Source organism: Cibotium barometz, chromosome 18, assembly GCF_041138505.1.
Source record: "Cibotium barometz isolate CiBa-2024 chromosome 18, ASM4113850v1, whole genome shotgun sequence".
In the NCBI taxonomy this organism is placed as follows: Eukaryota; Viridiplantae; Streptophyta; class Polypodiopsida; order Cyatheales; family Cibotiaceae; genus Cibotium; species Cibotium barometz.
The window spans coordinates 46897291-46969379 of record NC_141063.1 but is presented as its reverse complement, the minus strand read 5'-3'; the positions used below and the strand labels follow the sequence as shown (position 1 = coordinate 46969379).

Sequence of the window (72089 nt, the reverse complement as noted above, 5' to 3'; positions counted from 1 at the left end):
TAATACAATGATGCCATCTAAGTCTTTATTTGATGTCGATGAAGATGTACACCTCAATGATGGTGCACCCCAATCTTTATGCTTGCTTGACTTCTTGTAGTTGACATGCTTTAGACATACATGCCATTGCTTCCACATGCTTTCCACCTTGACCATTCTCACACAATGATCAAAACAAGGCTGCCACCCTTGCTTAAGTGGTTTGCACATAGATGTTCCTTCAACATGCTTGATGCTTCCTTGAATACCATACCTCCTCCATGGGCATCCTCCATGGGCAATGAGGGCCTTCTTTCTTAGAATAATGGTTATGAGGTACATTTATATTGGAAAGGGAAAGGGAGGGTCTTACCACTTGCCTTATGGATTGGTCAAGGGCAGTGTCTACTCCACAATTACAACAAAAGCTTTTGTGCATGTTGGTTACATGATAGCCATTAGGGTTTGAAGATACAAGCTTAATGAGAGTGAGTAAGTGGTTGAGGTAAATGCTCAAACCAATAAGGCACATCATCTTTGGCTCAAGAAGGAGAGGGCATGGCTCGTAATGTTGCCAATGCCTCTTACAAAGACAATGCCAAGAGATGTTTAAAATCATGACAAACAACAAGGTAGAGCACTTAGTGATGCTATGCTCAACCTTACAACTCATCTTAGAAGATGAAAATGTTGAATATGCAGCAGAATAACATGCCTTGGGCTTGGGAAATGAGAGCATATGGCTTATGACATGCCTATGCCTCTTACAAATAAGAGCCTCAAGGGTGATACACAACAACATTAAAGATGCGCACTTAGTGTACATGTGCCCAACTTTAAACCACTCAAAAACTGAGTTTGATGATGAAAATTTATAGTGTGACACTTATGGTGTGTGCCCGGCCTCCAATGTTGATGAAGAAGAGCCTCCTTAGTATTAAAGACCTCCTCCTTTGATGATTAAGACCACATTAGTGTTAAGCAACACTTTGTTTGGTGATTAAGATCACCATTAATGTTTAAAAAACATGATTAGTGGTTAAGAGCATATTTTTAGCATCTAATGACACTTGTATTGGTGATTAGATTCACCATTAGTGTTTAATAACACTCTTAGTGTTTAAAAACACTTTGGAATAACTCCCCTTTATTGGATTAGAAGCTTCATTAGTGTTAATCAACACTATTAGTGCTCATAAGCACACTTTGAAAAGCTTTGAGAGCTTGAAGATAATGAGGAAGCTTGATGACGTGATGAATGAGACTTATGAATGCCTCATGTGGTTGGCCACCGCTTCAAAATCAAGAGATGGATCAGCAACAAGCCCTCACAAGATCACTTAAGTGATTAGGACAAAGAGGGGAGGATTAGAGCAAGAAAAAAAGAAATTTTGAAGCATTAATGGAGAGCTTCCATGGAAAAAACTACAGCCGATTGGTTTTTTTGCCTCCCACAGTCGATTCACACCACCATTGGGGCTGAGGTTTGGGCTGTAGGACCTTGAGAGTGTGGGCTTCAAAAGCCCTAAGGCTATGCAACTTATGGTCGCCTATACACGGCGAATCGCTGTACGGCAATGGGCGGAGCAGAAAACGGGAGCCGGGGCACTCAAGGGGGAATGCCGCAGCAGCGTTTTCGTCAATTGGCTGTACAATTATGAATGCCCAAGCCTCCTCAACAAGTTCCTAGTTGATCACTCCACGAGTTCTTGCCTCCACAAGTTGCTGGAAGGCCTCCACCAGCAGATGGTTGAGCTCCACACAAGAGAAGATAAGAAAAAATGAGGATTTTGACCTATTCTACACCACAAATGGGCGTAATCAACCAAAGCTCTGATACCATGTTAAGAAAATGTGGTGCTCATGCTAGATCAAGTGTGTGGAGGTGAGAGACTCACAAAATACAAGAAAACTATCTTGCTTATTAAGTTGTTTATGAATACAACTACGCCTTGCTCAATACAAAATGCCTCCTAGCTTCACCTTTAAATAGGTGAGCTAGTGGACCTTAAGTCCCTTCACACACACACCCTTCTCTTCCCCTTCTACATAACCTTAGTCTTTTAATAATCATTTTTAACTTGTGTGATAAAATTACATACAACATTACTCGAACAAAAATCGTGGTGATGATGAAATTAATGTTTGAAATTTATCATGTGACTAATTTAAATCTTTTACATTTTGTAGACCATGGCCGAGTCAATTAATAGGAGTCAACGAAAACTCCTTTCAAAGACTGTTTGCATGTATTTAATAAACATGCCTGAAAATGAGTTCAGATCATGTTTTGATCCAAAGAGGAAGGAGCTTTTTGAGAGCATAGTAGATGAAGTTAGCAAGAGGAAGTTCAGAGCTCTTTGCGAGACCTGGGCAATTTTTGACAACCAAATTGACTTGCTAACATTAGGCAAGATTCGCATAGAGTGTATGCGTGCTTCGGGCCAGCTTCAGGTGGTGGTCGCAAGCATATGGCCGTGGAGAAGACAAGTATTGAGGGTTTTTCTACCCGATTAGAATTAATCACAAATTTATACAATAGCTACAAAGGCAAAGGCAAATCTAAAGCCATAGTTGAAGAAGAGGAAGAGGTTGGTCGTCCTACAAAAATTGCCAAAGCAGAGGTCATTGCCATAGCCAATGCACTATCTCTACGGTTGCTAGATAGTTCACGCCTAGAGTTCTTGCCAGCTGCTAGATTGGGTGAAGGTACATTCGGCTTTGTGTGCAAGGTCAAAGTGCACGACCCATAACTGCTATGCTGCGAAGTGCATCACTCGTGTGGAATCATTCGTTACCAGAGATGATGGCAATGCATGAGGCCACTCGAGTTCATATCACTCATCGTGGTATGATTTCTGCAAAGCGATTAGTGTGTTCAGAGGACAGACCACATTAGGGAGAAAATGGACTATAAAATGGGCCCTTTACTAAATAAAAAATTAGTGCTAATCAAGATATCCACCAATGGAAAGGGGGGGGAGTGCACATTCTATCCACTAGCTTTAGCTATAAAATATAGGGTAGTTATTACATTTCTTAGCCTTGTCCCCCTATCTTCCACCTCTCTCTAGAGGTCACACCAAAGTTCAAGGCAAGGGTCAAATCTCCTTTTTGAAATGACATGGGCCAATATTTTAAATAAAAAAGTGCAGCTCAGCCAAAAAAACCCTAAAACATTAAAATTTTGGGTTTCCCTCCAAAAAGGTGTTTTTACCTCAAAAAAGGCTATCTAATCATATTCTATGGTGGGAAACCCATTTTTCAAGCTCATTTCAGCTCTCTAAGCTCTTAATCTCTCTATAATCCTCTTCTACAAGCTTCTTTAATCTTCTATTATTGCATAATCATCTCTAAAGCTACTATACTCTCCCTAATCTTATCTTGCTCTCTCTTGCTCACCCATACCAAACTTTAATCTTCTATTTCTTCATAATCTTCTATTTCTTTAATCATTTCTTAAGCTATTGTGCCCTCTCTTTTCCTCACTCTTCTTCACCCATACATCTCATTATGCCTACCTCTAGTAAGACACCAAGTGATTCCATCTTTGAATACCTTCTTTACAACACTACAAATGATGGAGGTGAGTGGATCGGGCATCCATTTAGGGTGAAAGATTGGATTTATATACAACCAAGTGCCACAGGTCCACATCGAGTTCTTAACCGTGGTGATTTGGAACACCATTGGAAGGGAAGGATTCTTCATTTCAAGAAGGATAAGAATGGAGAAATCAAGGCAATAATACAACATGTCTACATGGCTGTAGACATGTATCTTCCTCCTTCCATGGAGAGGAATAGGCTCCCTTGTAATTGTAAGTATGTGGTTGTAATTTTTTTTTGGAAATGGCTTGTTTTGTTTTACTAATTATGGTATGTGGGTTGCTGACATTTTCCCATCAAGCTGTATTGAAAAACAATCTTTGAGAAGCCTCACTGGTGTGTTTAGTTCTTTTCATAGTACAATAGGTGAGCTTATGTTTCCAGGTGAGAATCATAGAGCCCTCTTCAATAAAAATATATTCTTTTACACACACTCTTACAAAGTCCCTTCTCGGCCTATAGAATATGGTAGCCTTGAGGAGATCCCTATGGAGGACTCTTTACGTAGTGTAGAGTGGCCAGTTCCGGATAGTTGGAGTGTTAATGGTTTCAAAAACAAGGTGTATTTTGACATAGTGTAGAGTGGCCAGTTCCGGATAGGTGGAGTGTTAATGGTTTCAAAAACAAGATGTATTTTGACATACACTCCTCCTTAAAATTCTCTAAGGCCTCTAAGTCTGTGGGGCTTGGATGGTTTGCCTCAATCCATCCATTTGTATTTATGTTCTCTGAGCTTTCTCCACAACCCACCCTAACAATGTTCATTTTCAAGAAATTGCAAATTGAACAAATTAACAATGTCTTGGGAATTGGATGGAATATTGGGGAGGGGTTTCACAAAGGGGACATCTACTCATGTAAAGTGGTGCCTTCAAGTGTGACCTTTCAATACTTGAAGACTCATCGAGCTTATCCATTCAATTTTTCTATGAACGATGGATGAAGAAGAATGGGGAGTGGGTTCCCTTCTTGCAATAATCAAGTGAGTGTGTGGATACACCCATAGATTTATATGTGACTCTTCGTGTTCAATTGAGGTGGTGAATGCAAGTAATGAATGGAGCTTAGGAGATGTTCGAGAGCATTTGCTCATTTTGGGATTTCAAGATGTCCAAGAAGCAAGCATTAAGATTCGCCGACGAAAGGTGAGCTTTGATATTTGTAAATTTGCGTTACTTTGTGTTTTTTGAATATGTTGTTTTATTTATTACATTTGAATTTCCTTGTTTAGATTGGAAGATGTTTGGAGAAGAGCTTAAAGGTTTACAATGACTGGAGTAACGGTGGATGCAAATTTCAACTTCAGAATTAGTGTCGCAAGTCGGGCTATTTATCTTTTAAAAAAAAATTAAGATGGTTTTGTATCAAATCTATTATAAAATGATAGTTCCTTATGAATGATAACTTGTGTTATGTCTTGTCGATTTAATTTATATTTTTATATAAATTTGGGATCATTTACTGGTCACTTATGTTATAGTCTAAAATGCCTAATGTTTAATTTTGAGGTCTATAAATATAGGACCTCTCTCATTTTCTAACACTTTGTTTTGAAGTTCCTCTCTCTTTCACCACTCATCTCTCCATTTCTAGCATTCGTCACTCCCTTCCAGCATGGACCCAAACATGGCATACGAGAGGTTTCTCGAGTTCTTGAAGAGGACCGAGTGGCTTGACAGAGAGGAACTTTTCTTCTTCTCTCATGAGATTGACTTCGGAATAACCATCCTCTTGGCAGAAGAGGACTACAGAGGTACTCTTGACTACATGGAGGAGTACATGAGGCCTTGGACTATCAAGCTACCACAAGAGGATGGTGATTAGGTGCCATGCGATCTCCTACAATATATTAACAAAGAATGACACAAATTCCCTTAGGAGGTTGCAAAAATTCCAAGATATTGTGCTCCTTGATGGTCACTACAAGCACATCACCACAAGGAGGAGATGCTTGCACTTCAGAGGGGAAAGATTGGCCTTGATTTCCTCTCTTGGGTTGCCACCTTCATATACCTTTGTGGTGAGAGGAAGACTGTGATGAAGAGGTAGAGGTGGAGGATATCTCAATTGGAGGCATGGTACAAGGCAAGGAGGAGGATCCTAAACCTGAGGTCCTCAACCAGCTTGTTGAGGACGTTATGGCCAAAGATCTCCTCCTCCAAATTGAGGCACCTCAATCTGGTGAAGCATCCTCGTCAAAGGCATTGGTGCCATACTCTGGAGAGACAAGTGCCTCAGCCACAATAGAGGGTGGAGAAGAGGTGGGGGAGGGTCCTATAAAGGGTACCCTAGATGTACCAGATGTGGGCAAGGGAAAGGAGGCTACACATGAGATGCCGGAGCTTGAGCTTAGTAAGCTCATCTCTATGGTGATTGAAGGGGAGGAATTCCTCTTTTTACATGACCTAGAAAAGGTCTACAAGCTCAACCAAGCCGAGTGCCTCTCCTTGTTAGCTGTGAATGATGAATTTTCTATTGACAACAAGGGCTCGGAGACTTTGCAACAAGGGCTTGTTCGGGTGTGCAGGGTGGTATGCATGAGTAGGTGATGATCCTGAAATCAGCAATCACAAGGCTCATCAAAGCCTTGTGACTGAGGAGGAGTTTAGAAAAGCTCAGGAACAATTGCCGTCGGCTAGAGAGTTTGAGGACGCTACATTAGTGTCATTGGAGGAACACAAGTCCTCCATTGACATTTGCAAGCCTGAGGTGGTTAGCTCTGATTTCAAACACACGGTAAGATAAATTATGTATAAATCTAATAAATATAATTGATAATACTACTAGAATTCCACTAATCCTCTTTCTTGTGTGCAGCATATAGACTCTGTAGATGCTTGGGCTCAATGTAAAGGTGGCACACGCGAGGGTTTTGGAAGAGATGCTGCGTTGGCCCATTACATGGGTCGTATTGCACCTCAACACCTTGTTGTGGTGCACAATGCATTCAGCCCCATGGCAAGCTTCTACATGTTAGCCTTCAAAGTACTTAGCAAGGTCCTATTCTTGTCAACAATTCCAAGAAATGTTGACAAGATAGTGCTCATCAACAAGGCTGCAGCGTACACTGCCTTCCAAGGGGGTTACGCTTCTAAAGTGCTCGCACAGACTGTATTTGCAAAGAGTATTAGTGAGAAGGACCCAGATTGTGTTGTTAATGCCATATTGTCGGGGACTCTTCTGTTGAAATTTGAGCAAAATGATGAGCTATGGTGGATCAAACACTAGAATCAACATAATTAACAAAGTGATTAGCAAGTGATTAAGACATAATTAGTGAATAGTTAGCACATAGATTAATGTAGGCATGGATACTCAAAAACCAGCAAATTCTCATTAGGGCTATGCCTCAATTTATAGAGTTTACATCAAGCATCAAATCCCTTTGATTTCTCCATGATTCACTCCCTGAATATCTCCACCTCTTGCCTGATTCTCTCCACCTCTTCTCTTTTCCCTGAATATCTCCTAGAATATCTCCACACTCCTAAATTCCCTCATGCTACCCATTATTCTCTCCCAGTAGATTCTTCTAACCTTTTCACAGGTTCTTTCACAATTACATCTCCTCTTTTACAGCCTCTATCCAAGAGCTTGTTCCCACACACACCCTATTCACTTGTATATTTCAACACCTCCCCTCAAGTGAATAATCCTAGCACACCTGGACCCTGTATCAAGTTTCCCTCTTACTTGATAGCCCGCGACCAGTGCCTCAAGTCCCTAAACTCCATAGTCCTTGACACTCTCTCTCTCTATGTGTCCAAGGCTAGTATAAGTGCCCGCGACCTTGACTAAAGTGCTCACACATACATCTACCACTTGGCCTACATCATCGGTGGCTCAGAGGTGGTTTTACTTTATTGGGGCAGGTTACATTGGGCTGTGGGTTCTCTCTCTCTCTCTCTCTCTCTCTCAGAAAAGATGATCCGACTCCACTTCTCTTGGAGCCTCCATGAAGTTTGCCGATGTCGTTCCTTCTTCACTGGGTTTGCTGTAGAGCAGTCTCTCGCCATGTGTCCTGGCTTTCGACATTTGTGGCAAGTGAAGGTCCTCCCTCCTACTCTGCCTCTTCCTCGTCCTCGTCCTCGAGAGAATCCTCCTCGGGTGAAGAATGCTTTTTCCTCTCCTGCTGTTGAGTCGAGCCCTTTCTTCTCTTTGCCTCTGCTCTCTTGCTCTAGTAGAGCTGCTTCTATCTCGTGTATCTTCAGTTCAGGTACATTCTTTAGTGTTGCTACAATGTTTTCATAATCTCCTTTGTCCACACTCTTCAAAAGTACAGCTAATGCTTCATCACCTTCTACCTTTTTGCCAATAGCTGCCAGCTATTGCTTAATGCTTTTATATTTGTTCAAGTGTGTGATTAAAGGTTCACTTTCCTTCATGTCCAGTTTGTAGAATTGCATTAATAGATTTATCTTGGAATTTTTTGCTTGTGTACCAAATAATTTATTGAGTTCATCCCATGCATCCTTTGCCCACTGTATCCCTGTGATATGATGAATGATCTCATCATTTAAACTGAGTGCAATAAGCCCCAATGCTTTTTCATTCCTACTCTTCCACTCATTTTCTCCTCTCTCTGGGCATTCATCTCTCCCTTCAACTAATCCCCACAGATTTTTCCTCATCAGCAAATACATGGTTTTTGTTTGCCATGTATAAAACTGTTCCCCATTAAATTTGGCTATTTCCTGTGCTGAATTCATGGTGATGTGAAGGGGGTCTTACCTCTTGATCCAAATCCAAGATTCAAGGGCAGTGTCTATCCTTTTACAACTCAATCTGGTGTTTTAATAGATGATTACAATAATTTTATCAGCATAAAATCACCAGAAATTACATTAAATTAAGGGTAACCAATTTGTACGGGATGGTTGGAGTATCAAACCAACTCCGATTTGCAATCTGAAGCTTTAGGGATCTGTATCAGATACCTAATGGTTAATTTGAACCCTCAATTGCACCAAAGTATAGTGATTAGCACTGATTAATCACTGATTAACAAATTAATGCTCTGGTTTGTGTGCAAAAAACAGAGTATGCGGGGAGCTCAGATCTGGTGCCTTCCACTTCAAATGAGCTCAAATGCTTTCAAAGGCATCAATAGCAATGAGTCTAGTAGAGGATTAAGCCAAGAAACACAAGATTTGACCAAATAATGAAAGCTTAATCTCTGTTTTACCAAAGTCACCTGCAGATTTGATGAAGAGCTTGGATCTCTCTGTAGACTTGATGAAATTGATTTCTGTCTTCACCAGCTTGTAGAGCATGCTTGATTACCCTTTGTGCTAAGAGGAATTAGCTCAATTTGATTTGATGAGCTCAAGATCTGCAAATTACTCAGAAAATTCAGCGCTGGAAAAAACGTGAAGATCTCTTGAACCCGCCGGCGGTTTGCTGCGTTTTCTTGATGGGCTTGAAGCCAAGGAGCTTAGCTAGCTATGGTTAGAAGCTTTTGCCCTAATTTGATGTGTGCTAGATGCTAGAGACCCTCCACTGGCTGGGGGTGAAGGGGAAGATGAAAAACTCACTAAAAACTGATTTTTTTGCTAATTACCTACTAATCCTGATTAATCCACTAATGGGCTCATAAATCTGGTTGATTCTAGGCATGGCTCTGATACCATGTTGAAATTTGAGCTAAAATGATGAGCTATGGTGGATCAAACACTAGAATCAACATAATTAACAAAGTGATTAGCAAGTGATTAAGATGTAATTAGTGAATAATTAGCACATAGATTAATGTAGGCATGGATACTCAAAAACCAGCAAATTCTCATTAGGGCTATGCCTCAATTTATAGAGTTTACATCAAGCATCAAATCCCTTTGATTTCTCCATGATTCACTCCCTGAATATCTCCACCTCTTGCCTGATTCTCTCCACCTCTTCTCTTTTCCCTGAATATCTCCCAGAATATCTCCACACTCCTAAATTCCCTCATGCTACCCATTATTCTCTCCCAGTAGATTCTTCTAACCTTTTCACAGGTTCTTTCACAATTACATCTCCTCTTTTACAGCCTCTATCCAAGAGCTTGTTCCCACACACACCCTATTCACTTGTATATTTCAACATCTTCCACTTAGCAAGAAGAGGCGCAAGACTGTAGCTAGGCGTCTCAAGAACATTATGAGTTAGCTTGAAATTTATCATAGATACTGTGTTCGACAATCAATGTAAATCCTTTTTATTAATACAAGTGGGTTTTTTCTATACATAATGTCTACATAAAGTTTGAATAATGTAAGTTTTCATGATATGAGAGAGAGAGAGAGAGAGAGAGAGAGAGCCATTGTGGATAACATTGGATTGCATGCATGATTAGTTTGTGGTATCAGTAATGATTAATTTGGGCCAACTTCCCATGATGTCCCCCCTGTCCTCCTCTGTGACCACAATGAGTGTGTAGTTCTGTGTTTGATTTAGCCAACACCCAGCTCTAATTGATAGCAAGGCCTATGTGTATGTGAATGTGACTACTTGTAACTGTTTGTACATGACAATTGGAGGCCACCAAATACAAAAATAGCCCCAACTTGAATAGGGTGAATTTTGCCTAGACATGCTTGCTGTCTGGGCAAAAATTGCCCTATTTAGGTTGGGGCTCCGTTTGTATTTTTTAGCCTTCAGTTGTCATGTATAAGTATTTATATAAGATTTTCTATAAACTAGGTGCTTAAAATTAAAGATATATAGTGCTTTATAAAGTAATATTAATATCATAAAAGCTACTCTTTTACGCGATGAGAGAGTTCTTACACATGGAAGGAAAGAGTTTTTACATGAGTGTGTCATATGGCACGTGATTGTTTCCGCAAACAAAATGATTTGAGAGGGGGTAGAGCACAACATGGTGGACATTATGCACAACATGGTGGAAATTATGCAAGTGGTGGAAATTATGCATCAAGCAGTAATGATGGGCAGCGCAAATCACTTGTTTGCCATGAAACATGTTGTGGGATCTATGACAAATGGTGAAAGTGATGACACTTGGTATATGGACTCTCGAGCATCAAACCATATGACTTGTCATGGTGAATGGTTTGAGCATATGAAGCCTATGGATGTGAAAGGCTATGTGGAGACATGAGATGATACCCAACATGCTATCACACATGTTGGAAGTGTACCATTGGTTATGCACAATGGTGAAACAAAGTCTATAGTAGATGTCTTGTATGTGCCTTCTATTACAAAAAGTGTGGTCAAATGGTGGAATAGGGTTTACAGGTTTGTTTCAAAGGTTCGTTTCAAAACGAGCATGGTTGCTTTGTTGAGGATTTCAAAAATGGATGTAGAGTCATTGCCAAAGGCAAGAAAGAAGGCATGTTATTTAAGTTGGATGCTGGGATTCCTGAGTTGAAATTAGCCATGTTCTCTAAAAGCCGAAATGTGGTATAGGACATTGACATGTGGCATAAAAGGATTGGACATGTGAACATACAAAGGTTAAAGAACATGCAGGCAAGAGGCATTGTTAGTGGGCTGCCTAGATTCAAGTATGATGGGAATATGCATGTTTGTGATGCCTGCCAGTTTGGAAAGTAGGCGAGGTTGCCACTTCCTAAAGAAGAAAACATGAGTAGCAGACCACTTGAGATAGTTCATATAGCGATGTATAGGGTCCTGTGCACAAAACCCATCCATTAACGATAGCTTGTATTATGTGACATTCATTGATGATTTCAACAGAATGACTTGGATTTACTTTCTCAGATAGAAAAGTGAAGTGTTGGGAAAGTTTATGGACTTCAAAGCTTTTGCAGAGAAGCAATATGGCTCTTGGATAAAATGTTTGAGGATAGATGGAGGTGGTGAATACACCTCACATGCTTTTGAGCATTTCTTGAGAAAGCATGGCATAAGAAGTCAGTTAACTTGTAGGTACACACCTCAGCAAAATGGTGTTGCTAAGAGAAAGAATAGAGTCATTTGTGATGTGGCCAGGGCGATGCTCAATGAAAAGAGCATGCCAGACTATTATTGGGCAAAAGCGTGTGCCACCGTGGTGTATGTACTTAATAAGACACCCCATACATGGAAGTACGCTAGAGATTCGGCTTACAGGTTTTAGGCCAGATATTGGACACTTCAAAGTGTTTGGTTGCATAGCTTATGTACATGTGCCTGACGAGAGAAGGAGAAAGTTAGATCCTAAGGCAGAAAAGCGTGTGTTTGTTGGATATGCACAGGATCGCAAGGCATATAAATGTTACAATCCACAAACTAGGCAAGTGGTTATCTCACGAGATGTGGTGTTTGATGAACTTGCTAGTTGGTACAAGGCAAAGGATGAGGGTGTCATTGATTCCCTTGATGCTGATGTGCATGTGAACTTGCCACAAGCAAGTTCTATTTCTATGTCTGGGCCAGCAGAGTCTGAGAGTAGCACTATACGTCCATGGTTGAGACGCTTGAGGCATGAGAGTGTGAGCACTGGGAGTAGTGCTATGGATAAAGGGAAAAAGAAGGTTGAAGGAATTGGCATTACAGGTTATGAGTCATCAAGTTCAGAGAGTTTGGATGAGGAACTTGGCATACCAGTTTTACGCACACCTGGTGCAAGGCAGGATAGATATGTGCCTCCACATGCTAGAGTGACAGGTGTTCAGAGTGATCCGCATACATTGCGGAGATCCCAAAGGGTCAGGTATCCAGTTGCCAGGTTGACATATCGTGATTTTGCTATGCATTACGCATATATGACCTCTTTGGTGAAGCATGTGGAACCTACATGCTATACAGAAGCTATTGGGAAGCATGAATGGGAGAAGGCAATGGATGTTGAGATGGACGCATTGGTTCATAATGAGACATGGGATTTGGTTGCCTTACCACAAGGCAAAAATGTCATTGGTTGCAAATGGGTTTACAAGGTGAAATGCAAGTCATATGGTTCCATTGAGCGCCATAAAGCGCGATTGGTAGTAGCTAAGGGTTATGCACAAACCCAAGGCTTAGACTATGATGAAACATTTAGTCCAATTGCAAAGATGGGAACAACGAGAGTAGTCATTGCTATGGCTACAGCAAATGGTTGGGAAATGCATCAAATGGATGTGAAAAATGCATTTCTAAATGGTGATCTATAAGAGGAAGTTTATATGGCACAGCCAGAAGGATATGTACACCCAAGGTATCCCACTCATGTATGCAGATTAAAGAAAGCATTAAATGGTTTGAAGCAAGCACCTTGTGCTTGGAGTGATAAGATAAGTCGATATCTTATCTCCCTTGGATTTCAGGTTTCTTCAGCAGATTCTTCACTCTATGTGAAGAAAACAGATCATGGGATTGTCTTACTTGTCATCTATGTGGATGACTTGATTGTCATAGGAGATCATGCTATAGATGTTATGCATGTCAAGAAGGCATTGAGTGGGCAGTTTGACATGAAAGACTTGGGTGAATTGAGATATTTTCTTGGGATTGAAGTGATCAAAGACCATGCAAGTACATGGTTAGTGCAACGCCAATATGCATTGGATATGTTGGCAAAATATGGGATGACAGGGTGTAAGCCAACGAGTACACCTTTGGAGCAGAATGTAAAGCTGCGGGCTGATTTTGGTGAAGAGTTGGATGATCCATCTATGTATAGAAAGATGGTTGGCAGTCTTATTTACATGGCTATCACGCTCCCGGATCTCAGTTATGCTGTGGGGCTAGTAAGCCAATTTATGCAGAGCCCCAGAAAACCTCATTTGGATGCAGTGAGACGCATTATGCGATATGTAAAGACCACTACACATTATGGTCTTCTTTATGAGCATGGTAAAGGCTTGGATGTACATGGCTACACAGACACAGATTGGGCAGGTAGCTCGTATGATAGGAGGTCTACTAGTGGTTATGCCTTTACATTTGGAAGTGCAGTGGTGAGTTGGAGTAGCAAGAAGCAACCTACTGTTGCTTTATCTAGTACAGAGGCTGAATACAGGTGTGCAGCCATTGCTACATGTGAAGGAGTATGGTTAAAGAGTCTCTTGGCTGATTTGGGTGAGCCTATTGATGGCAAGGTTGTCATTCATTGTGACAACATGAGCAGCATACAGTTGGCCAAGAATCGAGTTTTTCATGCACGGACCAAACACATAGAGATCCACTATCATTTTGTCGGAGAAAAAGTGTTGGATGGTACAGTGGATTTGCAGTATGTGAAGACTAAAGAGCAGGTTGCCGACATCTTTACAAAGCCACTTAGTAGGGAGAAGTTTGAGTACTTCCGTACTATGTTGGGAGTACGTGGGATGATCTTGAGGGGGAGTGTTGAGATCTTTGATAGCCCAAGCTCATCTACATCTTCATCTATGGCAGTACATCATGAGCTTGAGAGGGGCTGTTGAGATTCAAGCTTGATGTCAACTTGTGCCAGCTACGCCATGTGCTGGCATGTTAGGTAGGAACATGTGTGAGACATAAATGACCACGTCCAGCTGGTCATAGTGTGTGGACATTAGCTAGGGTTAGCTATGTGTGGACACAACACAGTGTGTGTATTGTGTATTATGGATTATGGCTTTATGCATTGTGTGGGAAGTGAGATGGCTTCCCTCTATGGTTAGGGTTTGCAATATACATTAGGGTTTGCTCCTGTGTGTGTGTCTCCTCTCCCTCTACCTGTTTTTCATCAACTTTTGCCTAGACATGCTTGCTGTTTGGGCAAAAGTCACCCTGTTCAGGTTAGGGCTCTATTTGCATTTTTTTAGCCTTCAATTGTCATCATGTATAAGCATTTCTATAGAACTTATTATAAATTAGGTACTTAAAATTAAAGATATATACTGCCTTACAAAGTAGTATTAAGATCATAAAAGATGTGCCTTCACACTGTTGGGCCTGATAAAACCTAGTTATCATACATTGCAAGTTTTGCTATCATCAAGCAATTTACAACTAAATAATATTAAAACAAAAAAATATTAGTACATATGGTTGAGAGGAAGGTTTACAAAGGCAAAAATTGCCCTATTTAGGTTGGGGGTTCTGGGCAAAAGTCACCCTGTTTAGGTTGGGGGTTTTATTTTACTTTTTTAAGCCTTCAAACTATACATACTAACAACTAAAATATATAAATCACCCTTGTAAATGAAATATACAAATCAAATACATTAAATTTTTTTTTATACAGATACACATGCAATCAAGGCCTTGATGGACAACTTGAGAAGCACTAATGGATTATTGCACACAAGTTAGAATCTTCAAACATGGTGACCAAAAATGCCTCCGCTGCTTCTTGGATTACAACTTTGGTTCTTCATACGAGGAAAGTGTTGCACGACCAGAGGCGTAATAGGTGCGGTTGCCAAGGGGTGGCGACGGGCCAAGGCAAGGCTTTGCATCCTCTTATCTCGGCCCCCTAAATCGTATAGTATCTCTTTGACAAGACTTGCAAAAGGAGCTCTTGGGATGAGGAGGTCGACACTCTTCTGGAACCTTCGAATCTCCTTTAGAGCTGCCATGCCATTGCGTTGTTTCCTCCTAGGGGCATGAGGAAGAGGGTTTCTTGCAGGTGATCAAGGAGGACATGCATGAGCACTCCAATCTCGTGCACGTTTACATCGAGAGGATGATGGAGCTCCTTCAGAAGTTGCTGCTGCTTCCATTGTTGCTACTGTTGCCACCTCTTCTTGTGTTGGTACAACGGACCCATGCCTGGCATGTTGGGTATCATCTCCTGTCTCCACATAGCCTTTCACATCCATAGGCTTCATATGCTCAAACCATTCGCCATGACGTCATATGGTTTGATGCTCCAGAGTCCATATACCAAGTGTCATCACTTTCACCATTCGTCATCATAGATCCCACAACATGTTTCATGGCAAACAAGTGATTTGCACTGCCATCATTACTGCTTGATGCATAATTTTCACCACTTGCATAATTTCTACCATGTTGTGCTCTACCCCCTTTCAAATCATTTTGTTTGCGGAAACAATCACGTGCCATATGACCAAATTTCCCACAGTAATGGCATTCCACATTTTGCATAGATGTTTGTTGGCCTATGTTTTGCTGCTCCTGCAGTTCATCTGCTAAAGTGGTGACATCTAGTGACTCCCCTGCCGCCATACAACATCCAAACTTTTATTCAGCCTAGAAGGAGGCGCCTAGATGAAGAGAAGAAGTGGAGGTTATTGCTCAAGAGAAGATGTGGTAGGGAGAGGTTTGTGCAAGACTTTTGGATCAAAGAATGGTTATTAGCAAAGTAGGAACTCGTGTAGCTAAAAGAGGAGGAAAAGTTTACTTTTTATCTTTTTCTTTTGAGTTAACTAGCTTGCATGACTTTTTTGGAGAAAAGTGTGCTTGCATGACTTTTTTGGAGAAAAGTGAGCTTGCATGATTTACTTTTAAGTAAAGTTAGCTTGCATGGCAAACTTTTAGGTGCATGAAAAGATAAAGCATTGCATGATGCATGCATGTAGCTCAAAAAGCTTTCATGTTGCATGCATGGGGGTTTCTGACCATGCATGTCACATGCATGAGAATTTCTAACCATGCATGTCGCATGTATGGGAATTTCTAACTATGCATGTCCTATGTATGGGGGTTTCTAACTATGCATGTCACATGCATATGAGGGTTTCTGACTATGCATGTCGCATGCATGGAGGTTTCTCATCATGGAGAAGAAGTTTATCAGCAATATTTAGCTAGACTACCATACATGCATGCATGTATGCATGCATAGAGATAGAAAACCCGCATAAGAGTGGGCTGCCTTCAAAATGTCAATTATTCCTATACAAATCCATCAATACAATTTAATTGAAGACAGGTTATGCAACATACTAACCCATGGGTGCAAATCTAGGCGTCCCCAAATCCACGAGCTTCTCATGCAATAAAATACAAGCTTTGTTCAGGCAAACAAAACAATACACGCAAATAAGAATAAGCCATGCACACAAATGTATGCATTTAAACACATATTTTGGAAGAAACCCCATCTATTTATATGTACTTGATATTTACAAGGGCTATGGTATTTGGCTCTCCAAGATCCATCAAATATCCATGGCATTATGTATTGCATTTGGTTCTCCAAGATCCATCAAATGCTTAACATGCTTCTATGCAGCCAAGATCTTGTAGATTCAATTAGCATACACATACATGGGAAGCTTAACCATAAACATTCCATGGCTACTTGTAGTGTCCAACACCCATGTCCCCATGGATAATAGAGAATTTACAATATGAATCCCAAGAAATTAGGGAATAGTTACACTCGATATCAACATCGACTTGGATATCCTACATCGGCATATCTCTCTGTTATGTATTCATTTATTGTATTGCTAGCATTCCTATGGATTGTTCCTGAATAAATTCTTGAAAGGGAGCGGGACGTGTTCCCCACTCAATGTGGTGTAGTGTGCAAGATCCCTATTCCCTCCTCTCTCTCTCCCCTCTCTCTCTCTGTCACGACCCTATGTTTTTCTCTAGACAGTATGCAGGTGTGCACGGCGACATGGTGGACAGTGTGAATGGCATCAGTTTGGGAGTTAAAAAGGACTCAAGGTTTTAACGAGGTTATTTTTATTTAACCCATGTGGAAAAGGGGTTTAAAACCTTTAAAAATAAAACAATACCCTTTATGGAGGGATCATGGCCCATACGCTATTATGGGGGGCCCATGCTCTTTTTGAAGGCACCGGCTGCATCTGCACGTGGGTGTGCTTTTTCTTGGGAAGGCTGGCACACTGCAGCTACACGTTTCTCTCTTGGTGAAAAGCAAGGCGGGCAAGGCTGGAGCTTCAAGTGTGTGCTTTTTTGCTTTCTCTAAGGGCAATCGTGGATTGTCCTGCACGTGGGCTGAACTGAGAAGCAGGACTGTGTAGTAGCACTCTCTCTCTCCCTCTTTTTACAACAGGCTGGCGACTAGTGTGGGCTATAGAAAAATGCAAGATTGCAGGGGCAAGAAGCACAAGGCTGGATGGTGCTCTCCCTCTCTCTCGTGGTTGGCGGCTGGCAAGAGGTGTAGTACAACAGGAGGTGGGACTGAAGAGGGCACACTCGTTTTCTCCCTCTTTGCAATAGGCCGGTGGGCTAGTCAGTAGAGGGAGGCAGGGCTGGTCAGCAAGGGAGGCAGGGCTAAACTGCGTTTTCTCTCTCCTTTGGAAGGGGGGACGGGCAGACTGTGCACAGAGTTGAACATTCTCTTATCTCTCTCTCTCTCTCTCTCTCTCTCTCTCTCTCTCTCTCTCTCTCTCTCTCTCTCTCTCGTTTGGAAGGGGGGCGGGTAGAACTGCAAGAGAACCAGAGGACTATTTTTGAAGCTGTTTATGGGCTCTTTTGGTTGGCTAGGAATTCAGCTATGTGCTTGGGTTTCCGGTTGCAAGTCCAGGTCACTTGGATCTGTTTCTTGGCATGGGAGTGATGCAAGCTCGCATGGCTGCATGCTCATGGAGTAGATTGTTTTCTTCCTGCTGCTAGAAAGGAACAGAGGGACCTACAGTTATGGGCATATTTATGTTTCCAGATGTTTCATGAGGGAACAAGTAATTGGATGTATGCCGTTGTTGGCACTGTTGTTGAATGGTGCTGTGAATGGTTCTATATTTCTATATGGAAACAGGACAAAGGTTTCAAGGGGAACCAAGCCTAAGGGTTTCATGTGGAAATAGGTCGTAGGTTTCTCAAGGAAACATGTTTTTGGTTTGGCCAGCAGTGGCCAATAGATAGGTCACATGCAGGCAGAGGATAGAGGAATGGACACATGTTTGGCCTCGCCTTGCTATTGATTGCACAGGGGTTCGGGAATCCATGACTAAGATGAATAGTACTCCTAGAAGGCAGATAGGGTTGGTACAGGTGTGTCATAGTCCAGGCTCCTCCATGCAGACTGCTAGTAGGACAACACCCCTGTCTGGCCTAAAACACAAGAAAAATACAGGGGAGAAATGGAGATAAAAATACAGGGGCGGGCACACCCACATAACAGCCCTCACTCCCTATGTACAGACAAGAAATGAATACATAATGTTAACAGTTTGCACCACTGATGACAAAGGAGATTTGGCTTTCCACCCAAGGAGGGGGACTTTAGTCTTGGATGGGGCCTTTCAAGAGATCAACAGCTTTCTTTAGTATATGGCTCAAGAGTATCTAGAGACCTTTAGAGAGCTAGAGAGGGAGCCCGCACTGTAGTCTTTCTTCTCTCCATTAGCTTCAGGAGCAAACGCCAGGCTGGTGCTCATATGGAGGCTTAGAATCCATTGAGACATGGAGGGTAGAGTACTGCTACCATGCTAGAGCTTCCTTTTGGACCCAGGCTGCTGGAGAAAGGGTCAAGGGAGATGATCATTGTAGGGACGAAGTTCGCTGCTTGTGTGGCCCCAATGGTGTGGAGACTTCAGATCCCTTCTAGTTTTGCACCACCACCACTGATTTCTACCATGAGCTTGTCTCTGTCAACCCTGCTCTCCTTCCCAAGACCATGCCTGCCGGAGGAATGGGCAGCACACAAGGGCAGTGGTGTCACTAGCCTTGCAACAGTTCTTGGATTCCCACTTTTCAAAAAAGGAGATTGACCTAGAAGTTGGCTCTTGAGGCCCTTCCTCGTCGGAAGTCCCCCAGAAGAGGATGGTTATCAAACTCCCTTTTTACGCATCATTGGGAGAACGTGAAGGCTAGCCTCCAGGCACTCTTTTTAATGAGGTCATGTGGATAAGAGTTCATCCAGAGAGGCTTGGTGAGGATTTTGTAGGCTGTTTAGAGGAGGATAATAGGTCTCCTCCCCCTCCTTGGGGATAAGTGGTGGCGGCAGAGTTTTGCACCACCACCATTGATTTCTACCATGAGCTCGTCTCTGTCAACCCCCCTCTCCTTCCCACGACCATGCTTGCCAGAGGTTTTGGCAACACACCAGGGAAGTGGTGTCACCATCCTTGCAACAATTCCCCCTTTTTGACAAAGGAGATTGACCTAGAAGTTGGCTCTCGAGTCCCTTCCTTGTTGGAAGTCCCCCAGAAGAGGATGGTAAAGGAGTGCCTTTTTATGCATCATTAGGATCACGTGAAGGCTGGCCTCTGGGCACTCTTTAATGACGTCATGTGGATAGGAGTTCATCCAAAGAGGCTTCGTGAGGTCTTATCCATTTGATCCCCAAGGAGGGGTAAGAGACCTATTATCCTCCTCAGCACAACCTAAAAAATCCTCACCCAAGGAGATCAGTTGATGCCCCATATGCCACCTCCCTGACCTTGTCCATGTCACAGTCAGGTTTCATCCAAGATCGTAGTGTCTAGGATACCCAATCTACCACTCTGAATCCCTTGGCCTCATTGTCACAACCTCCCTCCACCTAGCTGCATTTCACATGCAAGGACCTCCAACCTTCTTAAGACTCTCTAGGGCAGACGGCTATGAAAAAAGAAAAAATCCCCTCTTCTTCCCCAATCCCCTCCTTGCCTCCTCCTTCCCTTTCCCTTTGCCCCCCCTTTCCTGCCTTCTACTCCTGCTCTGTACAATCCCCATTCAGTTGTGCATGTTTTATACATGAGTGTCAGTGTCAGTAGTAGCGGAGACACTGTGTCAGTGGAGGCAAGCATGAAAACTTATCTACATCTGACCAAATAGAAAGAACACAGAATAAATAAAGCATCTCACATGCAAAATGACTTGGTGATCCAACAAAGAGAAGACTGCTTTTGCAGGTTCTGAGGAAATTTGGGTAACGCGTTTCTACTCCAGGGCGTGCTCCTCCTGTGTTCATCACCACCTCAGGTATTTACTTGGGCAGCGTACCACCGTAAAACACAAAATTACAAGTCAAACTAAAATTTTTCTATACTAAATAATTTTTTTTTTCAAGGGCCATTGATGACATGGTAGATCAGTCGAAGGCTTGGGCTGTTGTGCTGATGTGGCAGAATTGCAGACAGCACATGGTGGCAGAAATCGGGAGGAGTTCAAGCTTGCTTTAAAGGATGAATATTTCATGGAGGATTCCGAGCGAGTGACCAAACGAACTTTCTTGGAATGGGTCACAAAACCCAAAATGGGAATTTCCACAGAGTTGCTAAGAGAGTTTGAGAAGCGCTATGCCCAGTTGTCAAGGATAGAGCGCACAACTTTGGACAGAGAAAAAACAGAGCTCTTCTTACAAGCAGCTGGGAAAGATCTCCAAGAGAAACTGGAAATCCTCCTTGAGGATAAGGATACAGAGCAGGGACTAAAGAGTGATTGGAATGATGTCGAGGATGCGGTCACCATGCTAGCAAAGCGGCAGCGAAGGAGGGATAAAATGGTGATGAGCTCGGCAACTCCTATGACTGCTGTTACCCCTGAGAATCTACCAAAACCAGCTGCTGCAATCCCAAAGGTAGAAGGGTCGATGGAAGAACTTATTAAAGGCATGCGAGACCTAAAATTGAAGATGTCCAGGATTGAAGAAAAGGGGCTACCATTAGGGCAGGCTTCTATGCAAAGGCCTCAAAGCAAAGAAGGGTTTACATACAGATGCATATGGTGTGATGACCCAGAACATGCAAAGAAAGATTGTGCTAGCTATAAAGAAGCCCTCAGAAATCAACTTGTGTTTTTCAAAGATGGGAAAATCCACCTTACAGAGACTGGTCTTCCATTAAGCACAAACTTTGGGAAAGGAGGGATGAAAAAGCTGGTTGAGGATATGGCTGCTAGTCATGCCATCTCTATGGTTGAGGCAGCAACCTATGGATTAAAAGGCTGGACAATCAAAGCAGGGATCTGAGAATGATGAAGATTATGAGAATGAAGATTTTTGGCCATCAACAATGGAATTAATTGCGTCAAAGAAGGTGTCTAAGCAAGCTTTGCATGAGGCAGGTGACTGTATACGTCTTGAGACTGGTTGGGAGGAGCCTGTGGATTCTTTATCTGTTCATGCCTACATTGCAAAATGCCAGAATAATGAGGCACAGGTAGAGGAAAAGCGTAAGAGGGAAAATGAGGAAGGAGGGCCATTAAAAAGGGTCACTCGTGGTAGTGAAAAGAAGGATCCTGGGCCATCACATATGCCTCTCCACAGGAAGTATCAATGGAAGAAGTGCCAGCAAAAATGAAGCATGAGAAGGAGAAGGGTAAAGGGAAAAGTCCACTCTACAAGCTTCAATCTGATATTGAAGCCGCAACATATTTCAAAAAGGTGCTTGAAGAGAGGATTCTAAACAGCAGGGTGGAATTTACACTAGGGGAAGTCTTGGGGATTGCAAAGAAAGAATTCCATGATGAGATAATTGATATTATACGAAGGAAAAGGCAGTCCATAATTGAATCTATTCCATCACAAGGGGAGGCAAGCACTTCCAAGACTCATGGAGTACAGGTACAGCAAAAGGAAGAGAGAGAAGATGTGGTGGAATGTAATCACTCTGCTGATGGGGCACGACAAGTGCGCTTTGTGGAAGAGGATGATGAAAAAGAAGTTCTTACAAAGAGTCATTACTCCAGGAGCCATTGGGCAAGGGCCACCACTGAAACCCTTGTCAAGATAGGTGACTTGGAAGAGCCGTATGTTGCTCTAATCGACCATGGGTCTAAAATAAATCTTATGGCTAAAAATCTCTACAACAAATGTAAGTGGCCAATGGATGTAGATCATGGGTGGATGATTAAAGCAGCTAATAACTCATCTGGAGAGCTCTATGCAGCCTGTCCAAATGTAAGGGTAACTATAGGGGATGTGAAAGATGATCAGAACTTCTTTGTTCAGGAGATGTCATCGTACCCCCTTATCCTTGGGCAACCCTACATTACAGCTGTGAGGATGGAAACAAAGGTTTTGGATGATGGCTCGGCATATGCAAGAATAAGGAGTAAAGATGGCAAGAAAGCTGTTTAGTTCTTGACAGTTTGCATTAACCATGAAAGGAACCGTGAATCTCTTCGAGCACAGTCACTCCCAAAGATAAATAGAGAATTCATGAACTACAGGGAGATGAGGGATTTTGGCCAGGTGCCATTGTAAAGCGGGATTCCAATGGTACAAGGGAAAATGAGTTCTCGCAGGACTCAATCAATGTAAATAACTTTTTAGCAAATTTTCAGGGATTTTCTAGCTATGGGTCACTGGTCTTTGTAAAAAGCAAGGATTTGAAGCATGGTATGCGTCGACATGTACAAAATGAACAAAAAAGTCTTGAGCAGTGTGGTCTTTTGGAGAAGAATGAGTTTATTTCAGGGGTGCTTGATGAGGTGTCATTTGTGGATACTATGGATGTGCTTTTTGCTATGGGAAGAGCATGCTTGCAGGGTGGAAATGAGATGATAGAGGTGTCATCTGTGGGGATGTATGATATAATCCGGGAATTTGAGGGGATGGAATGTAAAAACATGAATTGTGAGATGGATGCTCATGTTGATACAAAGTACAAAACAGTTGCAAAGAAGGTGAAACCAGTTGCCTTGCCTTTGCCACCAGGAAGCAAGGAGAAGATAGATGAAGCCTCTATGCAACCAAATCTCAGAGATCCGAAGAAAATTGGGCATAAGTTTACACAGGAAACCCTAAAAGAGCTGAAGATTGGTGAAAAGGATTTTCTGTTGCCAGTTGAAAGGGAATGCTTTGAGGAGATGCTTGTAAAACATGGGAAAGCCTTTGCTTTTCAGCCGCATGAGATAGGCTGTGTTGATCCAAGCATAATAGCACCAATGGTGATCTTCACTGTTCCACATGTGCCCTGGAACCTGCGGCCAATTCCAGTACCAAAGGCTCTCTTGCCGAAGCTGATGGAATTACTAAAAGAAAAGATCAGGATTGGAATTTTGGAGCCATCATGCGCTTCATACTCCAACAGATGGTTTACCGTGCCAAAGAAAAATGGAACATTGCGCTTCATTCAAGACATGCAACCTGTAAACAAGGTCACAATCAAGAATGTGGGAGCAGGTCCGATTGTGGACGAGTTTGCAGAAGCATTTGCAGGGAAAGCTATATACTCTATGGGTGATCTGTATTCGGGATATGATCAGTTTCAGCTGGATATACAAAGCAGGGACTTGACCACAATGAAAACTCCTTTGGGATTGGTAAGAATGTGTACCTTACCACACAGGGAGCCACCAACTCAGTGGCACATATGATGAATGGAATGAATAAAGTCTTGCGAGACTTCATACCACAAATAACTATGCCTTTTCTGGATGATGTGCCAATAAAGGGCTGTGATGAGAAAAATAAAGATGAGGATTTGGATTCGAAAGGGTGCCGCAAATTTGTGGCAAATCATATAAAAGATTGTGATATGATTCTATCCAGGCTTGAAGAGGTGAATCTTACTTTGTCTGGATCGAAATCAGTATTTGGGGTTGGTGAAGTGCTAATAGTGGGGCATCTTTGTAGTACTAATGGACGCCGACCTTGTCCAGCCAAGATAGATGCAATACAAAGAATGAAAGAGATATGCATTAATGTTACAGAGCTGAGGAGATTTCTAGGTGCATGTGTCTTTTATGTTATTTGGATCCCACATTATGCACATGTAGCAGATCCTCTTTATCAACTTTTGAGGAAAAATCAAAAATTTTTGTGGAGTGCAGCACATACTAAAGCTATGCGGAAGCTGAAATATCTGCTTCAATCATCACCTACTCTAAGGAAGGCAGATTATAAGTGTGGCAGGCTTGTGATTGTTACAGTTGATACTAGTCCTACTGGGATAGGATGGGCAGTAGGGCAAGATGATGAGGATGATCACAGGTATGTAATCAGATTTGGAGCTAAGGTATTAAGCATTCGACAACGAAAATATCCGCAGATCAAGAGAGAGTTATGGGGAATAGTCACTGCTCTAAAATGTGAAAAGGAATATCTTATTGGGGCATTTGTACTTGTGGAAACTGATTGCTTGCCACTCCTTGGGATGATAGTAAGCTGCACCACTCCAGATATTGCTATGCTTAGGTGGATTGCCTATATCAAGTCACTAAATCCTGAGTTTGATCATATTGCAGGAAAAGATAATCCAGTTGCAGATATGCTATCAAGAGCCAGGTATGAAGATGAAAAAGAGATGATTAGTGACATTGATGATGTGGGTACAAAGTTCTACACTACTGCATATGCAAAGGGGGACCATACTTGCCTATCAAATGCACTTGAGTCTTTTACTGAGGAAATGTATGAAGGAGATTGGTTGCTTATTGGTCAATACTTGAGTACTCTGACAAGACAGGAAAATTGGTCTGACTCAGAATTTAAGAGGATCCACAGAAAAGCATATGGTTATTTTCTAAAGGATGGGTACCTCTGGAAGCATCCTAAGCAGAGGAATGCTATGCCACAGAGAGTCATATGTGATAAAAAGACTCAAGGGACGCTTGTGAAAGAATTCCATGAGAGTCTCTAGGCTGGACATCAAAGTGTGTGGGCCACCTTTACCAAAATAAAGGAAAAATATTGGTGGAAAGGAATGTACAAGGATATTTCCCAATATGTGGAAACATGCATGGTATGTCAAATGTACTCAAATGTGCGACATCGTGATGGCTTGCAACCAACCTACCCACCTGCCATGCACTACAAATGGGTAGTGGATCTAGTTACAATGCCTTTGGGAATTTGGCATGTTAACATTGGATGTATGTACATGTACTTTGATCAGATTTGGTGACCTACAGGTTGTGCTAAAGTACCGCCTGCAGTAGTCACAAAAGATACTACTATGTTATAGGTTGCATACAAAAATTGTCTGTTGCAGTTTTTTTTATTATTACAGGAAAATATGTCTGACGAAATCAATCAGATTGTCACTGAGAAGCTGGATAAGAACAACTTCCATGCTTGGAAGTTTAGAATGATCAATTTTCTTATGGTGGGTAAAGGATTTTGGGACTATGTCCATGGAGACAATGAGGAGCCTCTTGAGTTGTTTGAAGAGAATGCCACTCCAGTAGATATAAAGGCATTCAAGGGTTGGAATCAGGGTGCAAGGAAAGTCATGTATTGGCTTTCAATTAGTGTCACAGACATAATGGTGGGACAAATACGGGATGCCAACACTCCAGCAATTGCATGGCACAACTTGGTGCAAATGTTCCAGAGACCAACACATAGACAAGAAAATTGTAGCTAAAACAAGAGTAACTGTGGAAACGAATAGCATGTCTATCAATGAGTATGCTCTAAAGATCAAGGGCATTGTTGAATCCCTTGGGTCTATCAATGTATTGATGGAAGATGATGACTTGGTAAGTGTCTGTTTGAATGGGCTTGGCAAAGAGTACAAACCATTCAAGACCTCCATTCCAATCAGGGAGAATATTCCCAACTTTCGAGACTTGGTGTCTATGTTGATCATAGAAGAAAAGTCTTTAGGTGAGGACTCTTCTTCACAAAGCAAGAACACATCAGAACATGCCTTCTACTCTAATTCAGGTAGAGATTGTGGTCGAGGCCAAGGTGGTGGCCGATAAGGAAATCATAATTCTGGACAACAATAGTCCAATGATTCATACCAGAAAAACTATTATTTGAAAAACTAGGGTACATGGCAAAGGATTACTATAAAAAGCATAATGACATTAAAAGTGAAAAGTTACAGCAAGGCAACTATGCTTCATCTAGTAAACAAGGAGGTGATGACAGAAGTGAGTAGTTGTTTGTGATGCAACACATGCTCAGTTCCATAATAAGAGATGAGTCACGATCTCAAGATACATGGTATGTGGATTCTGACGCCTATAACCATATGATCAATCATGCTGAGTGATTTAGAGACATGCAAAAAATAGAAAAACCAAGTTATGTAGAAATAGGTGATGATACTGTGCATCCCATTGCGCATGTTGGTAAAATGCCATTTAAAGAGAATGTGGGGAAAGAGACAAATCTTGATTTCCTTGCAAGAAAACACACACACACATACACACACACACACACACACACACACACACACACACACACACAAAGTGCAAGACACAAGTGAAATGGATGGATGAATTTTCTTCTTTCTTCTTCTCTTATCTACAACCATATATCTAAAAGATAAGAGTACATACATAAAGGGAAAGTACTCTCCTACAACAACAACATACAAAATGGTTGGTCTATAGTATGAACCCAACTATATGAGCTGGCTCTATAACTATGCCATAACTCTAGTACTCCAAAGTGGCTGTCACACAATCATGGATACTCCTTCCTTTTTGCTTCACATTATGAATCTGCATACTTCTTTATCTCTTGAACATAATCATGGATACTCCTTCCTTTTCGCTTCACATTATGAATCTGTTGTCTCAAACAACTGAGACTTACGAGCACTAGTATCTGTATCAAACAGCTTTACCAATGTGTATCCCATGCATCCTTGGGATTCTCAGCATCATGTATATGTATGAGTATAGCATCTGAGATACATATAGACAAGTAATGCAAAACTTTGTATGCTCTCTCTGACCATTGCTTATGAGCTACAACCTGTTGTTATGTAGGTTATCGGGGTAGTTTTGGCTCTAGCTCCGCACTTGTAACAAGGTTCCAAAACCCTTTTCCTTTTAGAAAGCTTTTAATCCTGTACTTCCATGCCTGGAAGTTCTTTCTATCCAACTTCTTACCCATAATCTGTACTGGGTTGTCTGACATATTTGCTCAATGCAAATGCACCTTCCGTACACGTCCAATTCTATAAACAAGCCTTCCTCAGCTCAACCACACTCTAATAAGTGTTCCAAATACTCCAAAGTACTCAACAAACTTCACTGTTGATGTAGAAAATCAAACTCATTGCATTCAAATTGAACTGGCATACGTAGTCCATAGTACCCTGTTTTGTCACACTTTCCAAGGCTTCAAATTGTAATGTAGTGGTTCAATCAAGTGTGGATAACTTGCATTGACACCTAAACAAGTTCAATGTTTCATATCAACACCAACCAAGGTGCGTACATACCAAAAATATCAAATCCCCTTCTCTATTTTGAGAAAAACCAGTAGAGTAAAAGTGCTCTAATTCCTTTGATTCTTATCCAAATTGAGAGACCAATAATTCATTAGCTTAGCAATGATGTCTACTAACTCCATGTAAAAGGAATTAGACCAATTGTTTAAGTCGAGAGAGTAATTAGACAATTAATGACCCTCTGTTTCACTAATCACTATAGATAGCCTATTTAATCAGCTCATAATCAGCTCCATAATGCATAATTGCTTCAACCAACCACATGTCAACCTTCTCAAGTGTGTGTACCACAAAGTTGCTAAGCAAATTCTGAATTTAATCAGTCAACAAAGTAGCATTTGACCTCCACTTTTCAAAAAGATGAGAAAAACTGCTCTGTTTCTTCCCTACAGGCTGCGTCGCCTTGGTGAGTTTGTTGTGATAATTGAAGGTATATATATGTGCCCAACACTCCTAGGCATGTACCCAATCCATCAATTAGTTGATTTTTTACAGAAAACTAGCTTCAATTGCATCAACAATGGACATCTCTTCTCTATTTTTGTGAGGGCCTCAAAACAGTGAACTCCAATCACTTAAATGCATCATCTGTGCTTCAAATTCATTGTAGTTCTTGCACATGAGTTGTCAATACATTCCCATTTTCCAGATACATGATTCTTTGTCATATTTGCATCCATTTGCCTCATACATTCACCACACTCAAGCTTCAATGGAGAGCTTGCAAAACAGAATTTTTCTTTGCTTTGGGCAACTCAAATCTGGTGTTGTTTGTGTTTTTGCACCTGCAATCCGCTCAAGGATGTTTAGTAGTCCTTACCCAGTAGGCCAAGCTCTCAGATTTGATGAAAATCGGTGTGCTCAAAGCTTCACAGCCTCAATGGCAAGCTTCACAGCTTCTTCTCCCTCTTCTCTCACTCACTCATAAACCCTAATAGAGAGCACAAGCTCTGATACCATGATGAAAAATAGGTAGAGAGAGAGGAGACACACACAAAGGAGTAAACCCTAATGTATTATCAAACCCTAACCATAGAGATAAGCAATCTCCCTTCTCACACAATGCATAAAGCCATAATCCATAATCTACAACACACTACATGTGTTGTGTCCACACACTACTAACCCTAGCTAATGTCCACACACTATGACCAGCTGGACACGGTCATTTATGTCACACATGTTACTACCTCTAACATGCCAGCACATAGTGCAACTGGCACAAGCTGACATTGAGCTTGAATCTCAACACTTTTCTCCTTCATGAAGTAAACCCACACTTTCCTAGTGTGGTCATGAATGAATGTAACATAATACCTGCAACTTGCAATTGTTGCAGTCTTGGTCAGGCCCCATACATCTGAATGTATGACATCTAATGGCCTTGCGTTGACATGCTTTTCATGTGGGAAAGCATGTTCGGCCTACTTACCAAGCTGGCATGCTTCACATATACTTTGTGCATCCCATCCACCTTAAACTTTGGCAAACCTGCAACAATATTTTGGGCTTACATAGACTTTAGCCGCTGTACATTCACATGACCACATGTTCATGTTCCAAATATTACAAAGAACCTAGTTTATGTTGGAAAGATGGTTATGCAGGATTTGCAAGTGAGGTTTGATCCTCAAGGATATTTTCAGGAAGACTTCAAAAATCAATGTCGCTTGGTTGCAAAGGGTAACAAAAATGGCATGATGTTTACTTTAGATGTGAACATGCCTGAAGTAAAGGCAGCCATGTTTGTGCATGGAACATGGGTCATTGCAGATATTGACATATAGCACAAGCACATTGGTCATGTGAATGTACAGCGATTGAAGTCTATGCAGGCCCAAAATATTATTGCAAGTTTGCCAAAGTTTAAGGTGGATGGGATACACAAAGTATGTAAAGCATGCCAGCTTGGTAAGTAGGCCAAACATGCTTTCCCACATGAAAAGCATGTCAGTGCAAGGCCATTAGATGTCATACATTCAGATGTATGGGGACTAACCAAGATTGTAACAATTGCAGGTAGCTATTATGTTACATTCATTCACTAGGAAAGTGTGGGTTTACTTTATGAAGGAGAAAAGTGAGGTGTTTTCTCACTTTCAAAGATTTAAAGACTTGGTCGAGAAGGAAAAAGGCATGCAAATAAAATGCCTAAGATCAGATGGTGGGGGAGAATATTTCTCATGAGCTTTGCGATTTCCTAAGAACCAAAGAATCAAGAGACAGTTTACATGCAGGTACACTCCGCAACAAAAAGAAAAAATAGGCACATTGTAAAAATGGCACGTGCCTTGATGGACTGAAAAGAATATGCCACATTATTTTTGGGTAGAAGCAGTAGCAACTACTGTGTACATTATGAACAAGACACCCACTTAGTTGTTCATGGTATGAGGCCTGAACATAAGTTTACAGAGGCATAGGCCGGATGTGTCTCACTTAAAAGTGTTTGAGTGTATTGCATATGTGCATGTTCTTGATGAAGTGAGAACGAAGTTGCATCCAAAGACAGAGAAATGCATCTTGATCAAGAGCTTGGCATTCCATCTGTGGTTACTCCTGGTGTAAGGAGAACGGGGGCTATTTTGAGAACACCTAGTAGTGATCCAAGTGTACGCAGGTGTACGAGGGTTAGGTACCCTACTGACAGATTGAGATATATGATGGATATATAACCCATCATTATGCTTACATGGTTAAAGCAATACAAGAATTAGAGCCCACTTGTTTTGAGCAAGCACTTGGAAATAAGAAATGGGAAGATGCCATGAATGAGGAGATGGCACCATTGGATACAAATACAACATGAGAGTTAGTGTCTTTGCCTAAGGAAAAGAAGGCAATTGGATGTAAGTGGGTGTATAAAGTCAAGCATAATGCTGATGATTCATATGCGCAGACTTATAGCATTGACTATGAAGAGGCATTCAGCCTAGTTGCAAGAATGGCAACCATGAGAGCTGTCATTGCTATGGATGTAGCAAAGGGTTGGTCTTTACATCAGATGGATGTAAAGAATGCCTTCTTACTTAGTGATTTGCAAGAAGAAGTTTACATGATGTAGCCATTCAGCCCGGTTGCAAGAATGGCAACCGTGAGAGCTATCATTATGAAGAGACATTTAGCTTGGTTGCAATAATGGCAACCGTGAGAGCTATCATTATGAAGAGACATTTAGCTTGGTTGCAATAATGGCAACCATGAGAGCTGCCATTGTTATGGCTGCGCAAAGGGTTGGTCTTTACATCATATGGATGTAAAGAATGCCTTCTTGCATGGTGATTTGCAAGAAGAAGTTTACATGATGCAGCCACTGGTGAGAGTGATGCACACCCAGATTTTGTGTGCAGGTTACGCAAATCCTTGTATGGCTTGAACCAGGCACCTAGAGCATGGTCAAACAAGATCGGGGAGTATCTTGTTACCATTTGATTTCAGATATATTTTTCACTTTGTGTGAAAAAGATAGAGGGATCATGCTATTAGTCATCTATGTGGATGACTTGATTATCACTAGCGATAGTGATGTTAACATACATGATGTTAGGAGTCTTTTGAAGCAAAAGTTTGAGATGAAGGATTTGGGTGAGTTGTGGTATTTCTTGTTCATAGAGGTGGTGAGATCACCTCATGGTAGAGGTAATATGGATTGGACATGTTGTCCAAGTATGCATATCAACTGGCCCATGTTTAAAAGTAAGATTGGATGATGTCAGGATAGGTGCAGAAAAACCGCTCAGGCATCCATTTAGCATTTTCATGAGGATGATTTTTGAAGGTCAAAAGATATCTATTATATACATTATATACAGTACCTGTGCAAGTAGTAGTGGTTTCATGGTCAATAATAGCCTCAGGTTGAAGTTCTTCTACTTGGTCAACAAGACTAGGTGCTTCCTTATATATAGGATGTGTAGGAATTGGTCCCCTATAATGTCTCAAAAGACTAATATGAAAAGAATTATGAATTCTCCAATGAGAAGGAAGTTAAAGCTATATGCTAGGTAATTAATCTTATGAGTAATTTTAAAAGGACCATAAAAACGATGAGCTAACTTAACAAGAGGGTTAGTCTTGACACTTTTAAGACGTCTCTTCTCAATATGAAGCAAAATATTTTGACCTTCTTAAAAAACCATGTGATTTCTTTTCTTATTAGCTTGTTTAGTGTATTTCTTTTCTTATTAGCTTGTTTAGTGTATTTCTCTTGTGCATTAGAAATAGCTTTACAAACATGATCAATGAATGGAAGTGAAATCAATGGTGAATTGACCTGCAGCTTCAATAGTGTGTGACAAACGAGTGATAGAAGTAGGTAAAACTTTTCCATACACAGTTGCAAAAGGTGCTTTTCCAGTGGATGAATGCAGTGCGTTGTTATATGCAAATTGTAAAATATGGATATACTTATCCCATTATTTAGGTTGTGATGAAACATATGCATGAAGTAAATCCAATATTGTGCTATTAGTCACTTTTGTTTGACCATTAGATTCATGATGAAATGCAGTGGAAAAATCCAATTTAGTGCCTAGATTATCAAACAGTGTAGTCCAAAAATCACTGCAAAACTTAGAATCTCTATCACAAACAATCACTTGTGGTAAACCATGATGTGTGAAAATGTGTTTAACAAACAAATGTGTAGCTTCATGTGCAGTAAGAGTCTTTTTACAAGGAAGGAAATATGCTTGTTTGCTAAACCTATCAACAATGATCCAAATCATATCATTATGGTTCGTATTCAATGGAAAAACAGTGATAAAATCCATAGAAATCTGCTCCCAAGGAGCGTTAGGAATAGGAAGTGGCATGAGTAAACCAAGTTTCTTACCCTTATAACTTTTTACTTTTTGACAAGCATCACATTCAGACACAAATTTAACTACATCATTTTTTATTTTAGGCCAATAAAAGTCATTAGAAATAGTCTGGAATGTAGATGAAACACCTCGATGCCCCGCATAAGGTGGCTGATGTAATTCCTCTAAAATAGAATGTCTAAAAGGTCGAGTAATGCATAATCTTTTCTGGAAGAAAAGATATCCATCACCGTAGGAATACTCAGCAAAAGGAGTCCAATGATTTTCTCTCAATCTAGACCAAATATCACTAAAGTTAGGGTCTTGGTCATAAGTCTCATGCATAGAGTCAAAAGATATTTTCTCAATCACAGAAATATTTTAAATGGAAGGTCTTCTACTCAAAGCATCAACAACCACATTTTCTTTACCAGGTTGGTATTGAATAATAGGCTAAAAACTTTAAATAAAAGCTGCCCATTTAATATGTCTATCCAAAATAAGTGGTTGAGAAAGCAAGTGTTTGATACTCTGCTGATCAGTCTTTATAAGAAATTTTGAGCCCATCAAATAATGTTTCCAAATTTTCAATACATGGACTACAGCAGACAACTCCTTCTCATAGGTGCTAGGATGAAATTTCCTACTCTCGAAAGCAATAGGATGACCATCTTGCATTAATACAACACCAATGCTCTTATCACTAGCATCAGTTTTTACAACCACAAAGGACGTGAAAAATCAGGTAATTGTAACACAGGTGCATGAGTAAGTGCATATTTTAATGCAAGAAAAGATTTCTCTTGAAGTTCGGTCCATTCATAGGGTTTGGTTGAGAAGTTCAGTGAGATAGTGCGTCTTATATGCAAAATTACATACAAATTTGTGATAATAGCTACATAATCCTAGAAAAGATCGTAATTCATGAAGATTCTTGAGACGCGCAGCCATGTCGCAATAGTTTCTATTTTCTTGGGATCAACATGGATGCCTTTAGGAGAAACTATATGTCCCAAATACTCAATCTCACTCTGGAAGAAACTACTCTTTTTGGGATTAATGTAAAGCTCGTTTTCCTTGGGCAAATAAAATACAATTTCCAAGTGTTTTTTGTGCTCTTCTTTAGATTTACTAAAAACTAAGATATCATTAAAAAAGACAACCACAAAGTTTTGATGTTCAAGAAAGATCCTATTCATCATACGACTAAAAGTCGCAGGAGCATTAGTAAGACCGAATGGCATTACTAAAAACTCAAAGTCACCAGTCTGAGTTCTAAAAGTAGTTTTATAGATATCTTGCTCGGCCATTCTTACTTGATGATATCCAGATTTTAGGTCAATTTTGCTAGACACTGGCTCCCCTTAATTTATCAAGTAAATCATCAAGTAGGAATTGGAAATCTATTCTTGATAGTATTCTTGTTGAGAGCCATGTAGTCTACGCACATACGATAAGTACCATTTTTCTTTTTTACAAGAAGAACTAGTGCTCCCCATATGATGAACTACTTGGTCTGATAAGTCCCCGAGAAAGCAATTCCTCGATTTGAGTCTGAATTTCTCTTTGCTTATTAAGAGGGTTAACTCTATAAGGTGCTCTACAAGGCGGTGCACTACTAGGAATAATGTCTATGTGATGATCTTCAAGGCGTGATCTAGGGAGTCCAGGAGGTATCTCATTGAGACAGCAATCAGAGAATTTGGAAATGAAAGAGTCATGGCATGTATCCCTAGGAGGTGGTTCTTGAGCACTAAGCTAGTTAACCAAAATTAAAAAAAGTTTTCTCCCTCTTCCTCAAAGCCCTTTTGGCCTGAGTATGGCTCAAAAGTGGTTGATCCTTAGCTTCCAAAATTCATTGTAAACAAACATTCTTACCATGATGTATAAAAGACATTGTGTGCTTTGCATAATCAATATGTGGTGTGTACTCATGTCAAAAAGGCATTCCCAAAATCATGTCAATACCTTGCAAAGGTGCTACTAACATAGTACGTTGATTTGAAATTGTGCAATAGAAAAAGCAAGATTCTTGACTTTCTTAGTGCAATTATACTTTTGGTTTTGAAAAGCAGCCTTTACTTTAAAACGAGAAGAAATCATGTCAAGAGATGAAGAGCATGTGCAAGACGTTCAGAAATAAAATTGTGTACTACCATCATCATGCAAGATTGTGATTTCCTTATCTTGAATTTTTCCCTTCATTTTAAGTAAAGTTACCATTAAACTTGTTACCCAACCACCAGACTCTGGCTCGTAGTCGTCGTGTAAGCATCATCATCGTCTCTAGTGCCAATGTCTTCATCTCCATCCACCATGTTAAGCCATGCAATTGGCTTGTTGTTGTTGTTGTCATTTGGACACTTATTAGCATAGTGTCCCCTCTGATGATGGCAAGTGTAACATCGAACATTGCTTGCTTTTTCATCTCGAGTCAATGAATCTAGAACATCTGTCTTCTTTGGTTCTCCACTTGCTCCATTGCTATTGTTGCCAATCTTTGCTTTATTGTTGTTGTTGAATTGCTGGCTTCTTTGATCTTGACCCTTGTTAACAGGTCATTTTTTCAATGAAGAACGCCTGTCAAAACCACTAGAAGATGTCGAATCTTTGGAAAATTTAGAAGTACTATTCTCCTATTTAGAACCTGGGCACTCCATTTTTCTTTTCACAATTTAGAGCAAGAGATTTAGCAGAGGCAAGAGTGTGAGGATGAAACATATTAACCTCCGCTCTAATCTTTGAATCCAACCCTGAGATGAACTTCCTTCTTTCAAGATGCTTTTCATGTACTTTTTCTATAGATTGCATTTGAATGAGAGCATTCCAAAAATTTTCAATATAGGTTTGTTTGGACATCCTCTCCTTTCAATTGTCTAAGAGTGTCCCCAATGCTATCAGGCTTTGGCCTTGTACTGAGGAGGTAGAAAATGTCTCTTAATTTTGTGCTGAAAATCTTTCCAAGTACGAGGTTTATGTCACCCATTCTTGGTAGCATTCCACCATAAGGCAGCATTTTGAATCAAATGATTCGTAACACACTTGATCTTGTCTTTCTCGAAAAATTTCTCTCATATAGTTATCAAATTGGCTAAGCCAAGCTAAAAGAGTGCGTGTGTCCTTCTTTCCATCAAAATTTTGAAAGGAAAAAGCCTTGTGACTAATGCGAGATTCTTTTCGAGCCGTTTGAGCATCTAAAGTTGCTTTCACAGTTCGAAGAATAGAATCCTCATCACTATCGCCTTCAATGTCATGCTTTTGCCTTTTACGTGATTTCCATTGGTCTTCTAATGCAAGTCTATGAGTGCGTTCATTGACCAATTGTGCTTGTAAAGTAGTAAGTTGCTCTTGAATAGACAGAAGTGCAGGTAAATCAGCCACATGCTCCATTACTTCTCATAGTATTGGTCACCATCTTCCTCATTGTGAAGATCCTTCAATTGCCTTTCCTAGCCTATTTAGTTGTTTCATGGTGATGGGAGCTCATTGTTTCTAGAATTTAGAGTTGGGCATGAATGAAGCTTCTCATTGTTTTAAATGATAGTATCAAGGGAGAAGGTGGTCACTGGCATGAAGCCAAGCTAGTTTGGTTACTTAATGTGATTGGATATCAAATGCTCTAACGGATAGCTATGGGCATTTCCGTCTCATCGGGGTAGCTTCCTTTAATTAGCTTAATATTCCCACCTTGCCATCCTCCATTAAGCATCCCAGGGTAATATTCAGGTTCTTCTTGGTACATCTTGGGGTTAAGTGGTGTTTATTACGTATAAGCTTTTTTGTCAACATGGGAAGAGGTTCTCTTGTAGTTTTAGCATCTTTCCTTAAAGCTTTATACCCTTATCATCATGTTGACTAGTTCCTTGCAATTGTTCATCTTGGCAATGCCCATTTCCACATTCTTGAACCAAGGGAAGGAATTGTTTATCTATGCATGTATGCTAATGCTCATAGTGTACACTAGCATATGGCAAGAGAGCCCATGCTCTAACTACTTATGGTGGAAAGGACCATGGAGAAGGGATACATGGTTGCAAGTCCATTGCTCAAAAATAGGTGGAAGGAAAACCCTATGTTGCTAACAAGAAAGAAGCGTGTGCTACAAACAACATACTTACCTAAACCCAGCTTTTTGGAATGCTGTGAAGCACCACGTGTACAATGGTGGATAGACTCACACTGCATGCCAAATGTAGGTGGACATGAAGAAAGTATAGCAACATGCAGCTTGCTAAGATCACCACAATTTCCCATAACTCAAGGGTCCACCACCTCTTCCTCCACAAGGTATGTGAGTATAGATGAGGAACTTTATTACCAAATACTATGGTCTCCAATCTCAACAAAAGCCCAAATTTATATCAGCAACTGTAGTACTACAAGCTCTTCTTCGATAGACCGATGACTCGCTTTCTTGAGCTCCACTCCTCAGAACGGAGAGTTAATTATCGATCAACATCCCCTAAAAGTCACATGCCTTCAATTATATCATAGATAGAGCTACTATTTTAAAGCCTTTGGCTAGCCATTGTTTGAGAATAACTCCTTATATAGAAGATATATTTTAAAGAGTTTTTTCATATTATGTTGTGATTATGCTTGATACAATCACTCTTCATTGTGAGTCAAATCCAATATGCACTTTCTACTCTCTCATGTCCTTTTCTTGGTTTCATGTCTCCTTATATTCTAATCTCTTGCTAGTTTTGGTTCAATGTTTGTTGGTCTACGATGGTATTTACCACGTAGGAGAATGTTGTAGCTTGTCTTGGGCTTAAGGATCTTCTGGCACTAGGTTACATGATCTTCTCTTACCTCCACCAAGGTACATTGAGCTCTGACTAGCTACCACAAAGGGAGATAGCTTCTCGGCGTGAATACGGAGACAATTTCAGCTTGGAGCTAGCAGACTCACTTCAGAAGCTACATACTTTGAAGCTCTCTGAAAAGTTCCCGACAACATATTGGCAAGGCAAAACACTGCTATCGATACTACCACGACGCATAGCAAGTCTCGGATCTTTTATTGGGGATGGGAAAGACGGTTGTTTTGGTTATGGTGAAAGATTACCATAATTAAGACAGTGTTAGAAATGCATTACGGTCGTTTTGCTAGCAATGCATTACGGTTGTTTTCGTTAGTATCTGAAATCCAGCTCAATTGGCCACAAAGGGTGTGTTGGTGTACTGAAGTGATGGTTATTTGAATTCTACAAAATATTTCTTACGAGTAAAAAAGTTGAGGAAATAATTTTTCTTGTCTGATTATGCTATCGTGTGGTGGTACGTAGAAGCTATAAAGTTTAAACACTGGGGTGCGTGTCATAGTTTTCTACTAGCTATGGTTGAAGATTAAGGTTTGGCAAAAGAATCAGCAAAATGATGTCTATGGAGTGAAAAAGGAACAACGTGTGTGAGGAAACAGAAGGCTGCCCACCAAAGTGGAATGCATGCAAATAGAAAAGCACAAGTTAGGGAAACTCGCAAGAGATGAGAAAGTTGGCCTACTGCATGGATTCTGAAAGCCCATGTACAAGTGACTACAGGGAGGACACTCCATGTTCACATAAAGACATGAACCTCAGTGTTCCACTATGATCTGTTACTTTGAAACACACAGACCATCTTGACCTTCTAAGACCCACATCCCCATTCTCTATCTGCACTATGATCTGTTACTTTGAAACATATATAGCACCTTGACCACCTAAAGGCCCACATCCCCATCTTTCAGTGCACATCCAGGTACGCAGTGAAGTTTATAGAGTACACTCCCCCATGCCGTCTAGTACACTTTCTTGACTACTACATGGTACATACACTACTGCTCATTTTCCCCCTGTGCACGAGGAACGCAAATGTAATGAAAGAAAGCATCACAATTCAGAAGACAATGTTTAACTTTGCAGCACTCGCATGACTCCTCGAACTTATAAGGACGCTTCATTTAGACACAATTATCATGCATAAATATTTTTATTCTTGTATTGTTAATCAGGACATAAATTTATTGCTAAATGAATGGGGTGGCTATATTCAGCCTCCAGCAGAACTCGACTATGGCCTTCCTCTTGCAATCACAGACTGCAGCAAGCAATGACGTTGGCAAGCTCACAGGCTAAATTGTGTTTGCAAACATCCATGTAAATCATGCCCATTCTGTCTGGGTTTAAAAAATAGCTTTTCTATGCCTCAAAAGCTCATCAGTATAGGAGCTTTAAATCCAGAATGTATACCTGCATGTCACAGTAATGGGATATGTAGATTGCATGATCTCTGCCTTTACACACTTCTAGTGTAATATGGCTGCCAGGATCACTTGGGGTATATAGTTATACATGAGAGACGATATATTCCTCACTTGCTTTTCTTACCCATTTTGGGATTTTTACACATACGCACACTGACCGGAGTGATTTCCACCAATTCATCTTCTTGGATATATTCAACACAGTCATCCAGACTGAAGTCCAATGAAGTATCCAAGACAACTGCAAAGAAACAAACAAGACAAAAATGTAAGAAAAGGGCCCTCTGTTGGCTACAAAGATAAAGAGGACCATGATTCCCTCCTAGTACCTGTCTGCTCTTTGTTTGACCGAACATTAGTGGCTGCTTTTCTCTTGCAAGCATTCAAAGCCAAATCTCCAGGCCTTTGATGAATGCCAACAATTTGCCCTTTGTAAATCTCCATTCCGGGACCAATGAACATCTGACCCCTTTCTTGGCAGCTGAACAGGGCATATGAAGTCGTGGTACCTGTCTCAAAGGCCACCTGCAGTTTCCCAAAAGCACTTTTTAGTGGTAAGGACAGCACTACCTCAGTCAGAAAAAGCTAAAGCATTCCTACTTACTGTGGTTGAATTGTGATTTTCACATAGTACAAGTTATGAATTTACCAAGGAGCCTTGATCCCTGGTATTAATATCTCCTGCCCACTCGCCGTAACCATTAAAAACTGTATTTAGAATTGCCGTGCCACGCGAGGCAGTAAGCATGGCATTTCGAAGTCCTAATAAACCTCGAGTGGGCATTCTGTACTTCACAATTGTAGTATTTTCGGACCTGCAGAAACAAAAACTGCCTTTAATCAGTCCCAAGCTTTCCTATGACATCAAAAATCTCATGACTAATGATTCATATGGCACTATTTTTCTTTCCAAGACCAATGACTCATACACGGGATAACCTGATACCAAAAAAGAAACATACAAAATGTGTAGGTGAATGCTTCCCTCACACTCTTACAATGCTTTACAAGCCAAACTTCAAGCAGCTTGAGCTTACAAACCCGACACCTCACAAGACTGGACATGAAAAGCCTTACCCTATGGTTTGCATGTCAAGCATTTGGCCACGGCGTTTGCCAAGAAGGTCGACCACGGCACCAACATACTCTTCAGGCACCTCCACAATGGCATCCTAAAAGCACCATCACAACATGTCAATTTTCATATATACCTAGATGAATTCAGGAACATGCCCAAATTAACCTTATAAGAAAGCACAATTTTAACCTCATGGTAGTTATCCACAAGACAATAAATCATCAACTCCATCATGCATAGTATGGACTAGATACTACGACATCCCCACTAATGTCATCAGTGCCCAATAGTGGGTGTCAAACTTGGTATCAATATATGCTCCCACACACACACTCCATGCGTGTGCACACACACATAAGAGCATACATTCATACAAAGGCCTCTGTACTGAGTTTCTGTCAAAGCTCCGGAAATACAGGGCAGACTCAGCCATAATGAAGCCTAACACTTGAGATCATAACAAATAGAAAGAATTATTGCAACAAAAAGGTAGTTGGTAAGGCACATGCACCACTAAAGATAGAAAGAATTAACACAATATCAACTGCCTGCAACTTGGACAAAAAGTGAAATTTGCATGTCCGCTAATACAACATAAAGATATACCTAGATGAATCCAAGAACATGTCCAAATTCACCTCATAAGAAAGTGCAATTTATAACCTCATGGTAGTCATCCACAAGACAATAAACCATCAACTCCATCATGCATAGAATGGACTAGATACTACGACATCCCCACTAACGTCATTGAAAGTGCAATTTATAATCTCATGGTAGTCATTCACAAGACAATAAACTATCAACTCCATCATCCATAGTATGGACTAGATACTACATCCCCACTAACGTCATGTATGCCCAATAGTGGGAGGATCATAACAAATAGAAAGAATAATTACAACAAAAAGGTAGTTTATAGGACATATGCACCACTAAAGATAGAAAGAATTAACACAATATCAACTGGCTGCAACTCGGCCACAAAGTGAAATTTGCATGTTAGCTAATGCCCAATAAGTGTTGTGATGTAGGTCTTTTACTTTTTGTATGATCCTCACGACCTTATTATCTTCATAGCCATTGTACATCCCCACTTGTGTCCACGACTCCCTTCACTCTCTTGGTGTCGCCTCTCCCCTTCTCTCTCATGTGGCTCTGCTCGCCAACAGTTCATATCAGAGCCACATCTGTTGCTAGAACACCTCTTCTTGCTGGTTCTATCCGTCAGTCTCGCACCCATCTTTGCAGGAACATCAACTCGTCAGCTTTGTTATTATCAGTCTTCGTCTGGTTTCATGTGCATCTCCTTCGACTCCGTCCACCCCGTCCTACTCCCCACCGTCCAACGAGGCAGCTCTCCATCGTTGGACTCATCATCCGTTGTTGAATCTGTTAGAAGTCATCTCCTGTCTTTACCTAGACACCAGGGCCTCTGTTGTGGCTGTGCCCACCCATTGTAGTTCCTCACTCCCCGTATTTTTCCCCCATTTTTTCCCATTTTTCTGTGGCTTGGGGGGCAGCCCTGAGGTGGCAAGAGGTCCTAGTTCTTGGCCGACTGCATCTGAGTGATTATTGGTGCTGGCCGACTGTGTGGACACCGGGACACCTTGATGCTGGCCGACAGTATACAGGGCTGGCCAACTGGGCATTATGCTGGTCGTGGAGATTGGACCCTTGTCGGCTGTCCTAAAGCAGGCTGCCTGCTGTTTGGGGTGTTGGGTTTTATGCTGTGTATGCACCCAGAGGAGTGCTAGTGATCATCAGTAGATTACTGGGGCACTTTTACTTCAGTTAGTGGAGGTTTTTTCCCCCAGTTTAGCTCAGTTTCACTTATATGCAGTTTATAAGTGTTTTGGTCCACCCGGCACATTTTATGGCCGGACATGTGAACACTTATCCTTAGGGTCACTATTATGTGGCTATTGTACTTCACTTTTTCATTAAGCATACTGAAGTCGTGTTCTCTCTTCTCTTGGTTTCCACGCCTGATTGTCTTCTGTAAACCCTAACCCTAACACCCATTCCCTTCAATTGGTATCAGAGCATTGAAGCTGCTCTGCCTTGCCCGTACATTGCCAGTGTTGTGCGCCGTACTGAGGTCTCAGCATCTGCTGCCCGTACAGCATCCGTACACCTCTGCGCCGCCTTCAGTCACACGTGCGCACTAGCTGCCCGTACATCCAGTCAAGCGTCGCCTACAACTACTCGTCGCCTACAACTACTGTACTGCGCCGCCTTCAGCCCGTACACCTGTGCGCCGCCTGCAAGTCGTCGCCTGCAGCCTGTCGTACCTGTTCGCTGCTGTCAGCATCAGTACCAGCTCTTGTCAACGCTGGTCGCTTTGAGTACTCAGTTGACTTGCTTCCGTACAGTCAGCGCCAACCGTCACCTGCGCAGAGAACCGTGCAGCATTCAGTGCTGCGTACCTGGCGATTGTACCTGGCGACTGTACAAACCTGCGCATTCTGTACCTGACGTGTACCTGCTCGCCCAACACAGTACTGTACCTGCCCGTACAGTAAGCGCTACCTGCACAGTACTTCCACATCATCAGTCCTGTGAAGTCCAGTTAACTGTATTTGCACTTTGGTGATCTGTACCTGCAGAAATACCACAAGCAACTCAGTCATTTAGTGGTAAGCATTAAAATTCAGTTTTTGGGCATTTTTATTTTCTCTGTGAAAATATACAGGCACAACAGGCAGATTTTTCTAGCAAGGAAATATATAGGTTTTTTGCACAGTTTGGGTGCAGCAAATTTGGGCATTTTTGGGGCATTTTGGCATTGGGTACGCCATTTGCTGCTCTACTCAGTCATTGGTGCATTGAGCTGCACATTCAGAGGATTGAGAGTGCAGGCAGATTTGGGTGAACTGTATTCAGTGGAGTACAGTTATTATCAGGGTTTCTGCTATTGGGTTTTTTGGTAAACAGGTACAACATTGTGCGTAAAGCATAATGGCAAATCAACAGCAAAGTGATGTATTCACATATTTGTCTAAGGAAGACAAATTGGATGGCACGAACTACTCCTTGTGGAGTTTTATGCTGAAAAATGTGCTTGTGGCAAAAGGTCTTTGGGATTTTGTTAGTGGTGATGAACCACGTCCAGGTCCATTGGCTCCAGAGACTCCTCCCCAAGGGGGTGCTCGTGGACGAGGACAACAGGTACAGGCTCCAGGACAGCCATTGCCTGTTCAGAGAACAAATGCTCAAAAGACATGGGATGCCAGGGATGCACAAGCTTTGTCACTCATTGCATTGTCAGTACAGAGGTCCATTATACCTCATATTCGTTCAGCTGGCTCTTCACAGAATGCATGGGTGACTTTGGAGCAGATGTATGCTGCTCGTAATGAGGCTAGGATCTCATTTTTGAAAAGAGAGCTGGAAAATCAGAAGATGAATGAAGGAGATGATATGTCTAGCCACTTGAACAAGCTGCAGGATTTGAGAGAGCAACTCATCAATGTGGATGAGATTATTCCTGAGACACAGCTTGTGTCCACCATCTTGCACTCTTTGCCAAGATCTTACTTGGCTTTTCATACCTCTTTGAACCTCAACATGAGGAATGCTGTTGAACCCCTCAAGTATCAGGAACTTGTTGCTCTCTTACTACAAGAGGAGCAAATGAGGAAGAATATGAATATGAACACAAATGCTGAACAAGCATTTACTACAGGTCAGAAGGGGAAAGGAAAATCTCAGCCAAAGAGTGCAAATCAAAATTCAGGTGATGGTGGTTCTTCACAGGATACCAAGAAAAGTGATGGACAGCCCAAGAAGAAGGGCAAATGTCATTACTGTAAGAAGCCAGGTCACTACATCACGGAATGTAGGAAGAGGATAGCCAAAGAGAAGGCAAAGGAAGCTGGGATGTCTGTTAATGATGCTTCTAAAGCTCCTCCAGAGACTGCTTCTTTTGTTGAGGACAGGGATTACTGTTTTTATACATGCAGCTATGATGCCTCTTGGTCTTCACAGGCACTCAGTTTGACAGAGCATGCATGTACTTGGTATTTTGATAGTGGTGCCTCAAAGCATATCACATCTCGCAGGGATTTGTTTAGTCATGTTGGCCCTACCCTTGTTGGCAAAACCATTCAATGTGCCAACAATGCTTCATATCCAGTTCGTGGCATTGGGGAGATTCAGCTCACAGCCATTGATGGCTCCATTCTCCGCCTTACAGATGCCTTATATGTACCAGGGATAAAGAAGAATTTGTTGTCCATTTCTTCTTTAGCACATTGTGGTATGCAGGTCCACTTTGATGATGATAAATGCATGGTCAGAGACAAAGCTAATGCCTTGACCTTGATGCTTACTGGTACATTATGTCATGGACTTTATCAGGCAGCGACATAACATGTTTACAGATCTACCTCTCATGGAGAAGCCTCCAGATCACATTTGTGAAGGATGTATTTTGGGAAAAATGCACAGGTTTTCCTTCCCACGTGATCAGGCTCTAAGAGCAACTGCAAAGTTGCAACTTATACACAGTGATCTTTGTGGTCCCATGCAGACGAAGTCATTAGGTGGTTGCTTCTATTTTGCAACATTTATTGATGACTTCTCTCGTATATGCTGGGTCTATCCTTTGACACAGAAATCACAGGTATATGATGCATTTTTGGCCTTTGTAGCACTTGCTGAGACAGAGTCAGGATGCAAGGTGAAGACTCTCCGTTCTGACCGAGGGGGGGAATATATGTCACATATGCTGAATTCCTTTCTTGGGAGTAGAGGTATAAAACATCAATATACTACTCCTTACACTCCACAGCAGAATGGGGTTGCAGAAAGGAAGAATCGGTCACTCATGGAGATGGCCAGATGTATGTTAAAGGCAAAAAGGCTACCACATATCTTTTGGGTGGAAGCAGTCATGTGTGCTTGTCATATTTTGAATCGATGTCCCACAAAGGCATTGGTTTCTATTACTCCTTTTGAGGCTTGGCATGGCCGCAAGCCTTCTGTATCGCATTTTCGTATCTTTGGGTGTCTTGCATATGCACACATACCCAAAGAGTTGAGGAGGAAGCTGGATGATAAAGCCACAAAATGCATTTTTGTTGGGTATAGCCGTGAGAGCAAGGGCTACAGGTTATATGACCCACTATCCAGGAAGATATTCACTAGTCGGGATGTGATTTTTGATGAAAAATCAGAAATATCCATGGCTGGTTATGAGGCAAATCAGGCTGAAAATGATGTGTTTGAAGGTCTACTACCTATGGAATTTCATTCCACAGTTGGTGATCCAACTAATGAGGGTACAGGACAGCCAGCAAATGATGTAGGTGGTGCAGAAATTCAGCAGCAAAATGAGCCAGAAGCTGAACCAAATATGGGGCAGCAGGCACCACAGGTCATACACATACCTAGATGGTATTTGAGGACATTACAGGACAGCCATTTAAAGGGTCCTCTTGCTGGTCGTACTCGTAGGGAGACAAGGACCAATGAGCATGCACACATCATGGATTTGAACCTGGTTATGGCAACCAGTTTACACGATGATGATGAGCCTGATTCATTTGTGGATGCACGAGATAATGTGCATTGGAACAAAGCCATGCAGGATGAGCTTGATTCTATTAAAAGGAATCAAACATGGGATTTGGTTGATCTGCCCAAAGGCAAGAAAGCAATTGGTACTAAATGGGTCTATAAGTTGAAAAGACATGCAGATGGATCCATTGACAGGTACAAAGCCCGTCTAGTTGCAAAGGGCTATGCACAGAAGAAGGGCATTGATTATGAGGAGACATTTGCTCCTACATCCCGTATGTCGACACTTAGGTGTGTCATTGCATTGGCTGCACATCGTGGTTGGGTTGTTCACCAGTTGGACATAAAGACTGCATTCCTACATGGGGACCTCGAGGAGGAAGTTTATGTATTTCAGCCCATGGGATTTGCAGAACATGGTCATGAGGGGAAAGTTTGCAGGCTGAAAAAGGCCTTGTATGGTTTGAAACAAGCTCCACGAGCTTGGTATGCAAAAATAGATGCTTTTCTACTCACTCAGGGATTTGTGAACAGTCCATCAGAAGCCACTCTGTATGTAAAGAAAGAAGAGACAGATCTGCTGGTCATCAGTCTTTATGTGGATGATCTCTTGCTCATGGGATCAAATGATGACAAAATTGCAACTTTTAAGAAGATACTGCAACAGACATTTGACATGTCTGACTTGGGGCTTGTACATTACTATTTGGGCATACAGTTTGTGCAGGATAACAGAGGCATTGGGTTGTTGCAATCACGTTATGTTACTAAACTTCTGGAGAAGTTTAAATTTCAGGATTGCAAGCCTAATAGTACTCCTATGGAGCCTGGGATGAAACTGTCACTACAAGATGACAGTGTTTCCTTTGATGCCACTACATATGCTCAGGCTGTTGGGTGCCTCATTTACTTGTGTAATACAAGGCCAGATATTCAGTATGCAGTCTCTCAGTTGAGCAGATTCATGCACAGCCCGCGGTTGTCACATTGGCAAGCTGTGAAGCGTGTATTCCGTTATTTGCAGGGTACCTTGTCTCTTGGATTGCTTTATCCTGAGGGGGGTGACATGCAGTTATACGCTTACAGTGATTCAGATTGGGCTGGTGATTTTGATACCAGACATTCCACTAGTGGAAATTGTTTCTTTCTTGGCTCTTCATGCATTTCTTGGCTAAGCAAGAAACAGACCACAGTGGCCACTTCGTCTTGTGAGGCAGAGTACAGAGCAGCCTACACTACTACTGTTGAGTGTGTTTGGCTGCGTCGTCTCATGACTGATATGGATATTTCAGTGGAGGAGCCTACACCTATCTACACTGATAGTCAGAGTGCCATTGCTGTGGCCAGGAATCCTGTGTTTCATGCTCGCACGAAACACATTGAGATTCACTATCATTTTGTTCGGGAGAGACTCCAGGCAGGAGATATCAGTCTGATCTACTGTCCTACAGATCAGAATGTGGCAGACATCTTCACCAAGGCATTACCACGTCCGAAATTTGAAGCATTCCGCAGTGCTTTGAATTTGTTTTCTTTGGTTGGATGATGTACAGTGATCACATATCACTCCAGGGGGGTTTGTTGGGTTTTATGCTGTGTATGCACCCAGAGGAGTGCTAGTGATCATCAGTAGATTACTGGGGCATAAGTGTTTTGGTCCACCCGGCACATTTTATGGCCGGACATGTGAACACTTATCCTTAGGGTCACTATTATGTGGCTATTGTACTTCACTTTTTCATTAAGCATTCTGAAGTCGTGTTCTCTCTTCTCTTGGTTTCCACGCCTGATTGTCTTCTGTAAACCCTAACCCTAACACCCATTCCCTTCATGGGGGCCATATAAAATGGCCCCTCGGCTCTTGCCACATTTGTGTCTTGTAGTATCTTGTATTTGCGGATCTTCTTGTGTATATAGAGCAGAGTTACACGTCTCTCTCTCTCTATCTCTCTCTCCTTCTCTTGTGCTGTTTTTCTGCGCTGTGTTTGCTCTTGTATTCCCAGATTTGGTCATCGTCTCCGCTGCGTACTCTGACATGGTATCAGAGCCCTAGGCTCTTGATAGATCTTGGGAGTTGTGTGAGCAAGAGGGGGACTGGTGCATTGCTGATTGGTGGACTGTTCGGGAAGAGGAGAAGCAAGAGAACGGCCGGCTGATTTGCTGGACAGCCACTTGCAGGTTAAGTTCTTCTTTGTTCCCACCCGCCCACCCTTTTCAGTTACATCCCCGCAATGGCAGATCTGCTTGAGATGGCTGAGAGACATGTGAAGATCCCTACACTCCCCACGTTCCTGGTGGACCGTCAGTTGGACGAGAACAACTACGGCATATGGAAGGTTACGATGGAATCTGTCTGGAGTCTTACGACCTTGCTGATTTCATCGTTGTTGGGGTTCCACGGCCGGAGGTAGAGGAAGGGGAGTTACCGTCAACCCGAAAGGACCGGGAGGCACAGGCACAAGGGCAAAGAGAAGGCTTCACCGGAGAAGTCTTCTGAGAAGAAGTCCGACGCTGACCACGAGAAACTAAAGGCACAGAGGACCTGTAATGATTGTGGCAAGGAAAGGCCACTATTGGAGGCAGTGTCCCAAGCGGAACACATAGAAGGGTGAAGAATCCTCGGCAGCAATCGTGAAGACTCCAGCATTTGTGTACCTAGAGGTGATGGATACCGATGTTTCATTTTCTTTGGGCAGGGAGGAGGTTGGAGGACTCGCCGCTACGGATACTTGGGAGTGGATTCTAGAAAGTGGTGCTTCCAGGCACATGACTCCTTCCCGTTCAGATTTACAGGATCTCTGCAGGTATTCTGGTCACATTCTTACTGGGGACACATCCACTATCCCAGTTCATAGTGAGGGCAGGTTGGAGATAGTTCCTGATGGCAGAGGGGGAAAGCATTCCTCCCATGAGTTGTATGTTCCCACACTTGGTTTTCATCTATTGTCAGTGCATCAGGTTTGCACTACTGGGGTGCGGGTGGAGTTTGATGAGCATTTTGTTGCTCTCCGAGACAAGGCAACAGGCCAGGTAGTTTGGGAAGGCGGAGTGGAGAATGGAGTTTACAAACTTTCAACACTCTCTCCCAGGTCCTCAGTTTTGTGATGAGTGGCAGTCTGGTAATGGCCACTTAACTGTGGATACGCTGCAGCTGTAGGCTTTCCGGGACCAGATGGAGGACAGCTTGCCGGTTGATGGCAGCAGTTGGCAGAAACTTTCCAGTACAGATGGTGGTAATTCTTGTGTTCGTCAATCGGAGGAAACTGTACAGGTAGCTTATGCTCTGATGTCTCGTAGTATTCAGGACAAAGAAACTCCTGTAGATGAGGAAGTTCTTTCCACGGGGACCTATTGGAAAGCCAGGAAGGTGGCGGTTGATTACTTGCAGAAGGAGGTGGTTGTTGCACATTCTCCAAGCTTTGTGGTTCCGGGTTCAGAGGGGGTGGTTAACAAGTTTCCGAAGGCCTTGAGTGGTCTTCCGCAGGTTTCCAGGACTTGGCATCCCAGAGGTTACTTGGCAGGATTGGGTTTCCACAAGTGGAATCCTTGGTCATCCAGAGGCACTTTGTTCGTGAGAAGATTGTTGCTGATGACATCTTGCTAGAGTTCTGCTCAACGGAGGACAGTACGGTGGACCTCTTCACGAAGTTGCTATCTCAGGCTTTGCTTAGGCGGCACTCCAGCTCCCTGTGGTTGGTTTCACAGCCAGGTGCTAAGAGGGGGTGTTAGAAGTCATCTCCTGTCTTTACCTAGACACCAAGGCCTCTATTGTGGGTGTGCCCGCCCACTGTAGGTGTTTTCTCATTTTTCCTCACTCCTCGTATTTTTCCTCCATTTTTCCCATTTTTATGTGGCTTGGGGGACAGCCCTGTGGTGGCAAGAGGTCCTAGTTCTTGGCAGACTGCATCTGAGTGATTATTGGTGCTGGCCGACTGTGTGTGGACACCTGGATACCTTCTTGATGCTGGCCGACAGTATACAGGGCTGGCCGACTGGGCATTATGTCACAAACCCCTATATTCTAGGGACATGCGGATGCGTGTCAGGCCTAGAAACATGTGGATGCATGTATGTATTATACCCGGGCATGTGTATGAATCATATGATGGATGCATATGAGTCCAAGGATATGGCAGGACATTTGTGGACCTTTGGGTGGTGCCCGTGTGGATTCCGGCCATGCACACATGGTGTGTTATGATGGCAGGCGGAATATTTTCAAGTACAAGAATGATGATAGGTGGTTTATCGATTATTCTTTTTGGCTCCCTTTATTTGGGATACATTGGACTTATGGAACTCATGGTTCACTTACCTTGTGTAGTGTTCTCTTGTCCTACGTGCTCTCTTGAAGATTGTTTCTACCATGTGTGGGTGGAACAATAGAGAGCAGATGGAAGGGAACATGGGCACTTGAGAGGGTAGTGTGAATTGGTGGCCAAAATGCCTACAAACTATTGGTGGCCGAAATGCCTATAAACTATGTGTAGCAGAAATGCTTATGGAACACCAAGTTATCTATGCCTGCGAGTGATTGTTTTATCTTGTTACTTAAGCCCACCTCTCATCCAAGGTGTGTGGTCAGAGTACCAACACGGAGTGCAAGTGGTAAAGTGGACATGATGGGACTTATGTCTATGCCAAGGGTCATGTGGACCGATGTCTTGTTGGCAAGAGACTTATTTTGTCTCGCCCATTTACTTGGGACATGGATTATGATATCTGGACTTATGGGACTGTTTTGTCTCGCCCGTTTACTTGGGACATGGATTATGATATCTGGCTTATGGGACTGATTTGTCTCGCCCATTTATCTTGGGACATGGATTATGATATCTGGCTTATGGGACTAATTTGTCTCGCCCATTTATCTTGGGACATGATTATGATATCTAGACTTATGGGACTGTTTTTGTCTCGCCCATTTATCTTGGGATATGATTTTGATATTGGTATTATGGAGACTTATTTAGTCTCGCCCATTTCTTTGGGACATGAATTCTTCAGTTATATTGGATTTTTGAGACTGTCTCGTCTCGCCCAATCGATGGGACATGATTATATCTTGAATATATGGCTTGAAGCTTAAAGTTGCGGACAACTTTTAAGAAGTTGGGGAGGATGTCACCAGCCTGGACATTTCCCAGTCTGAAAGGGGTCTGGTGGACTCCAGGATGTTTAAATATTTGGAAAGTACAAGCTTTGGGAATGGGGGATTATCCTAGAATACAAAGGACCACACTCCTAAAATTTAGGAGAGTTGCTATTTTTGGCCCGACTTCGATGGAAATTCTGTTCGCGTCATTACATCTGGAATTGAGCAGATACCAAGAGTTGGCAAAGTGCCTATGACAGAATGTCTACCAGTTGGGATATTTTTAGAGGTAAAGATTATGGAAGGACCCATCTCTTAGATTGGGACATGTGGCAAGAAAGTGGACCAAAGTGAGACAAGTGGCCTGACACTTGTTAGAAAAAGGATCAAAGTGAGACAAGTGGCCTCACACTTGTCACTTCAGCTATTGTGTGGCTCTCCACTTGTCATTGTAGCCTTCTCTTGCTATTTTAGCTCATGGGAGGCCCAAATCTATAAATTGGAGCCCTCTCTCTTCATTAATGGAGGCTCTCTTGCTGCACACTAGCCTCTACCACCGTTACAGGCTGCCCTAATGATGGCTACTCTCTTTCTCTCTCTCTTGAAGGCTGCCCATGAAGAATACCGGCTGTTGGGGACTGTTTTGGAGGCTTATATCGCGAAGAAATACTGAAGGCAAGGGTATTTAATCATTTATTATGATTTCTAGCCATTGTACTTGTTGCACCAACATTTGTACTTGCTGTACCAGCCATCGTACCGGCTGTACCAACCACTGTATCTGCTGTACCAGCTATTGTACTTGCTGTACCAGCCATTGTACTTGCTGTACCGGCTGAATGGAGAGTTATACTTGCTGTACCAGCTCTATTGCATGAAGACCCGTGGTTTTTGGGGAAGAATCAGTACCCACACGGAGGTATATGGATTATATTGTTGGCTCGGCATTGGTAGCCTTGTGTTGGGCTGTGTTATGGCATTTGTATAGGGATAATCCGGCATCTTCCGTGGGGAGAGTAAGGCCCTCAAAGCTTGTACATGATATTATTCTCCTTGGGTAATAAAATACTCCAAGGGGGGGGTCGGCCCATTCTGGCCTCTATGCAGTGTCACACGTGCAAGCTCCATTTTCAGCATTTGTGGATGTTTTGTCCAGCTTTATGTTTTATGCAAAGTGATGATGGATATGTGTTAAGGCTGTGGCCATGTTTAAATGTTTTAATATGCATTGATGGTATCAACAAGTGTGTCAAAGGCCCTAGTCTCCCGGGCACCCGCCGCCGCGAGTTTCACATTATGCTGGTCGTGAAGATTGGACCCCTGTCAGCTGTCCTACAGCAGCCCGACTGCTGTTTGGGGGCCATATAAAATGGCCCCACAGCCCTTGCCACATTTGTGTCTTGTAGTATCTTGTATTTGCGGATCTTTTTGTGTATATAGAGCAAAGTTACACGCCTCTCGCTCTCTCCTTCTCTTGTGCTGTTTTTCTACACTGTGTTTGCTCTTGTATTCCCAGATTTGGTCATCATCTCCGCTACGTATTCTGACAGAATCTCCCCCATCTAGCTACACCCCTCTATCATCCGGCTCCTCTCCCATCGTAGAGTCCTCCCCTTAATCATCCTACTCCCCTCCATCCTCCAGCTCCTCACCCGTCATCAAATCCCCACCATCATACACTTCCCCGTCATCCGGTTCTTCTCCTGTTGTCGTAACGCCCCCAAACCATATATTGTCCCCCTCCGTCATCATCTGGCTTCTCTCCTGTTGAAACCCTTCCATCCTCATCGTACTCACCACCTTACAAAGGTCTCCTGTCGTACAATGACCTCCGTCATGCACTCTGCCATCTTCTGGCTCCTCTCCAGTTTCTGAAGGCCCCTCGTCATCCTGCACTCCTCAATCATACAACACTCCTCCTTCGAGTGGCTCTTCTCTGGTGCTGTCCCCACCTTACGGCAGTAGCAGCAAACCTTCTGGGCCTCCAACATGCACAGAGAGTTCAGGACCAGGAGATTCTGCATCTGACACAGAGAGTTTCGGGTAAATATTAACATTCAGTTCATACATTTACTGGTTATCTTTCAGCTGAGAGAGTTTTGACTTAAAAGGGCTTTTGCATTCTGTTGCACCATTCCGGAGTTTAACTCAATCAGTAACTCAACCTCCAAGTACACTCAGGAGATCTCAGTGTGTACTTTCCAGGATTCTAGAAATTCATCTTTGAGAACTTCAGTTTCTAGGTGTTCTCAGGTTTCTTCAATAACTTTTGGTACCCTCAGTTTTTTCAGCCTTCCTCAACACTCTCTTACTTCCTCGAGTTCCCTGCACAAGGGGATTCTTCCACAAACAAGAGAGTTTGCGTACTTTGTGTGGGTGATTATGGCCTCCGAGATTCTTGGATTTCTTACAGCTGAGGACCAGTTGGATGGCACCAACTTTAGCTTGTGGAGTTTTATGCTCCGTAATATCCTTGTCTCGCCAAACGTCTTTGGGGGATTGTCTCTGGCAGCGAACCTAGACCGTCCCATCCAGTGTTGCCAGGCGTTTCTGAAACGGCAGGTATGAAACGGGTTTCATACGTTTTGAAACGTTTCATAAAAGGTAAGAAACGGGTAGAAAAATGTTTCATACAAAATACAAAAAGTATGTATATTTTTAACTTGAAATATACAAAAGAAAAAACTGTTGACATAACTCATAAGAGACTACATTGAATTCATTTCAATAAAAACAAAATACATGTAAGATATGATGCTATCACAAATCACGTGGGTGATGACTAAACAGAAATCAAAAGGATCACCACGTGGGTGATGAGTCATGACTCAAAATCCAAGATCAAAATAAATAACATGTCCAAATAAAATGATGCTGGCAGCTGCTAGCTGCTATCTGCATGCTCATCCTCATCTGCACGCGCACAGAAAAGGTACGAAACAATTCGATGTGTTGGGCTGTAGGGTATTAAAATATTCATGATGAATAAAAAAACGCGTTTCGTAAAGGACGAAACGTTTCGTACGTTTCAAACCTATACGAAACGCGTTTCTATGCAACACTGGTCCCGTCCAGTACCCAACCAGCCAATTACTCCACGAAGATCATTAGCAGAGGTGATGGCAGGTGCAACGGGAGCTCCCTCTCAGGAATCCCCTCAAACCTAATACCAACAGCAGTGGGATGCTCGAGATGCACAGGCTCCTGCCATCATCTCCCTCTCAGTCAAAAGAACCATCATCCTGCACATCCGATCTTTCAAGACATCTCAAGTTGCATGGCAAGTTTTGGAGTCTATGTACCAAGCTCCCAACGAGGCTCAAGTGATGTTCCTCAAGCGTGAGATAGATAACACTCGCATGGATAAATGTACATCATTCACCAATGATCTGACCAAGATCAAAGACCTCAAGGAACATCTGCTGAACATCAACGAAGTGGTTTCAGATCGAGAGTGAGTCAACATTGCTCTCAGTTCACTCTCGCCTTCTTTTGCAAGACGAGGTCCAGGGTCAACTCCAGCACTCCCACTCATGGCGAACATGCGTTAAAACAAAGATAAAGACAAATCCGAAGATACTGAAGAAGAAAGGGAAGTGTCACTACAGTCACAAGAAGGGACATTCCATCAATGAATGTAGGAAGCGGATTGCTAGCGAGAGGAGGAAAGAGAAAGCCAATTCAGCAAAGGTCAATTCCGAGGAGAAACAGGACAGCGCAAACATGGTGAATGATACTTGGGCCTTCTAGACACATTACCAATACAAGGGGATTTATTGAATATGTTTAGTGGCAATGTGTATGAACCCATGTGTGTAAGTGTGTGTGAACACACCCTAGTATTATCTAGGTTTTATTTGTGTCCACAACTCCCTTCACTCTCTTGGTGTCGCCTCTCCCCTTCTCTTTCCTGTGTTATCTCTTCATCAAGCTCTCTATTCACCAACAATTAGCTCTCATAGACAGTAAATTTCATGGTATAAAAAGCACAGAACCTAAACAGAGGCCGGAAAACAACAGCAATAAGGTGATATAGACCTCAGCTTAGGCTTGCCGCCTAGCCGGAGTCCCTCGTGCTGCATTGTAAGAAGAAGAGAATGCAAAAAACTGGTTGTTGTAAACAGCATTCACCTCGAAGGGTTCTAGCTTCTTCCCATTCGCCTCTTTGTTGATCACCTTGGGAGGTCCCACCAAAAACTCGTAACCTTCTCGCCGCCTGCACAAGTAGACAAAACTGAGCTCAGTTTCCCACATTCAAATAACCCAGCAGAGAAACTGTTAAGCATACTTGCAATGTACTTACATGTTCTCAATAAGAATGGTGATATGAAGAGTTCCTCTCCCACTAACAATGAAGGTATCTGCTGTATCACCATCCTCAACTTTCATAGCCAAATTTCTTTCCAACTCCTTGTATAGCCTGTCTCGTAAATTTCTACTCGTCACATACTTCCCCTGCAGCATTGCAACATGCACTAACCAGCTTTTAATACCTGATCCCAAGAAAGTGTCAACTGAGAAGCAAATGTGGCAAATGAATCTTCTTACCTCACGACCAGCAAAAGGTGAAATATTCACCGAGAAGGACATCTTCACGGTTGGTTCTTCAACCTTTATTGTGGGCAGGGCTGTACCATCCTCTTTGTCAGCTAATGTCTCTCCAATCTGATACCAGAAGTTGTGATTTAATATGACTCCAATAAGAACAAAACATTCCTTTCTTTGGCTACAAACTAGAGGAAAAACTAAGCAGCGAGTATATGGACAGCCTTACAAGGACATCACTCATGCCACAAAGGACACAAATGTCACCGGCCTCCACCAAATCCGCAGGCACCCTCGTGAAATTGTCGAACACAAAAAGCTCATTCACCCTCCCAGGTCTGCATGCTCCATCTGGAGTACAAACCTGCAAATCAAGGATAGAATCTCAGTTCCTCGCTTAGGTGGACAGTATGAAAGCATAACCTAGAGTAGAAGGGGAGAAAACAAAGAGAAGAATCAGGGTGTATATGAAAGCTTTGAACAAGAATCACAATCAACTGGAGCAATGACAACTATGGCTAGAGGACCAACTTTACATTTCAACAAAACATAACTGGTAGCCAAATAATCACAAGTGGTACACCTAGAAACTGATCCTATATTGTAATGCATCAGCAGACACAATAAGTTGACACTAATAACCTTCACTTCAAGTCCTTTTGAGATCCTGCCAGCATGTACACGACCAATGGCCATGCGACCCTTGTGTTCATCGTAATCTAAATTAGTCACCTGCATACATATACATGATCATATCATTATTCTCACGCCATGGTTTTCACACCGTGAAGTATTGAGCGCGCTCAGATGAGTTGAGCATGACATTGATGCTTCTTTACAGTCATCTATAGGACTTCTGCATTCTGTCTTCCTCTCATTCTACTTTGCAGCCACCCTCCTGATTTAAGCAATAGAATCCCCTCTGACGCCTCTACCTTCCAAGAGTATTGAAATTGAAAAGGAAGAATACATACAAGCATTTGAAGAGGGCCATCCATGTCAACCCGGGGCTCCGGAATGCATCGTAAGATAGTTTCAAAAAGGGGTCCCAAATCATCAGCAAGCGCATCTGCCTCTAATCCTGCCTTGCCTTTGATGCCACTTGCATAAACAACCTGGAAATCACACTGCATCCGTTGTCCACATGTAATTCTGTCAGATTCTTTTATGCAAAAAGGAATGCATAAGCAAACTTAAAAGGCTTAAGAGAACACAAAACCTGCTCATCTGTGGCATTAAGCTCCACAAAGAGTTCAAATGTGCTGTTAACCACAAAATCCGGGCGGGCGGAAGGCCTGTCCACCTTATTCACAACCACCACAACCGAGTGCCCTAGTTCAAGGGCTTTCTTCAGCACAAACCTTGTTTGTGGCATGGGACCTTCAACCGAGTCAACCTGGCAATGACAAGCAATCCTCACTAGTCTTAGTGTGAACTCAGTGCTGCTCAACTTATCATGCCTCATGAGCAACTAACCGTACTAGGTAACAATGCAAAGAAATGTACCAAAAGAAGGACCCCATCCACCATGTTCAAAACACGTTCGACTTCTCCACCAAAGTCAGAATGACCAGGCGTGTCAATAATGTTTATCTTTGTTCCTTTATAGCGTATAGCTGTGTTTTTGCTTAAGATTGTGATCCCACGCTCTCTCTCCAAGGCATTTGAGTCCATTACTCTTTCTTGAACCGTTTGATTATCTCGGAAAACCTTCAAAACAGTATTCAGCAAGGTGTTATATCTCCCCACAACAAAGCAAATTGAATCTAATCAATAATTTCCATGCAAAAACTACCTTTGCCTGCCGCAGCATTGCATCCACCAGAGTGGTCTTCCCATGGTCTACATGAGCAATGATAGCAATATTTCTGACATCAGTTCTAACCTTAGTCTTGGGCCCCTCTTTGGCTGTTTCCACCAAAAAACAAGAGTAGATTAGCCCTCAATATTAAAACAACTACAAGTTCCATTCGGAAGCTCAACCACACACTAACTCACAAGCAAAGAAACAAATTCTAAAGCTCCAAAACATTGCCTTCTATGTCTTAAAGGAATAAAGACACAATTGAGAAACATTAATAGGCTGGCCATGCTTAAACTTAACAAAAATATTTGGCAGCTTGTTTGCCACAGCCCTTGAAGAGCAAAGATTCACAGGCATGAAAGGATAATTGGCGAGCTCACCAGGCAACAGATTGATATGACAGGTGATCGAGCACTAACCTACTACAAACTCAGCACACCAGAGATGATGAGAATAGGGAAATGATTGCTGTCGGGACAACAGTTGCCAGCAACAGAAATGGGGAAACAGGAACAGGGGTCCTTCAAAAAACGAGAACGGGGATCCGACGGCTTGTCCACGGTGGACAACATGTTTTGATATACAAACTATGCTTTTTTTCTATAGAAAAAGCATAGCAAACAAAAGACATGACAAAGAAAATAGTAAACACTGAGAGAGTTTATGTAATAGATAAAGGCCTTATGTATACCTGCATAGAAACCGTGTTTACAAAATGGCACATTTAGAAACAGGGAAGCATGCGCATGAGGAGAGGGTGGTGGGCAGCAAATAAAAACGTTTTCTTCTCTCTTCCTCTCCAGAGCAACTGCAACTGACCGTACAGTGGCCAACAGTGCAGCCCCTCTCTCTTCCCCTTTTGTTGGCCGTACAGTGGACAGCAAGGCTGGATAGCCTTCTCCTCTCTTTGGGGCAAACTGTACAGCAGCTAGGCAACACCTCCTTTCTCTTTTCATTTGGCCGTACAATTCCATAAAAGGCTGCGCATCAGTACCTTGATGGCTGGTCACTAGGCGCCTACTGTGTAGGAGGCTGGGCATTGTTCTACAGGCTGTTTGGAAACTGGGCAGCCTGTATGGGCTGCCCCATACTTGCCCTTACAGCAATAAATAGGAATCTGATGTCATAGGCTGTCTGAGGTACTTCCCAATTGACAACCTCAGCCACTTTAGCCGGATCAAGTCGAAATGCCTTCGACACTAATTATGTATCCCAAGTAATGCACCTGGAACAAATAAAATTCTGACTTCTTATTGACGTAGAGCTCGTTGCTTTCCTGCAACTTAAGGACTTTCTCCACATCAATGTCATGCTGCTCAACCATAGCTGAAAATACCAGTCTGTCGTCCAAAAATATGAACACACACTTTCCAATCAAATCCCAGAAAACACGCATCATCATGCGGTTGAATGTAGCTGGAGCGTTTGTCAAGCCAAATGGCATGACCACGAATTCATAGTAGGCCCGTTCCGTACGGAAGGCTATCTTGGGGGTATCCCCCTCTACAATCCTCACCTGGTGGTACCCACTCTTTAAATCGATTTTTGAGAACACCTTCGCTCCATTCAACCTCTCGAGAATATAATCAATTCGAGGCATCGAGAATCTACTCTTGATAGTCAGCTTACTGAATACACGATAATCGATACACAAACGGGAAGTCCCATCTTTCTTCTTGACAAATAAGATCGGTGCCGCAAATGGCGACACGCTGGGACGGATGAAGCCAGACTGCAACAATTCTTGGAGTTGGCGGTCCAACTCCGATACCATTGCCTTGGAAAGGCGACACGGAAACTTTCACGGGGGTTCCGAGCCTAGAAAGAGGTCAATCTTGTGGTCCTCCAGTCTGAAAATAGCTGGGGAGGAAAACTGTCTCAAAGAAAAATCTTCTAAAACTTTTCATGGAGAGCGGAGTACTTCTCGGAAGCACTGGACACCGTCTGCGCTGTCTCGATGTATATCATTGCACAATGTGATTCTTTCCTGACTGCTCGCTTAGCCTGCAAGTGACTTATGAGCGGAAAGTTCGAAATTCCTGGCTCACACTTAATGGTTATTGGGGCGTTGGACACATTCCGATTAATCTGGAACTTGTGCTTGTCCCACTTGACATCTGGAAGGAACTTGTGAAACCACGGAATGCCCAAAATTATGTCTGCTCCCACAAGAGGGGCAACCATAAAATCACGCACAAATTCTATGCCCTGCATAACTAACTTAGCACCTAGAGCTTCATACTTGACGCTCACTGTCATGCATGTGCTAAAACCCTCAACTTGTTTGTCCACCGAAGTCAGGACGAAACGGGCACGCCTAGCGGCCTGTTCCGTGACCATAGTTGCAAACATTCGCGAATGCATGGTGTTGCAAACGTTTGCAAACGTTTGCAGTTTGCATCCCTTTGCAAACTTGACCTGCAATTTCAAGTTTCAAGCTTTCAAGTTTTTCATTGTGTTTTCAAGCATTGACTTTGAACATTCTATTTATGCCCAAAAAAATTATTTTTTTAACCTGCCACGAATGCGAATGCATCCACCCTCAATGCATTCTTTTGCAAACTCGGCATTCTCGAATGCGAATGCACGAATGCAAAGAATGCTTGCAACTATGTCCGTGACCACATCCTCCGTGCTGCCGCTGTGAAACAAGACGACGACTCTCTGGCCACCTATGTAGCCAAAAGACTTGAGCAAATCGTTACGCTCATACTCCTAATCATGGGCGCCCTTCTACTTATCTTCAAGTTGCCGGCTAATAATTTCTCCAAATGAAGCACCGGGGTTGGAAGAACTAGGGGCAGCCACTGGGGTCTGTGTGGGAGTTGGCCTCACCACGGAAGCTGTGGAGGCAACGGTGGCGGGCTTTGGAGGCTTTTTAGGACACTCCTGAGAAGTATGTCCTTTTGTATGACAAAAGAAACATCTACTCTTCTTCTTGTACTGAGAAGGCTCTTCAGCACTCAACTTGCCACCTGTCTTGCCTGCCTCCGCTTTCTGGTCTGGAGTAAGCTTAGACGCATTGTTCGGGTTCTTGAAGCCAAAGGCTCCCGTGCTCTGTCCTGGGGAAGATCCTGCTTAGATCTGGCCTTTTCCCCCCAAGGCGGTAGCCTTGGGAGTAGCCGACTAGGAAGTCATGGGCTTGCCACCATTATACTTCATTTCTACACTCACATAAGCGAGAGTGCGTCTTCAAAGGTGGCTAGCCTAAACATACGCACCTCCCACTGGATTTGCGTGTCAAGACCATACAAAAACTACCCTTTCTTGTCCTAATCAGATAAGCCTAATTGCAAACATAAAGTCAAAATTCTATAGGCGAACTGAAGGACTCGTTGCGCGTTCTGACGCGCTCCCCTAAACTGGTCTTCAAGTCAAAGGTAGTGGGGCGGTAGAAACCGCTTCTTAAGGTCGCGGACAAACTCGTCCCACACATAAACTCCCATACCTAATCTGGTGTGGGTATGAGCCCACTGAGTCCACCAAAGGAATGGCCTCACCTTCCAAGTACGAACTAGCTAAGGTAACTCTGTCAGTATCTGTCTTTCTAACTGCGGCAGAGTAAGCTTCAAACTGATATAACCATGAATAAAGAGTTGTGGTGTCGAGTTTACCATTATACTTACTGAAATTCATTTTCTCGGGAAAATGATTCGAGGACGCCGCAGGTGTCAACCTGGCGTCCAAAGCTGCAAGGTAACGCTCGTGTGCCACGCATCGCATGGCTTTGTCTTCACATTGTCGTATCTCCAATGCACGCATCTACAACTCAAGCAAAGAGCTCGGCTGTGGTCGTGACCCCGCGAGAGACTCCTTGTGTCGAGGATCTAGAATCTGGGATACAGAAGGAGAGGGAGGAGAAGATGGAAAGCGCGACGCTGGAGAATAAGTACACTCTTCCAGAGCCAAAATCTGCGCCTTCTGCTCTTCCAACTTGGTTGTCGGATCTGCGATTACTCGCATCATCTACTGGAACATCTCTGTAACACTCAAGCCTGGTGCCCTAGTTGGGCTGCCTGGTGCACTCTGGTCCCATGGTTCTTAGTCTCTCTCATCGTCGAAGCTCGCCATAGCAAGAAAACACACTTCCTTTTCGGAGCGCAATCTGACCATCCACTATGTGTGTGGGAGACGTCCGGAGGCTTCCGGCGGAGGCTGAAAACCAACCGTCTTTCGAGGAACAGGAGTCACTCCGAAAGGGGTAGTCCACAGGGTTCTGAAACCAACCACACGGGCAAAAAAATTCTGGTTTCTTTGCTGAATCTTTGCACTTGAAGTAGGCTCTAATACTACTGTAACATGCGGAAGCTTCGGGGAAGATCGGTAACTTTAATGCTCAGAAATCAGCACACTTTTCGCATGGAATTAACGCACAAACCTGAATGAAGATGTGCAAAAAATAGAGAGAGAGAGAGAGAGAGAGAGAGAGAGAGGGAGAGAGGAGAGGACACAGTATTGGGACCCGAATACCCTCCGTAAGACCCCCACCACGAATGGTGTATTAGCTTTATTAGAATGATGCAAATCTGAAAACAAAATACAGAAAAACTTGACCTTTCTTGGCTGAGATAACTCTGCCCTTGACCTGCAGTCCTTCACCCCTTTGCGTTAGCAAATCCTTGGCTATCCTAGCCCTTGATTAGCCTTGGCTCTTGGTAAATTATGAGATAACACAATGGTTTGTGGGCCTTGGTATTTATACTACCAAAAAACAGCAGTCTGCCAGCTTAAGTCCAGGCGGCTAACTCTAATTCTGCCCACAACTGGAAAATAGCATTAAATGCTAGATAAATTCCATAAAAGGCTACACATAAGTCTCTTGATGGCAGGGCACTAGGCGCCTACTATATAGGAGGCTGGGCATTGTTTTACAGGCTGTTTGGAGACTGGGCAGCCTGTATGGGCTGCCCCATACTTGCCCTTACAGCCATAAATAGGCTGTACAGCTTGTAGCCCTTACAGCCATAAATAGGCTGTACAGCTTGTATGCTTCCCTTGGCCTGCCCCTAGGGCTGTCCTACAGCCCCTCCATGGCCTATTCATGGCTGGTGGGTACAGCCATGGCCTTCCTGGCCTTCATGGGGGTGCAATTACACTGTCCTCATGCCCACACAAGTACTTGGGGTAGCCCTATGGGCTGGCCCCTTTCCTACAAGCAAACCCAAACTATCTACACAATGATCTAGCATCCAGTACCATACCAGATGCGCAGAATCACTGACATTGTTCCAAAGGGAGACTCACAGCGTGGACTGGCACTGTTTCATGTGCAGGACAATGCACACCTGCCCTCAGACAACAGGGATGGATCCCTGACATTGTTCCAAAGGGAGACTCACAACGCGGACTGGCACTGTTTCATGTGCAGGACAATGCACACCTGCCCTCAGACAACAGGGATGGATCCCTGCTTGACTCGTCCCGGACTACGCTCACATGGGACCAGTCTACCAAGTCCTACACCTTCTGTACAGCTTGTATGCTTCCCTTGGCCTGCCCCTACGACTGTCCTACAACCCCTCCATGGCCTATTCATGGCTGGTGGGTACAGCCAGGGCCTTCCTGGCCCTCATGGGGGTGCTTTTACACTGTCCCCATGCCCACACAAGTACTTGGGGTAGCCCCATGGGCTGGCCCCTTTCCTATAAGCAAACCCTAACTATCTACACAATGATCTAGCATCCAATACCATACCAAATGCACAGAATCACTGACATCAATCCAGAGGGAGACTCACAGCGCAGACTGGCACTGATTCATGTGCAGGACAATGCACACCTGCCCTCGGACAACTGGGATGGATCCCTGCCTAACTCGTCCCGGACTAGGCTCACATGGGACCAGTCTACACCTTCTATACAAAGGGGTGATCCATTTGAAAAAGGGGATGCCAACATGCCCAAAAAGAAGGGCAAATGTCACTATTGTCATAAGCCTGGCCACTACATAAATGAACGTAGAAAGTGAATGGCAAAAAAGAAGAAGAAAGATGTACGTAATGCAATAGCTACACTTCTAATGACGAAGCAGAGCAGTCTGTGAATGTAGTCCATGAAGACTAGACATTTTTGGTTGCATGTACTAGTGACACACCAAGTGCTACAAAACAGGATATGTCTTTGATTGCATCCCATAGTAAGGCTGTAATTTGGTGTTTTGATAGTGGTGCTTCGAGCCACATCACTTCTTGCAAAGATGTATTTCAGCACTTGATTTATGCTTTTGATGGCCGCATTGTATCATGTGTAGATCATTCTACTTATCCAATGAAAGGGATATGCATGGTCATGCTTGTTGCAACCAATGGTGCAAATGTATTGTATATTCTAGGGAAAAAGAAAAATATGCTCACTGTCTCAACCATAACCGATCAAAGCTTAATGGTTGAATTTGCAAAGGAAGTGTTTGGTCAAGGACCCTTCCAGGGTTATGCTATAGTCACTTATGAAACAAGATGCAATGACTTGTATAAATGGACAGCTATGACAGTGTATTTTGGAAAAGATGCCCAGCAAACCATTTCCCAAGGATGGAGCTATTAGAGCTGAAAATAAATTACAACTCATACATGGTGATGTATGTGGTCTGAAACACCATCCATGGGGGGGGGCCATCTTTATTTTGTCACATTCATAGATGCCTACTCAATATTTGCATGGGTGTATACTTTGAAAGCAAAAGCACATGATGGATGTGAAGTACAAACCCTCCGCTCTATCATGAAGAATCGTACATGAGATCTAATGGACTTGCCACAAGGCAAGAATGTCATTTATAAAGTCAAAAGAAACTCTGATGGTACCATTGACAGGTACAAGGTAAGACTTGTGGCTAAGGGATATTCTCAAAAAAAGGGAATAGATTATGAGGAGACTTTTGCTCCTAGTTCTAGCATGACTACGACCCATTCACTGATTGCATCGGTTGCACATAAAGGATGGAAAGTGCATCACTTGAACATCAAGACTGCATTTTTGAATGGGGATTTGCAAGAGGAAGTCTATGTTAATCAGCCCATTGTCTTTGAAGTTCCTGGAGAGGAACATAAAAGTATGCATGATACACAAAGCGTTATATGGCTTAACGCAAGCTCCAAGAACTTGGTATGATAAGATACATGCTCACTTGACCAACAAAAGGTTATATGCATACTCCAATTAGCACTTTGAATGTGAAGAAATCTGGTGCCGAAATTCTCAATCATCTTGTATGTAAATAACATGCTCATAAAAGAGACTTGTGAAGAGGAAATTTCAGATTTTAAGGCTGATTTGAAATCTAAAGCATTGGCAAGCTGTAAAACGCATTTTTCGATACTTGCAAGGTACCCACGGTCTCGGATTCTACTATCCCAAGGGTGCATACAGTGATTCAAATTGGGTTGGTGATTATGGGTAGATGTGGCAATAGTGGATTGCTTTTTACTCAACCAAAATGTTCATGAACTGCCATGATAAAAACAATTCCCATTGGTGGATAGCTATATACAGGGAAGCCTTCACTGCTACAGTATATTGTGTATGGCTAAGGAGACTATCGGTCGATCCGCGTGCGTTTCAACACACCCACTACTATTCACACCGTGCTATAGCTGTGGCACGAAATACCATATTTCATGCACATACAAAGCACATTGAGATCCATTATCACTATGTCACAGAGAGATTACATGCTCAGAGCCTATCTTACTTCCCTACACAGGATAATGTTGCAAATCTATTTACAAAGGCTTTGCCTAGAGAGAAGTTTGAAGCTTTCCAAAAAGCTTTAGGCTTACTCTCATACATAGAGTGATCTACTACCTTGTACGAGTTCACACTTACACTAGCTTAACCAAGGGCTCTTTTTCCCATGCGATTTTTGTCAAAATATGCAGCGGAAATGATAACCAAACTTGGGTTAACAAGAGCAAGTAGAATGCAGAAAATAGACAGCACAAGAGACACAGAGAAATAGGCGTGTAAACTCTTCTCTATACACAAGATCCCGCAAAAAACTAAATGAGAAAGTGGTGGGGGACATGGGGCATATTTATATGCCCCATGGATGCAGTCCGCCTGCGCTAGAGGCTCTCCACGACTGCACAAAGCAGTCGGCCAGCGCATGATGGCCCTCCACAACTGCATAAAGCAAGTCGGCCAGTAGAAAAACTCCACGCTAGCTGAATAGGCAGTCGGCCAGCCACACGACTGCTGAATGGACAGTCGGCCAGCCACCAGAGGCTCCTTCCAACATCTAGCATCCATCCACACCACCGAAAAATGGGAAAAAATAGGGAAAAAATACGAGGAGTGAGGAAAAATGATAAAACACCTATACAGGGCGGGCACACCCACAACAGAGGCCCTGGTGTATAAACAATAGACAGGAGATGACTTCTAACACCCCCTCTCAGCTCCTGGCTGTGAAATCAACCCAAGGAAGCTGGAGTGCCGCCTGAGCGTAGCCTGAGGTAGAGACTTCGTGAAGAGGTCCGCCGCATTGTCCTCCGTCGAACAATAAAGTAGCAAGATGTCACCAGCCAAGATCTTCTCACGTACAAAGTGATATTGTATCTCTATGTGCTTGGTCCGGCATGGAAGACCGGGTTCCGAGCAATAGCTATACAACTCTAGTTATCGCACTGGATGACTGTGGGCTCCTTCCGTGGAAACCCAATCTCGCCTAGCCGCCTCCGCAACCACACAACCTCACAAGCAGCACCACAAGCAGCCCGGTACTCTGCCTCTGTCGAAGAGAGAGCAATAGTTGGCTACCTCTTCCTGCTCCAAGAAACTGCTCCTGAGCCGAGGGTAAAACTGTATCTTGAAGTGGATCTCCTCGTGTCTGGATCTCCTCCCTAATCTGGGTCACTCCAACCTTGGAGTCTAACTCCATCCCCTCCTGTGTAAAAGAGTCCTAGATCCTTCGTACTCTGCAGATACCGCAAGATCCGCAATCCTGCATCCCAATGAGACTTCAATGGCGTCTGCATAAAAGAGCTCAACAGCCCCACAGAGAAGCTCAAGTCTAATCTAGTGTTTAGCAACCAAATCAATGAACCAACCAACTTCCGGTACTGCGAGGCATCAACTGGCTCACAAGGCTCAGTTACAGTTAACTTTGTGTTCGGGTCCATCGACGAAGTAATAGGCTTGCAGATCTCCATCCCAAAGGCCTCCCTGAGAGTCTTTACCTGAAAGACAAACTCTTTCTCCACCATCACGTGCCAATCCTTGAACCATGCAAAAGCTTGGTCCTTCTGGGAAAGAAAGTAGACCCACGTGAATCTGATACAATCATCAGCAAGCAGCATAAAGTAGAGAGATCCTCCCAAAGATGGTGTCTGCTCAGGTCCACACAAGTCAGTGTGAATCAACTCCAATGGTTTCGAAGCCCACCTCAAAGCTTGCTTCGGAAAGGATTCCCTATGCTGCTTACCACGTGTGCAAGAACTGCAACGCCCTTGCCTACTGCCAACATTTGACAAGCCAACCACCATCTGGTCTCGGAAAGCTCGCCTCAATGCATCCACATTTAAGTGGCCAAAACGAAAGTGCCACAAATCTCCAACTTGAGAACCTGCCAACGAGGAGAGTGCAGAGCGCTTGTACATACCTTTCTCCACACCGCCTTCCCAAACAACCTAGCCAGTCTCACGGTCCCGTAGAGCAATTGAATGCTCCTAAAATTCCACCTGAAAGCCAGTCTTGCATACTTCATGCACTGACAGAAGATGAAAACCCAGAGCAGGGACATAAAGAACACGAAAAGCATGCTTGTCCCCCTTGCCGTCGGGAATAATCTCCATCCAGCCCTCACTATGTATCGGAATAGTGGAGTTGTCGCCAATAAAGATGCGACTTGACTGCCGTTTCAGATCCAAAAAGAAGTCACCGGATGGAGTCATGTGCCTGAAAGCACCACTGTCAAGAATCCATTCACGGGAATCCTTCGCGGTGAAGCCAACTGCCTTCTCGCTCAAAGACGACGACGCGTCAGAGTCCATCATCTCTAAGTGCACAAATGGCAGTTGAGGCTGAGGAATCAGCTCTCTTCCCTCTCCGCTTTTAGGACACTTCCTCCAATAGTGGCGTTTCTCGCCACAATCATTGCAGGATCTTTCAGCCTTCAACTTCTCTCGTTCTGAGTCAGGCTACTTCTCAGAAAACTTCTCCGGTGAAACCTTCCCTTTGCCCTTGTTGTTATTCGAGCCTTTTGACCGTTGGCCAGTTAAGGCATCCGAACCGCCGCTATGAGGAAGGTTCGTGAAACATTCCTCCTGGTCCAAGACCATTGGCACAAGCTCCTCCCAGGTAATGGTGCTGAGCCTGCCACTCGTGATCAACGAGGAGTAGAAAGGAGAATACTGAGCAGGTAAGTGGGACAGCAAAGTGATGGCCATGTCTTTAGATGATATCTCCTTCCCAGCTTGTAGGACCTCCTGCTGAAGGGCCTACAACTTGTTAATGTGTTCTCGCATCGTCGAGGACTATGCAGTGTTCATAACCCGCATCTGCACTTCCAAGGAGATCCCTTTCATGGGTGATATCCTGTTATAAAAAAGAGAAGCCAAGTGCTCCCATATGCCTCTCGCCAGCGTCATGTGCTTTACATGATTGATCACTTGTGGTGTGCAGTTGAGGAAAATAAATGACCGGACCCACATTTGTGCCTGTGCCTCTCGGTCCTTCCTCATCGACAATAACTCCCCTTCCTCTGCTTTCAGCCGTGCAGCCCCGATGAGGATGAAATTAACAAGGTCATATGACTCCAGCACAAACTCCATCATAACCTTCCAGATGCCGCAATTAGACCCGTCCAACTGACGGTTCACTAGGATCGTGGGGAGAGTCAAGATCTTCACGTGCTTCTCAGCCATCTCTAGTAAATCTGCCATTGCGGGGATTAAACTGAAAAAGGGTGGGTGGGTGGAAAAAAAGAATCTCTAAAACCTGCAAGCGGCTGTCCAGCACCCTGGCCCGCCTTCCTTTTGCACCTTCTCTTCCCAAACAGTCCAAAACAGTCCACCAATCAGCAACCTAACTATCCCCCTCTTGCTCAAAAAACTCCCAAGATCTATCACGAGCATAGGGCTCTGACACCATGTCAGAATATGCAGCGGAACTGATAACCAAACTTGGGTTGACAAGAGCAAGTAGAATGCAGAAAATAGACAGCACAAGAGACACAGAGAAATAGGCGTGTAAACTCTTCTCTATACACAAGATCCCGCAGAAAACTGAATGAGAAAGTGGTGGGGGGCATGGGGCATATTTATATGCCCCATGGATACAGTCGGCCTGCGCTAGAGGCTCTCCACGACTGCATAAAGCAGTCGGCCAGCGCATGATGGCCCTCCACGACTACATAAAGCAAGTCGGCCAGTAGAAAAACTCCACGCTTGCTGAATAGGCAGTCGGCCAGCCACACGACTGCTGAATGGGCAGTTGGCCAGCCACCAGAGGCTCCTGCCAACATCTGAAAAATGGGGAAAAATAGGGAAAAAATACGGGGAGTGAGGAAAAATGATAAAACACCTATACAGGGCGGGCACACCCACAACAAAGGCCCTGGTGTATAAAAAATAGACAGGAGATGACTTCTAACACTTTTCCCCTTGGATATCCAAGGTGAGAGGACACTTTATCGTACCCTTTGTACTTGGATATTATATTCCCAGAGTACATGGAGAAGGTGGGGAGGGTGAGTAGGCAAGTCAACCTTGGCACACTTCGACATCCAGTAGCTATGGTCAGGAAGCCTGCAGGAGAAAGCCCATTGGTGGTGACGGCTGTGATGTTCATTCATGCTACCCATGAATATGGCTATGGCTGTGACATAAATGGAAAGCATTTCCTGCCCATGGTATAAGACTAGCAGAAATGATGGAGGAGAATGTGTTATAATGCTATGAACAGTTATTTTACAAATCCTATAAGCACTCAGGAATCAGCCTTAATCACAGGTATGCAACCCAACCAAACCCTACTTTGCTGATTAGCTTCAATTGCACAAAATCCCCATTCAAATCATTACAGACGGTTTATTCTGTGTTCAGCTCCCAACCTCAACCCAGTACACAGACACGGTTCTTCAAGGCCCCCTTTCATAAAAACCCCTCCGTTGGGACTTCTTTCACATGCTTGACCAACTCCAGTGTGTCCAGTGCCTGCCATGTTGTCAATTAAGCTACTGGCATATTTGGGGCTTCACCTTACAACATATAAATTCATGCCTAGGGCCTCTCCATTGGGTTCTCCTTTAATTGAAAATGTCACCCACTGATTAAGCACTCTAAACTCCCTATTTATGCAATGGCCCCAAGGGAAACCCATCATACAGGACATGTAACACTTTCCCCCAAGAAATATTTACGTCCTCAGAAACAACACTAAGGAATCTGTTCTTTGAAATGTTTACCTCCTAGGGTGATCTTTCCTCTAGTTTATCCCTCCACTTCACCAAATACTCTAAGTTACTTTGTATGTCAAGTACATCTGATCCACACATCAAGAATCCTCTTTGGTTCATGTATAAGTTCTATGATCTCAACAAGGGTTTCATTATCTACCAAATTATCTTCATTGGTCAAATTTGTTCTTAAAGCAACTTGCAGGAAACACTCGAACTATAAACATACTCTACATGATAGGCAACCTCAAATTCTACAAATCATTTAAGCACTCAGCCCTAATCATAGGCATGAAGCCTGATTAAACCCTAATTTTCTGGTTATCTTTAACTGCACAAAACCCTAATCCAATCTTCATAGAGGGTTTTTTTTTCTCTCTTCACCTCCCAACCTGGACTCAATACACAAGCACAATTCTTCTTCCAAGCCCCCTTTTGAAAAATACCTCAATTGAGGCTTCTTTCGCAAAATTGACCAAGCACTCCCTTGTCCAGTAACTGCCATGTGGCCAATTAAGCTGCTGAGGTTTAAACCCCTTTGGACCTTCACCGCAGAACAAATAATTAATACCTGGGGCCTCTCCCTTGAGCAGTTCTACTCCAATCGGCCAACACAGCCACTGATGTGTATTTAATAAGAAACATAGATATGGGCTAGCGTTTTTTGTCTCTGTGAGCTTGGTATGACATCATAGGGGAGGTGGCAGAGAAAACCCCATAAGCCGAATGCAGGATTAAAAAGCATCGAAATGCAGAGGAACGTTTCACTATCCTAAGGCTAATCTGAAATCAGCAGACAGCATTTTGTCTCTGTGAGCTTGGTATGACATCATAGGGGAGGTGGCAGAGAAAACCCCATAAGCCGAATGCAGGATTAAAAAGCATCAAAATGCAGAGGAACGTTTCACTATCCTAAGGCTAATCTGAAATCAGCAGACAGCATTAAGATGATGCCTAGTACCATTAGGCCACTTTCTGTGCTTGGCACATGGATGATTTCTATTGGGCTGCCTTCTGTCTCAAAAGACCCACCAAATGGAAGAAAAACAAGGCAAGCCTTCTGGCCGTGAGAGGCTGGACATCAGGCCTAAGCATGATGGTTTCAAGAAATGAACCTACACCACTGGCTAGAAAGCCTCCACCATCCCACTAGGCTACCTCCCATTTGAAGTCATGGCAGTGGCAGCTTTTTACATATTTCATCTGTAAACTCTTGTTCCCGGGCAGAAGTTGTGAACCCTTAGAATGCATGCATTGCATAGATGCAAAAGTGGAGATCAGACTAAGACAAGACCAATTGGAGAGAGAGTAAGAAACTTTTCATTGGCATAGGCCAATTTATTATAGGTAAAGTGCAGATAAGTGTTTCATTAGCCATAGACATCTTGGACTAGCTTAAGGAAGAAGGACTAGGATTAAAATGAATGAGATGAAGCGCAGTATTTGCGGTACAAGACATACATTAAAGGGCATTAAACAAAATAGCATGAACAATAAGGAAATATTGAGGGATTGGCATTGCAGAGAATAATTGATTAGCCTAAGTCAAGAACCTTAGGGTGAGAAAATATCTGACCTTGTGTGACTTGCTCGGTTGTGGCAACACTGCAGTGGGTGATGGTGTCATGCCTGGGTTTGTGGGTCGTAAAGGCATAGGGAGTGGGCATCTTCAGGGAAAGGGGTTTCCCAAGGAGCTCTGCCTTCCCAAGAGAAATCTTTACACAGGAAACGTTGCGAGAGGGCATAGTGGCTTCATGATACTGATAAGCTCCTGAAAGAGAGCAGGCCGGCCCTGGAAGGTTCTGCACCGCACCCTCCATAGCTTGATGTGAGAGAAGAATCCTTCAGTTCAGCTGAAAAACAAGCGCCCACCACAACAAAAGAGTCGAAAAGCTCAAAAACTGGCCACAGCAGGGAGAGGAAAAGCTCAAGGGCTTCAGCTCTCCTTCGACCTCTGTTGCTGAAGAATTCTTTTTTGAAAATTGAAATAAGCCACACAGGAAGCTGCGGCTTATTATGATAGGGCGGCACTGCACGCCCACAAAGGAGAATGGATTATAAGCGATGCAAGCTAGGAGATTTATATCTGTTCTCTATTACTTAGCTTAAGATTGGGATTAGCTATAATAGTGAAAAATTGTGCCTACGTGGCTGCCTTTCCACCGGCTCCCTTCATACCACGTTTGTAGCCACACAACGTCCCCTTTGGCTAGAGTCTTTTCTTGTGGATGATGAGAGACAGCCAATAAAACTTTTCCACAAGAAGATGCTGGTCAAATGGGGTTCACACACTTGAACTCCTCCATACAAATAGGGTGGGCACGGAGATGGAGGAGCCCCCCCTCATCCATGGCTGTCCAGGAGCATGGAGATGAGGGAGATCTACCCTCACTTATAGGCCCTAAGATTCAAATGGAAATGGAACTACACAAACCATTAGCATCATGTGTGCACATTGCACACACTTATGTGGAGGACTGGTGGGTGGAATCTTAACCATTTAGGAGTTTCTCATTTCGATTAATTCTCTAGTACAACGTCCCTTCTCGCTTTCCCTCATCCAACTTGATATTTTTATACGGTGCCAAAAGGCATTAAATGAGAGGAGGCAACAAACATCGTTGAGAGTGAGTGCATTTAGGGGTTGAAAAGTGACAATGAGATGCAAATTGTGGACCTAGATCTTACCCTTTGACGACCCCATAGATTAGCCCGTAGGCGGCTGACAATGATCCACATTTGGGAGTAGACGACGTAGATCTAAACACTTCCCAAATGAACTTAGACACAAACGAGGACCTCTTAGACACTGAGGAGGAGGATGTTGTAGATGTGTAACTTGATGAGGTTCTCGCACAGGAGGTTTCGCATGAAACCCTCTTGGAGTTGTTTAAAAGAACCCAGACTTTTAGAGTAAAACCAACAAGATATCTTGAAATTCCTCTGGGACATACACCACCATTGCGGGGAGGCAATTAGCAGCTCCACCATTTCCTGTTAATTTTCCTCAACCGAGCAAAGTTAATTTCAACTCTACTCGACAAGATTCCGTGCGATCCGCACAAAGGCATTCCGTAGTGTTTGCCACGTAGTTCGGAGACTGTGA

The 72089-nt window shown here is 43.0% G+C and overlaps 1 protein-coding gene across 2 annotated transcripts; it reads right to left on the bottom strand.

Annotated features, from left to right (window-relative positions):
- Positions 1-38241: 38241 nt before the first annotated feature.
- Positions 38242-71111, bottom strand: LOC147629409 (putative elongation factor TypA-like SVR3, chloroplastic). 2 transcript variants are annotated; one of them, XM_086812678.1, is made up of 14 exons: positions 70560-71111; positions 56582-56694; positions 56293-56496; positions 56006-56182; positions 55761-55913; positions 55429-55518; positions 55016-55150; positions 54790-54906; positions 54545-54696; positions 54373-54457; positions 39623-39717; positions 39195-39360; positions 38875-39070; positions 38242-38786 (listed from the first exon to the last, which is right to left on the bottom strand). In XM_086812678.1, the coding sequence occupies exons 1-14, from the start codon at positions 70801-70803 to the stop codon at positions 38653-38655; spliced, it is 2061 nt and encodes a 686-aa protein (XP_086668804.1). In that variant the 5' UTR covers positions 70804-71111; the 3' UTR covers positions 38242-38652. The 2 variants fall into 2 exon arrangements, with proteins under 2 accessions (XP_086668804.1, XP_086668805.1); XM_086812679.1 differs by having other exon boundaries at positions 56582-56688; positions 70560-71027.
- Positions 71112-72089: the final 978 nt, after the last annotated feature.

What these genes read in the sequence shown, in the direction of transcription:
- LOC147629409 (XM_086812678.1), bottom strand. Translation starts at nt 70,803, where the DNA reads ATGGAGGGTGCGGTGCAGAACCTTCCAGGGCCGGCCTGCTCTCTTTCA. An exon ending in CAATGCTGCGGCAGGCAAAG is followed by an intron (nt 56,497 to 56,581) that starts GTAGTTTTTGCA and finishes ACTGTTTTGAAG; the next exon opens with GTTTTCCGAGATAATCAAAC. An exon ending in CAAAAGGACTTGAAGTGAAG is followed by an intron (nt 55,151 to 55,428) that starts GTTATTAGTGTC and finishes CTTGATTTGCAG; the next exon opens with GTTTGTACTCCAGATGGAGC.